General features: G+C 35.2%; 5 protein-coding genes across 5 annotated transcripts; 3 read left to right on the top strand and 2 right to left on the bottom strand.

Annotated features, from left to right (window-relative positions):
* Nucleotides 1-14,762: 14,762 nt before the first annotated feature.
* Nucleotides 14,763-21,466, top strand: LOC133335126 (uncharacterized). Its single transcript, XM_061543466.1, has 4 exons — nucleotides 14,763-15,013; nucleotides 21,106-21,294; nucleotides 21,370-21,421; nucleotides 21,460-21,466. The coding sequence occupies exons 1-4, from the start codon at nucleotides 14,887-14,889 to the stop codon at nucleotides 21,464-21,466; spliced, it is 375 nt and encodes a 124-aa protein (XP_061399450.1). The 5' UTR covers nucleotides 14,763-14,886.
* A 15,711-nt stretch (nucleotides 21,467-37,177) lies between these two features.
* LOC133335027 (methyltransferase-like protein 25B) lies at nucleotides 37,178-43,455 on the bottom strand. The gene is made up of 3 exons (XM_061543359.1): nucleotides 43,221-43,455; nucleotides 38,952-40,297; nucleotides 37,178-37,330 (listed from the first exon to the last, which is right to left on the bottom strand). The coding sequence occupies exons 1-3, from the start codon at nucleotides 43,453-43,455 to the stop codon at nucleotides 37,178-37,180; spliced, it is 1,734 nt and encodes a 577-aa protein (XP_061399343.1).
* Nucleotides 43,456-44,473: 1,018 nt separating this feature from the next.
* Nucleotides 44,474-49,172, bottom strand: LOC133335351 (presequence protease, mitochondrial). Its single transcript, XM_061543666.1, has 2 exons — nucleotides 48,578-49,172; nucleotides 44,474-47,058 (listed from the first exon to the last, which is right to left on the bottom strand). The coding sequence occupies exons 1-2, from the start codon at nucleotides 49,132-49,134 to the stop codon at nucleotides 44,532-44,534; spliced, it is 3,084 nt and encodes a 1,027-aa protein (XP_061399650.1). The 5' UTR covers nucleotides 49,135-49,172; the 3' UTR covers nucleotides 44,474-44,531.
* A 3,789-nt stretch (nucleotides 49,173-52,961) lies between these two features.
* LOC133335239 (ARL14 effector protein-like) lies at nucleotides 52,962-53,375 on the top strand. The gene has a single exon (XM_061543566.1). It carries the CDS (start codon nucleotides 52,962-52,964, stop codon nucleotides 53,367-53,369), a length of 408 nt encoding a protein of 135 aa, XP_061399550.1. The 3' UTR covers nucleotides 53,370-53,375.
* A 3,936-nt stretch (nucleotides 53,376-57,311) lies between these two features.
* LOC133334916 (ARL14 effector protein-like) lies at nucleotides 57,312-57,689 on the top strand. The gene has a single exon (XM_061543262.1). It carries the CDS (start codon nucleotides 57,312-57,314, stop codon nucleotides 57,687-57,689), a length of 378 nt encoding a protein of 125 aa, XP_061399246.1.
* Nucleotides 57,690-72,089: the final 14,400 nt, after the last annotated feature.

Here is a 72,089-nt window from a genome sequence, read left to right as displayed (position 1 = left end):
GATACGGCCCCCAGGGCTCTACTTCGAATTTCCAAAAACCCAGCCTTATCTCATGGCTACACACTAACAACAACCCACAATATCAAAAACATTAATTTTTCAAGCCTCTAGATTTTGCCGTATATAGTCTGGGCTATAATTAGATGATATTTTTTTCTTGTATTCAGTCAGTCATATACTTGCACTTGCTTAACACTAAGCTCTTATATATATATATAGATAATCCATGTTTATAGCTCTTTAATAGTAATTGATTATTTAATATCAGAGTTGAAAAATATTTAAAAAGTCCCCACTAATAATCCTGCAAATATTAATCTAAAACCAGTATATTTTGACGGGGCCAGTGAATATTTCGATGTGTTACAAACGGAATAGCAAATTTTCCACGAAAATCTAACTTTGTGTGTTTCTATATTCTGAACTTGGGTAATATTTCGCGATTTTTCACCCTTTGGACCGACTAGAGGTCAACAAATATTGGTAATATTCAGTACAGCACTTCTAATTATTTGTCCAGATTCCTTTCAGCGTGGTTTGTGTGTTTGATGTTCGGCTTTCAATGTGGCCTATATATCGACTCGAAAAAACACAAAAAAAAAATAAGTTTTCGGTCCACTTCATCCCAAAATTATTATCTGATCATCACCGAAAATTATAGGCGTTGTAATTGACCATAAGTGGAACCTCATGGAACATTTCAAAGCGATCAGCGCTATATTTTCGCCCTCTAGTGTGGTAATGGGTTACTAAATAATATCTGAATACGTGAGGACCTGTAAATATTTAAGTGTAACTCCCACATCCGGGTACATACGACAATATAATTGGTATCAATTTAAAGGCCAACCACTCCTCTTGGATATACTACCAACTTTTCGGCTCTATGTCCGTCAGGAGTAAATATATACGCTATAGAATACATTTTTTTTTTATTTTTCAGGGTCCATATTGACCGATCTTCATCAAACCTGCCATGCTTATTGTTTGGCCCGATCCTCTTATCCATGTAAAAATTCGAGATGTTTGGGCAATAATTGCTACCTCTGAAACGACCAGAAAAAACGACAAAAATTCAGTATTTGGTCCATTTCATCACCTAAATATTAACCGATCTTTACCAAAAATAATAGGGGCCTTCATTGGGCCGCACGCATCCTACATGTAAAATTTCGTCAAGATTGGTCCATACCTGTGGCCTGTATCGTGTTTACAAATTATAATGGACAGACGGACACACATGTCTAGATCGACTCTGTTAGTCGAGATATGATGATCGGTATACTTAAAGGTGGGTCTAGGACCAATATTTCGCGGCTTTACAATCTCTTGGAGCTGCACAAAGCTATAATACCCTGTCAACATAGTTGTGTAGGGTATAAAAATAAAAGCCTATAACTCAGGCCTAAAAGTCAGATTAACATTGCTCAAAAATTCACGTTTGCAGCTCTTTTTTTATTATATCCACTTAAAATGTAGCACTAATATTCCTTGAGAATATTTTCTTCAAAACGTCCTCACTCGTATTTTTTTTTATCAAAACCCACTGTCGTATCTATCTGTGCGTTTGTGTGTGTGTGTCTGCAATAAATTATATGTTGTGGGAATATTTTGTAGAACAAAAGAGTAACAAGTTTTCCCACAAGGAGATGAATATTTCCACTTAATCGCGATAACACTATCCCACACACACACACTCTATACAATTTCTCACTCACTAAATAACTAACACACACGCACACACATTTTTCGCTTCCACAACAGTGTAGGAGTGTCACTTTGAATGGCAAAAAGCTTAACGGCAATTTAAATGTCTAAAACAAAAAAGGCAACTAGAATACAAAAATTCCCAACAACAAAATGTCCAACCGGACACACAAAACCATTACAAAAAAAGAAATGAATCAATTAAACAAGTTTTCCACGGCCGACACTTTCTGTTTACAAGACTCTTTGTCTGTCTGTGCAAAAAAAAAAATTGTCACTTTTATTGCCAAACTTAATGGCGAAATTAATTGAAATTTACACCTTTGACGGTAATGCAAAAAGATTAACGCAACAACTACAACAACAAGACAAACACAAACATGACCAGTATCTGAATCTTCAAGATAACTGTGATAGCGTTTATCCTGTTCGAAATTAATTTCAATTAGTTCGAATGAAGACATATTTTGGCCACCAACTTTTGATCATTTTAATGGCTGGTTTATTTCCACAAAGAAACGAAAAAATGAAAAGAACAACAACAAATCAAATAGATTTTTTGGACAAACTAATACAAATTTCATTGAGATCTAATGAACTTGTTGTCAGCGGAGAATGAACAATATTTGTTGGTGAATAAATCACAACTAAGTTTGAAGTATTTACATAGACGGTCATTAAACTGAAAATAGGTAAAAATAATTTCCATTAAATTTAATTGCAAATTTACAGGGTTTTTTTATAAGAGGCATTATTTAGATATTTAAAAAAAAATCGGGTTTAATCATGCTGGCAGGACCATATCCTTTTCATAAAATTTAGCTTGAGGTCTTTTACATAGAACTTAACTTACGCGTGTCCCAAACGAAGAAGTCGCAAAGAAGCGGTGTTTGAAAGTAAACGTGGCCCATATCAATACCAACCAACTTCGAATATAAACAAGTGAAAAAGCGTTAAGTTCGGCCGGGCCGAACTTTGTATACCCTCCACCATAGATATGCTGGCAGGTACAAGAAATGAAAATATAGGGAACATACCAAAAAGTGGACCTATACCGACATTTCTCAAAAGGGATTATGTAAACCATAATAAAAAATTCAGTAATTTTTAATGGATAATTATACACTGTGGCTAATCGAAATATTGGTTCTAGACCCCATGTTTCTTTGGACCAAATACGTTTCAAAAAAGCTAGATTTCATCCAAACTTTGTCTATCTTATTATTTCTTCCAATCTTAGTTCAAATTCGAAGATGGGGGAATATCGGCCCACTTCTTCTGGAACCTTCATAAAGGGACTGGGTCTAAAAGCGGGTTATAGTCCATTATCGAACCTTACGTTCTACTTTTTTATCTCGATATCCTCCGCAGGTGAAATTATTTCATCAGAGTCTTAGAACCAAACTCAAAACGCGGAACAAATCATATAACTATTTTAATATAAACCAGTGAGCGGAGCAGTATAGTCGGACGGGGCCGACCATACGATACCCTACACAACTACCACGGAACTCAAATTTTCTGCGGATGTTTATTCCGAGCCTGGCCAATATTTCGTGATATTGGCATCCTCTTGCCCGATTAGAGGTAAACAGCACCTCTTCCTCACACTGACATATTTTCGAATATTACGAGTATTCAGTACAGCTATTGTACAGATTGCCTTCACCGTGGGTTGTGTTGTGATGTACGGCTTTCATTCGTGGTCTATATATCGACTCGGAAATAACACAAAAAATTAAGTTTTCGGCCCACTTCATTCCAAAATTATTATCTGATCATCACCGAAAATTATAGGCATTATAGAACATTTCAAAGCGATCAGCGCTATAGTTCCGCGCTCTAGAGTGATAATGGGTTACTAAATAATATACGGATACGGAGATACCTATAAATATTTAGGTGTAACTCCCACATCCGATCACATACAACAATATAATTGGTGTTAATTTAAAGGTCAACCTCTCCTCTTGGATATAATATCAACTTCTCGGGTCTATGTCATTCAGGGGTAAATATATACGCTATAGAATACAAATTTTGTCATTTTTCACACAAAAGTCAGGGTCCATTTGGCCCGCTAAATATTGACCATTCTTTATCAAAACAGGCATACTTTTTCTTTGGCCTGATCCCCCTTCTCCATGGAAAATTTCACGATGTTCGGGCCATTATTGCGGCCTCTGGAGCGATCAGAAAAACCGACAAAAATTTAGTATTTGGTCCATTTCATCCCCTAAATATTAACCGATCATTGGCCAGAACCCATCCTACATGCAAAATTTCGTAAAGATTGGTACATAACTGTGGCCTGTATCGTGTTTACAAATTATAATGGACAGACGAACGGATCGACTCAGCAAGTCGAGATATGACGATCGGTATACTTAAAGGTGGGTCTAGGACCAATATTTCGCGGCGTTACAAACTTTTGGGGCTGCACAAAGCTATAATACCCTGACAACATAGTTGTGTAGGGTATAAAAAGGGGGTTATATGGGGACTAACCCAAAATGGGGGCGAATATTAATAATTTTTGGTAGGGAGATTTGGTACCATATACGACTACAAAATACCAATTTGCAGCAAATTCGGTTGAAAAACGCGCTCAAGAACTCCAAAAATACCGAAAATTGGGGGTACCCTTATATGGGGGCTATCAGAAAAATTGGACCTATATTCATAATTTTTTGTGGAGAGATTTGGGACCTATTAAGAATTCAAAACACCAAATTACAGCTAATTCAGCGGAAAAATACTATAAAATCCCCAAAATACTGAAAATTAGGAGGTACCGTTATATGGGGGCTACCAGAAAAAATACCCAACGAAAAAGTACCCAACAATAACTCAATACAGCAAATTTCAGCGAATTCGGTTGAAGAACGCGCTCAAAAACCCCAAAATACCGAAAATTGGGGGGTACCCTTATATGGGAACTATGCCTAAACGTGGACCGATATATCCAATCTTCGAACTTGACCTGCCTGCAGACAAAAGACAACCCTATGCAAAATTTCAACACTCTATCTCAATTCCTTCAGAAGATAGCGTGATTACAACAGACGGACGGACATGGCTAGATCGTCTTAGAATTTTACCCTGATCAAGAATATATATACTTTATAGGGTCGGAAATTAATATTTCGATGTGCTACAAACGGAATGACAAAATTAATATACCCATCGGATTTGTGGCCTTCACCTTCTGCCTGAACCATCACTTGGCTCGCTTTTATATGCCTTTTGAGTGGGGGAATCCTCATCCATTCTCACAACATGGCCTAGTCAACGTAGCCGCTGCAGCTCGATCCGTCTGACTGTGTCGATGTCCGAGATTGGATGGTATAGCTAGCTCATGGTTCATTCGACTGCTTGCACAAGTACCCATGCTTCAGATCCATACAACAGCACGGGTAGTATCAACGTATTGTAGAGTGTGAGTTTGGCCTGGCGAGAGTTGGCCTGGCTTTTGAGTTTCTTACTCAGACCATACACTATTCTCCATCGGATTTCAAAACTGATGTTATTAATTTTGTTTATGGCGGTACTGAGGTATATAAAATCGATCACTACCCTGAAGCTGTACTTTTCAAGTTCCACAGTTGGTCCGAGTCTACTGGACGTCTTGCGCGTTGATACCATCTGCTTAGTCTTCTCGTCATTTACTGCCAGTCCTACTTTGGCAGACTCCTTCTCAATTCGTTCAAATGAGGCTGATACCGCTCGCGTTTGCGACATCATTTCTGTTCACATTTGCATCTCTGATGACCTTTTCCAGCAGGATGTTAAACAGATCACACGACAAACTGTCACCTTATCTGAATCCTCGTTTGATTTCGAAGGGCTCCTTTAACTACTGACCTTGTGCCGCTTAAAGTTATCCTGCAAAGCCATATTAATTTTGCAGGAATGCCGAACGCATATATGGCTTTATACACCTCTGAACGGATAGGGCTGTCGAATGCGGCTTTATAGTCGACGAATAGGTCGAATGTGTCGATGTATTTTTCTTGGGTTATTTCCAGGATTTGGCGCAATGTGAAAATCTGGTCTATATTGGCCTGAAGCAACATTGTTATGGTCCAATAATGTCATTGACCCTTGGCTTCAGTCGTTCACACATCACTCTGGATAGCACTTTATATGCGATGGTAAGGAGACTTATTCCTCTATATTTGGCACATATCGTCTTGTCTCTTTTTTTTGTGCACGGGACACAGGATGCTGAGGTTCCAATACCATTGGGCATGCATTCCTCTAGCCAAATTGTACTAATCAGCTAGTGCATGCTCCTGACCAGCATCTGACCACCGGTTTTGAATAGTTCGGCTGGTAATCCATCGGCAACTGCTGCTTTATTGTCCTTCAACACATTAATTGCTACCCTGACCTCATCTTGGCTAGGTGGTATGCAATCTATACCGTCATTATTGGTTCTGGGTATCTTATTCACCGCCACTATTTGATACCAGAAGTTTTTCAAAATCCTCCTTCCAGATCCTCAACACGCTGTCTGTATCTGTCACTAGATTTCCTTCTTCACCTCTACTGGAGGATGTGCCTGCACAAAAGCCTTCAATTTGGTGTTTTACTCGTTGATAAAATTTCCAGACTTCATTCTGACATCTGTACATCTCGAAAATACGTTTCTCCCCTCTCCTTTTCTCACGATAATTTTCCATCACATTATGTGTTGCTACTGTCTGCAGGGTTGCCCTATATGCTGCATTTTTCACATCAATAGCATTATGATACTCCTGATCGTACCATGGATTTCTTGATGGTGGTTTTTTGTACCCAACTGTTGCTTTTGCTGCAATTTGTAGGAGTGGGCAGTTCTCCAACATTGTGCTTCTATATTAATATTGGCCACAAGGTAATGGCCCGAATCGATATTCGCTACTTGTATCAAACACTGAATGAATGCCTTTCGTCAATCACAACGTAATCAATTTGATTTATCATTGCTTGATCATGATAAATCCAGGTGGCCTTGTGTATATCGATATGCTTGAATCTGGTGCTGCTAACTACCATCTTTTTGTTGCTGTTTCTAGGCGCTCGTAAAAATTGTCTTTGGTCTGTTCATCTTCCATCGGAGCCTGTGCGCAAATGAGACTAATGTAGAAGAACTTCGCTTTTATACGGATTATAGCAATTCGCTCATCTACTATAGTGAATCTGGAGACGCGGTCTTTTATTCTCCTGTTAAGCATAAATCCGCAGTCAAATTCATGTCTCGTTTTATGGTAGCTATAATACAGGGCGTAATCATCTGATTTACTTACGCCAGTCCCTTTTCATCGCATTTCCTGTAAGGCAATAATATCGGCTTTGTACTTCTTGAGTATGTTATATGACGACTGTCCCTAAACGTAGATTGATGTGGAACATTTTAAGTGAATATAATTTTTACCCAACACAAACCCGACATGAGAAATTACAGTCACTTCGGCGGATAAACCTTTAATCGCAACATTTAACGACACAGTTATATACAGGCTATACCAAAACGTATACCAATATATTCCCTTTGCAATAAAAATTATTATCAACCTATGTGCTAAATTTCGAAGCTCTATCTTAAATATTTCGATATCGGAAGGACAGGTCAAGATAATCAAAACTATTCTATATAATTATATGGTGTCTTTGACAAACATTTCGAGGTGTTGCAAAGGGAATGGCAAATTTACTCCTCATTCCACCTCATGCCTTGTTGTAACATTTTCTCGGCATGTTTTCTTCGTATTATAAACCAGTAGTCGGACGGGGCCGACCATAGGATACCCTACACAACTATCACGGAACTCTAACTTTCTGCTGATGTTTATTTCGAGCCTGGGCAATATTTCTGATATTTGCACCCTCTTGCCCCGTTAGAGGTCAACAGCACCTTTTCCTTACACTGACATATTTTCCAAATATTACTAATATTCAGTCCTTCTATTACTTGTCCATATTCCCTTTACCGTGGGTTGTGTTGTGATGTTCGGCTTTCAATTGTGGCCTCGATTCAAAAAAAAAAACACAAAAAATTATGTTTTCGGCCCATTTCATCCCAAAATGATTATGTGATCACCACCGAAAATTATAGGCGTTGTCCTTGACCATAACTGGAATCTCATGGAAAAATTCAAAGCGATCAGCGCTACAATTCCGCCCTCCAGTGTGGTACTAAATAATATCTCAGTACATAAGCACCATATAATTGGTATCAATTTAAAGGTCAACCAGTCCTCTTGAACATGCTATCAACTTCTCGGGTCTAGGACATTCATATATACGCCATAGAATACAAATTTTGCAATTTTTCACACAAAAGGCAGGGTCCATTTGACCCGCTAAATATTGACCGATCTTTATCAAAACAGGCATACTTATTCTTTGGCCCGATCCCCATCTCCATGCAAAAATTCGCGGTGTTTGGGCCATAATTGCTGCCTCTGGAGCGACTAGAAAAACCGACAAAAATAAAGTTTTTGGTCAATTTCATCCCCTAAATATTTACCGATCTTTCCCAAATACAATAGGTGTCTTCATTGGCCAGATTCTACATGCAAAATTTCGTGAAGATTGGTCCATAACTGTGGCCTGTATCGTGTTTACAAATTATAATGGACAGACGGACGGACGGACACACATGTCTAGATTGACTCAGCTAGTCGAGATATGACGATCGGCATACTTAAAGGTGGGTCTAGGACCATTATTTCGCGGCGTTACAAACTTTTGAGGCTGTACAAAGCAATAATACCCTGACAACATTGTTGTGTAGGTTATAATTATTTACAACCTATGTGCCAAATTTCGATGCTCTATCATTTCGATATCAAAAATTCAACATACAGATAGGTCAAGATAGGTCAAGATAATCAAAACTATTCTATATAATTACATAGGGTCTTTGATAAACATTTCGAGGTGTTGCAAGGGGAATGGCAAATTTACTCCTCATTCCACCTCAAGCCTTGTTGTAACATTTTCTCGGCATGTTTTCTTCGGATTATAAATTAGGTTATCCAAAAGAAATAATTCATTTATCATTTTCCTCCTTAAAATAAAGGCCCTCTGCCTTGCCACATAATTTTTAACATTTCACCTACAATTAAATTGTCAGCAGACCACAAGAACAAAAAAAAAAAGAACATGACCAACTTTATGTGGCATGCCAAAATACATGACCAAATATTCAAAGAAGACACAATTTTTATAGACTCAACGAACACCATTACCAACTGCACAACTACCTATATTCCGAACCACCATCCACACACACACACTCACATTTATTGCAAGTTAATTATTAATGAATTTTTATTTTTGCTCTTTTTTCTGGTTTTCCCTGGCAAAGGACGAAGAAAAAATTAACAAAAAATAGGTGTGAGTGTAAAATTCATTAATACCTCAACGGTAAGCCGTAGTCAACGTCATCATCAACGCCACTACCATCGGTTTTACACAGGTTGTTTTTTTTTTTCTCTCCCTCCACCTCTCTCGTTTTCTCTCTCTCCCTCTCTTTATACAATTTGTTTTTTAATTTTACATTTACTTACCGACCAATTGAGGTAAAAAAAAATTACGCATAAAAAAATCCAATGCACAAAAATTTAATGGTCATAATGGATGGATGGATGAATGAATCGAGGTGGATAGATGGTGGAAGGAGTCTTCATCATAGGTGGGGATATGATTGTAGGGCGATATTAAGGGCTCTCGGTCATCCGGCCACCACCAGATGAATTAATGGCCAATTGTTGCATCGTAAAAATATGACAATGAAATATACGGAAGCAACAATTTGCAGGAACACGAACACCAGCACACACATACATAAATACACACATACAGCCATACATACAGGCATAAATACATAGATGGCATGCCGTAACAGTAAAGTTAATGTAATTACAACCACTAATTATCAGTCAAAGTTCATTTAAGTGATACATTAAGGTTACACACAGAGAAAAAACACATGGAAGAGGAGGAAGGTAAAGATGGGGGAGAGAAAGGGGGAGGGGAAGTGAAAGAGAATTTTTTTAATGTTTGGTTTGGTTTTATTTTAAAGCACATGCAAATATTTTAATCTGTAATGAGGTTGAATATGGCATCGGAATTAATACGTGTGTTATCAAGTGTGACTCCGCGAAGAAAGGCAGGTAGAATTCCGACATTCCGACTCAATACAGGTGATCAATTATTGTGATTAACTGTTTAGCTGAGGAAGAGGTAAACTACATATCGAACTTACTCAATTTGATAGACAATGCAACGAACTTAAACAGAAGGCTTAATCGCATTTCAGTACCATGGTGACGGAATAATAATTTTAATACCCTACACAACTATGTTGTCAGGGTATTATAGCTTTGTGTAGCCTTAAAAGTTTGTAACACCGCAAAATAATGGTCCTAGACCCACCTTCAAGTATACCGATCATATCTCGACTAGCTGAGTCAATCTAGACATGTGTGTCCGTCCGTCCGTCTGTCCATTATAATTTGTAAACACGATACAGGCCACAGTTATGGACCAATCTTCACAAAATTTTCAATGTAGGATGGGTTCTGGTCAATGAAGACCCCTATTGTTTTTTGTAAACATCGGTTAATATTTAGGGGATGAAATAGACCAAATACGTAATTTTTGTCTGATTTTCTGGTCGCTCCAGAGGCCACAATTATGGCCCAAACATTGCGAAATTTTACATGGAGAAGGGTATCGGGCCAAAGAATAAACATGCCTGTTTTCATAAAGATCGTACAATATTTAGCGGGTCAAATAGACCCTGACTTTTGTGTGAAAAATGACAAATTTTTTATTCTATGGCGAATATAATTACTCCTGAAGGGCATAGACCCGCGAAGTTGATAGTATATCCAAGAGGCGTGGTTAACCTTTAGATTGATATCAATTGTATGGTTGTATGTATTCGGATGTGAGAGTTTTACGTAAATATTTGAAGCTGTCTATGTGCTATGATATTGTTTAGTACTACTATTACCCCACTAGAGGGCGGAAATGTCGCGCTGATCACTTTGAAATTTTACATAAAGTTCCGGTTATGGTCAATGACGATGCCTATAATTCTCGGTGATGTTGAGATGATGCTTAAGGTGCAATAAACCGAAATCTTTATTTTTTCAGATTTTCTAGTCGCTCTAGAGGCCATTATTATATGCAGAACATCACATATTTTGCACGGTGAAGGGGATCTGAACAATTATTTAGAACTGCTGTTTAGATGATGATCGGTCTATATTCCGAGGGTCAAATCAACCAAAGTTAAATGTGTTAAATATTCATCTCGGGAGAACAAGATTTGGAAAATATACCAGGGCTAGAACGTGGAGCTATTGACTTACAATCGGTCAATTTTGCACAGGCTTAGAGTATAGAACCGCAGAAATTATAGTTTGGTGGAAGTTGTGTAGGGTTTCATATGGTCGGCCCCGTCCGACTAGACTGTTCCGCTCACTGGTTTTATTTATTTTTTCAATGTTCTGACATTACTCTAAGTACAATATAGGTAGATATGCATGAAAAATTCCAATTTTGGTTTGTATATTTCGCCGCCTAAATTTGTATACGCAACGCCTGAAATTTTGCATGTAACTCCGGTTCTGGTCAAAGGCAAAGAAATTGTTCCCAGAACCATCTTTTAGTACACCGATTGTCTTTTATCGACTACATGGATATATATGTCTCTCCGTTCTTCCATAGTCCCGTCCGCTTCTTCTATAAAAAAGACTTAAAGCTCTTCTATAAAGATGTCCTCAATCTATTTTATGAAGAAGACCTCAGGTCCTTCATGAAAAATACCCCAAATTCAATGAAAAAGATTTCAGGCTCCAATATAAATAAGACCTCAAACCTTTGTATAAAAATACCTCAAACTCTTCTATGAAGAAGAAGACCTCAAGCTCTTCTATGAAGAAGAATACCTCAAGCAATTCTATGAAGAAGAAGGCTTCAATAACATCTATGAAGAAGAAGATGTCAAACTCTTCTATGAAGAAGAAGACCTCAAGCTCTTCTATGAAGAAGACCTCAGGCCCTTCATGAAAAATACCCCAAATTATTCAATGAAAAAGATTTCAGACTCCAATATAAATAAGACCTCAAACCTTTCTATAAAAAATACCTCAAACTCTTCTATGAATAAGAAGACCTCAAGCTCTTCTATGAAGAAGAAGACCTCAAGCTCTTCTATGAAGAAGAAGTCCTCAAGCTCTTCTATGAAGAAGAAGTCCTCAAGCTCTTCTATGAAGAAGAAGTCCTCAAGCTCTTCTATGAAGAAGAAGACCTCAAGCTCTTCTATGAAGAAGAAGACCTCAAGCTCTTCTATGAAGAAGAAGACCTCAAGCTCTTCTATGAAGAAGAAGACCTCAAGGATCCCGTCCGACTTTTGGACTTTTCTTACTGGTTTCTCTGGGCCTCTAAAAGACCTTTGTCTACAGAAGAACATCCGAAGGTTTTATGTTCTTAGTAGAAGACGTTTATATAGCTTACGTATCAAAACAAGTGGTCAGGAATGCTCAGTAGATCTTTGTAATTATACCCTTCTCCACTCTGTGGTACAGGGTATTATGTCTTTGTGCATATGTTTGTAACAGGCAAAAGGAAAAGAGATAGACACATGGTTCCTTTTGAGAATATGCATAGGATCACTTTCTGAGTAGTTTTATGAATGTCCGTTCGTCCGTCCGTCTGTCGATGTTAAATTGTAAACAAAGTACAGGTCGCATTTATAATCCGAATTGGATGAAATTTGGCATAGGTCACTTATTCGGCCCAAGGACGAACCCTATTGAAATTGGGAAAAATCGGTTCAGATTTAGATATAGCTCCCATATATATTTTCGTCCGATTAAATTTAAACGGTCCCTAAATATCTTTCGATTTGCACGAAATTTGGTGCAGAGTAATGAATTAGATCTAGAATAATGAGTGCAAAGTTTCGTGAAAATCGGTTCAGATTTGAATAGAGCTCCCATATATATTTCGTCCGATTTAAGGTTAATTGTGTACCAAAGTCCCTATATATCTTTCGATTTGCACGAAATTTGGCACAGCGTAATGACTTAGGTCTAGCATGATGTGTGTTAAGTTTCGTGAAATCGGTTCAGATTTGGATATAGCTCCCATATATATTTTCGTCCTATTTAAGGTAAATTGAGTACCAAAGTCTCTATATATACTTCGATTTGCACGAAAATTGGCATAGCGTACTGAATTAAGTCTAGAACGATGTGTGTTAAGTTTTGAGAAAATCGGTTCAGATTTAGGTATAGCTCCCATATATATTTTCGTCCGATTTTAGGTAAATAGTGCATCAAAATCCTTTTATATGCTTCGATTTGCACAAAATTTGGCTTAGCGTTCTAAATTGAGTCTAGAATGATGAGTGGTGAGTTTCGGGAAAATCGGTCGAGATTTCGATATAGCTCCCATGTATATGCTCTTCCGATTTTATGTAAATGATGCACCAACGTCCCTATATATCCTTCGATTTGCACAAAATTTGGCATAGCGTACTGAATTATGTCTAGAGAAATGTGTGTTAATTTTCCTGAAAATCGGTTCAGATTTAGAAATAGCTCCCACATATAGATTATATGTTTAACAACGCGGAGTACCGAATAGCTTGTATCAATTTTGCTATAAATCGTTTTCCATAAATTTTCCCCATGTTACTCAGGCGGCTCTAAATCTTCTCGAATGAAATTAAAGTTAGGATAGGTTGGAGAAAGAGGGAACATAGACATGCAATTGTTAGGATACATATATACAATATACCCAAAGTGGTGAAGGGTATCATATAGTCGGCCCAGTCCGACTTTACTACTTTCCTTACTGGTTTTCAATTTTTGGTATTGATAATGGGTTATATCGGTCCACGATTTAGTATTGCCCCAAGGAAAACATCCTCTTGATTTGCGGTATTTTAAGAATTTTGGGTTGGTTGTCAACCAACCAACCAATCCTGGAAAACATTACCAATATTGGTCCACTTTTTATTGTAGTCCACATCTAACATCGGCACGTCTCAATTTAAGTATTTTGGGTAGCTTTGTCAAATTTTTCATCCAAAACGACTGCAATTTTATATTTAAGATTATCATTGGTGGTAAATCTTCCTACCATAAAATTGTCAATATAAAATCCAGTTCCGGAAACCCCTTAATATAATGTTACCCCCATTATCCGGAATTTTGAGGATTTCGGACAAGTTTTTCAACGAAATTTTCGCTAATATGAAAATTTGGGTTCTCATTCGCTATGAAATCTTCCCGTCAAATATTATCTATATCGGTCCAGGTTTAGATATAGTCCCCCCTATAACGATACCACATATTTTTCATGTCATAGCCGGCTCAAAAATGTCCCGATATTGAATATCCACCTTATGAAGGAGGTTAAAGAAGTTCGACATCCATTTATCATGACATAGCCGCCTTATAAAAGTCCCGATCGATTTAAAAATATTGAATATCCACCTTATGAAGGAGGTTAAAAAAAATGTTCGGCCCCGTTGAACAAAACGACGTTTTTACTTGTTTTTCATTTCCTATTATTTTTTCCCCATGACTGGGAAAATATAGTTGTATATTTATTTTAATTTTTGTAGAGCTAACAAAAACAATGATTTATTATGATTATTTAAAACAGGAGCTATAACAAACTATGCAACTAGGCGTATGAGTAAATTGAATCCGAAAAAAACCCTATGACGTATACGTCATCAATTCATACGTCACATAACCTCAAAGTCACACACAGAAAAAACCCCGCCATTGTAAACATTTTACAATGCATCATAATCATATTTATTTTCAACCACAGCAACAACAACAATATAACTCTTTTGTTTAATATTTCAACGCATTTATGAAGTTTTATTTTTATTTCTTTCATTTTTTTATTACAGCTCCCCAGCCACCATAAAAAGAAGCGGACACCTCCACAACCGGGCAACTACCAGCAAACAAAAACCAGGTGCTTTAACTTAACCGCGCTTCTCAATCCCCCTCTCTCTGTAAAAATCCTTTGACGCCTTTATTTTATTGTTGGGATTTTCCTGGTCCTTTTGTTTTGATTTTCGGTTTAACCATCGCCATCGTCGTCACCAGCACAACCACCTGTAGTAGGGCATCCCCAGCAATTCCCAAAATGGTCGATATCAAATCCATTTGCCACTTAACAATTTTATTGCTGTCATTCTGTTTTATGTTGGTGCATTGTTCGCTGGAGCCTACTGGAGATCAATTTCTAGATAATCCCACAGATGTCAAACAAGGTGAGTGAGCGAGTGAGGGGTAAATAAAACAAAAAAAAAAAAAAATAAAAATGCAAAAAAAAACAAATATTAAGACATAATATCTTATGAACGAAGCTGTGTATGTATGGGTGTGTGTGTGTGTGTGTGCAGACTTTGTATTTAATATTTGCGAAAGAAAAACACGTGGCGATTTGATAAAAAAAGAACACGGCCAGGAAGTATTTATTTCAAAAGGACTTAGAGAATGCTATAATTGGAAGTTTAAGGGAGATTTTTTTGCAGTTTTAAATTTAAAGATTTCCGGAAGTTATGGAATTTTTTACATTTTTGGAGGACTAATGAAGAACTATTTTTTTCAAGGCCTCCAAGGCTTGGATTTTTTTAAAAAACATTTTTAAAGAAACAAAAAGCCTATATATAAATATTTTTTCAAGAAGCTACAATATTTTAATAACCACAAGGTGTGGATTTGTTAATAAATATTTTTTTCAAAGCTTAAGAAGGCGTGGATTTTGTAATAAACATTTTTCAAGGCTAACCAAGGCCTGAATTTTTTAATAAATATTTTTCAAGGCTAAGCAAGGCATAGGGGATGATAGATACCAAGCAACGACTCTGATTGGCTTTAACATGGCGAAATCCAGGCTTATCATGGTCCCTCCTTCATCTCAATTGTGGACACTGACCTCCCCGCGGTGCCACCCGGGTTAGCTATTTTCATAAGCCGATGAAATAGTGAGCTAATATGTGCCGCGAGTTCACCCATAAGAACTATAAAAAAATGGGTTGAGGCGTCGGCCCACACTCGGAAAATCCCTCCAACTATGAAAAAGCAAAGAAAAAACCAGTGAGCGGAGCAGTATAGTCGGACGGGCCGACCATATGATACCCTACATAACTTCCACGAAAGTCTAACTTGCGCGATATTTGCACCCTCTTGGCCGACTAGAGGTCAACAATATTACTAATATTCAATACAGTCCTTCTAATTACTTGTCCAGATTCCCTTCGTCCTTTGTGCTGTGAAATTCGGCTATCTATTGTGGCCTGTGGATCGACTCGAAATTACACAAAAAAATGAATTTTCGGTCCACTTCATCCCTAAATTATTATCTGATCATCACCGAAAATTATAGGCGATGTCCTTGACCATGCCTGGATCCTCATGGAAAATTTCGAAGCGATCTAGTGTGGTAATGGGTAACTAAATAATATATGAATACGAAAGCACCTGTAAATATTTATGTGTAACTCCCACATCTGAGTACATACGACCATATAACTGTTATCAAAGGTCAACCACTCCTCTTACATATGCTATCAACTTCTCGGGTCATTGTTCTTCGGGAGTAAATATATACGCTATAGAATACAAATGTTGTCATTTTCCACACAAAAGTCAGGGTCCATTTGACCCGTTAAATGTTGACATATCTTCATCAAAAGAGGCATGCTTATTCTTTAGCCCGATCCACTTCTCCATGCGGGTTTTGGGCCATAATTGCGGCCTCTGGAGCGACCAGAAAAACCGACAAAAATTAAGTATTTGGTCCATTTCATCCCCTAAATATTAACCGCTCTTTACCAAAAACAATTAGGGTCTTCATTGGACAGAACCCATCCTACATGCTAAATTTCGTGAAGATTGGTCCATACCTGTGGCCTGTATCGTGTTTACAAATTATAATAGAAAGACGGACAGACGGACGGGCACACATGTCTAGATCGACTCAGCTAGTCGAGATATGACGATCGGTATACACAGAGGTGGGTCTAGAACCAATATTTCGCGGCGTTACAAACTTTTGGGCCTGCACAAAGCTATAATACCCTGACAACATAGTTGTGTAGGGTATAAAAACCAAACCCTCCTAATGTTGACGACCCCCACAAACGTGTAAAGGACCACGATCTGCGAATCTGCACTTGGAATGTACGCACGTTGTACAGAACAAACGCAGTGTTCGCTTTGGCGGATGTACTCAAGAAGTACAAAGCCGATATTATTGCCTTACAGGAAATGCGATGAAAAGGGACTGGCGTAAGTAAATCAGATGATTACGCCCTGTATTATAGCTGCCATGAAACGAGACATGAATTTGGCTGCTGATTTATGGTTAACAGGAGAATAAAAGGCCACGTCTTCAGATTCACTCCAGTAGATGAGCGAATTGCTATAATCCGTATAAAAGCGAAGTTCTTCTACATCAGTCTCATGTGCGCCTAGAAACTGCATATGTCCGTTGCCTTGGCCATGACATTAAAATTCTGCTAGGAGATTTTAATGCGAAAATCGGAAGGGAAAATATCTTTGGCCCCACCGTCGGAAAATTCAGCCTTCATGAAGAAACATCCAACAACGGCATGAGGTTGATTGACTTCGCGGCAGCAAAAAACATGGTAGTTAGCAGCACCAGATTCAAGCATCTCGATATACACAAGGTCACTTGGATTTCTCCCGATCGTACAATGAGAAATCAAATCGGTTACGTTGTGATAGACGGAAGGCATTCATCCAGTGTTTTAGATGTCCGATCGATCCGAGGACCAAATATCGATTTGGACAATTACCTTGTGGCAGCCATGGTTCGCATCCGTCTTAATATAGCAGCAAAGGTGCGATCTACAACAACACGGAAACTCAACGTCAAAAAGCTGCAAAGACAACAGATAGGCGAAGCCTACTCCGCTCAACTTAACCAACTGCTTGACGAAAGTACCCCTTGTCCCGATAATAAGATAGAAGCACAATGGATGAGAATTGCCCACTCCCTATAAACTGCAGCAAAAGCAACACTTGGTTACCAAAGACCACCATCAAGAAATCCGTGCTACGATCAGGAGTGTCGTAATGCTACTGTTATGAAAAACGCAGCGTATATGGCAACCCTGCGGACAGTAGGAACACATAATGCGATGGAGAACTATCGGGAGAAAAGGAAGAAGGGAGGACAAGAAAAACGTGAGCGTGAGCAAATCGAGATGTACAGGAATCAGAATGAAGTCCGAAAATTCTACCAACGGGTAAAACTCCAAACCGAAGGCTTTGGTGCAGGCACATCCTCCTGTAGAGATGAAAAATGAAACCTGGTGACAGATACAAACTGCGTGCTGAGGATCTGGAAGGAGCATTTTGAAAAACTTCTGGTATCAAATAGTGGCGAGGAAGAAGATACCCCAGAACCAATAAGAGATGATGGTATAGAGTGTATACCACCTAGCCAAGATGAAGTCAAAATAGCAATCAATCGGCTGAAGAATAATAAAGCAGCAGGTGCCGATCGATTACAAGTCGAACTATTCAAGACTGGTGGTCAGATGCTGGTCTGGAGCATGCACCAGTTGATTAGTAAAATTTGGCTAGAGGAATGCATGCCCAATGGAATTGGAACCTCAGCATCCTGTGTCCCGTGCACAAAAAAGGAGACAAGGTGATATGTGCCAACTATAGAGATATACGTCTCCTTCCCATCGCATATAAACTGCTGTCCAGCGTACTGTGTGAACGACTGAAGCCAATGGTCAATGAAATTATTGGATTATACCAATGCGGTTTCAGACCTCGCAAATCCACCATTGATCAGATTTTCACCCTGCACCAAATCCTGGAAAACCCCACAAAAAACACATCGACACATTCCACTTATTCGTCGACTATAAAGCCGCATTCGACAGCCCTATCCATTCAGAGGTGTACAAAGCCATTTCTGCGTTTGGCATTCCTGCAAAATTAATACGGCTATGCATGATAACTTTAACTGGAAAGAACCTCCCGGAGCCCTTCAGTACCGAACGCGAATTCGGAAAAGGTGACAGTTTGTCGTGTGACCTTTTTAACATCCTGCTAGAAAAGTGAACAGAAATGGTACTCTGTACACCAAACAACACATGTTACTCGCCGATGACATCGACATAATGGGTCGAACATTGTGAGCGGTAACACCCACCTTTGAACAAATTGAGAAGGAGTCTGCCAAAGTGGGTCTGGCAGTAAACGGCGAGAAGACCAACCTGATGGTATCAACGCGCAAGACCTCCAGTAGACTCGGACCAACTGCGGAACTTGAGAACTACCGCTTCGAGGTAGTTAAAGATTTTATATATCTTGGTAACGCCATAAATAAATCGAATGATATCAATTTTGAAATTCGGAGAAGGATAGTGATGCTACTATGGTCTGAGCAAAAAACTCAAAAGCAAGGTCACCTCCCGCCAGATCAAACTCACACTCTACAAGACGCTGATACTACCCGTGCTGTTATATGGATCTGAAGCATGGGTACTTACGCAAGCAGATGAGGCAGCTCATGATGTGTTTGAGAGAAAAATTCACCGAAAGATCTATGGGCCAATCTGCGTTGAAGGTGAATATCGCCTCGAATGAACCATGAGTTGTACCAGACACCGACATTGTTAGACGTATTGAGCTACAGCGACTACGTTGGCTAGGTCATGTTGTGAGAATGGATGAACATCCCCCCAGCCCAGAAGGCATATAAAAGCGAACCAGCTGATGGTTCACACAGAAGGGGAAGGCCACGATTTACGCATCTCCGTCCGTCTGTCCATGTTAAATTGTAAACAAAGTACAGGTCGCATTTATTATTCGAATTGGATGAAATTTGGCACAGCTCATTCATTTGGCTCAAGGACGAACCCTATTGAAATTGAGAAAAATCGGTTCAGATTTAGATATAGCTCCCATATATATTTTCGTCCGATTTAAGGTAAATGGTGCACCAAAGTCCCTAAGTAGCTTTAGATTTTCACGAAATTTTGCACAGGGTACTGAATTAGGCCTAGAATGTTGTGTGCTAAGTCTCTTGAAAATCGGTTCAGATTTAGATATAGCTCCCATATATATTTTCGTCCCATTTAAGGTAAATGGAGCACAAAAGTTCTTAAATATCTTTCGATTTGCACGAAATTTGGCATAACGTACTGAATTGAGCCTAGAGTGATGTCTGCTAAGTTTCGAGAAAATCGGTCCAGATTTAGATATATCTCCCATATATATTTTCGTCCGATTTAAGGTAAGTGGTGTACCAAAGTACCTATATATCCTTCGATTTGCACGAAATTTGGCATAGGGTACTGAATTAAGTCGAGAAAAATGTGTGGTAAATTTCGTGAAAATAGGTCCAGATTTAGATATAGCTCCCATATATAGTTTCGTCCGATTAAAGGTAAATGGTGCACTAACGACCCTATATATCTGTCGATTTGCACGAAATTTGGCATAACGTACTGAATTGAGCCTAGATTGATGTCTGCCAAGTTTCCTGAAAATCGGTCCAGATTTAGATATAGCTCCCTTTTTATAGATTAATTTGATGTAATTGGCGCACCAAAGAACCAATAGGCTGATAGGAACAAAACGTACTGAAATTAGTATAACCTAACCTAGGACAAGTTTCGTTGAAATCGGTTAATATTTGGATATAACTTCCATATATATTTGCCCGATTTTAAGTAAATTGGACATCAAACTCTTCATGTTAGTCAGATTGACATCAAATTTTGCACAACGTACAAAATTGAGCATAGAATTACGTAGTTGCGTTTTTTAGAATTACAGACATATCCCAACGGATGACCTATTGATATTTGTTTGAAGTCGATTCACATTTAGATAAATATCACATATTTTATTTCATTCAATTTCATGTTAATAGTCCTGTTTAATATACCCATAGTGGTGAAGGTTATCATATAGTCGGCCCCGTCCGACTTTACTCCTTTCCTTACTGGTTTAAGCTCGGCTTATGGAACGAAAGTTCTGTCACAAGCCAGCTAAGTAAGTAAGCAAGGCGTGGATTTTTTAATAAATATTTTTTCAAGTAGCTCAAAAGTGTTAATTTTTGTTAATAAATATTTTTTCAATTATCTACAGCTGAGAATTTTTTAATAAATATTTTCAAAAGAAATAAAAACCTCTATGGTCATCACCATGACCACCTAAATCTAGGTTAACCGAAGTGTAATCGAATATCTTAAATTGTTACCTTCTAAGAACATTTCTTTGGTTTTTTATTTCTTCCCATTTTTCACCTCTTTTTTTTCTATGTTTTTTTTTCATCGCACATTTCTTCCCTGTGAAATCCGATCAGATGTCTTAACAATGCACAAACGTCCTTCATTCTTTGTCGGCAGTCGCTATGGCCGTTCATCGGGCGGTGCTTCATCTTCGTCAGCGTTGGCTAGCGGTGCTGCCTATGCACCATCGAAGACACGTCGGCTGAATGTTGTGCCACGCAATGATAGATTCTTTTTGGGTTCACGTTATGGCAAACGAGCGGGTACGCAATTAGAAACAAACCACCAACCACTGGAATCAATGTTAGCGACACCCTATGAACAAGCTTTGTTTTCAGAAATCTCCACCGGCACCCAGTTAAGCAATAAGGCGGCACCCAAACCCATGATGCTATTGAATGATAACTACAATGGTGAGGATGAGGCAGGCGGTAGCAGTGGTGCATCGACACCTTATATGTCTTGCGTCTACACTGGTTTACAGAATTTCTATCGCTGTAACAGTATGTAAGTTACAAGGTTAGAAATGCATGAAAATTTTAGTAAAAAAATGGTAAATGATTTTGAATTTGCTTTAATTTCTTTTCAAAATGTTTAAAAAAATATTTTTTTTTCATTGGGGTCCACCCAATGAAAAAAAATAACTATTTAAAATATTTTTTTTTTCAAGTATCCATAAGGCGTGGATTTTTAAAGAAATATTTTTTCAAGTATCCATAAGGCGTGGATTTTTAAAAAAAAATATTTTTTTCAAATATCCATAAGGCGTGGATTAAAAAAAAATATTTTTTCAAATATCCATAAGGCGTGGATTTTTAAAAAAATATTTTTTTTTCAGGAGGAGGCGTGGATTTTTAAAAAAATATTTTTTTTCAAATATCCATAAGATCTTTTTAGATCTTTAAAAAAATATTTTTTTCAAATGTATAAGGCGTGGATTTTAAAAAAAATTTTTTTTTTCAAATATCCATAAGGCGTGGCTTTTTAAAAAAATATTTTTTTCAATTATCCATAAGGCGTGGATTTTTAAAAAAATATTTTTTCAAATATCCATAAGGCGTGGATTTTTAAAAAAAAAAATTTTTTTCAAAAATATTATTTTCAAGATCTTAAAAAAAATATTTTTTTCAAATGTATAAGGCGTGGATTTTAAAAAAAATATTTTTTTCAAATATCCATAAGGCGTGGATTAAAAAAAAATATTTTTTCAAATATCCATAAGGCGTAAATTTTTAAAAAAAAATATTTTTTTCAAATATCTCAACCTCCCCTAAAGGCGTGGATTTTTAAAAAAATATTTTTTTTTCAAATATCCATAAGGCGTGGATTTTTAAAAAAAATATTTTTTTCAAATATCCATAAGGCGTGGATTTTTAAAAAAATATTTTTTTCAAATATCCATAAGGCGTGGATTTTTAAAAAAATATTTTTTTCAAATATCCATAAGGCGTGGATTTTTAAAAAAAATATTTTTTTCAAATATCCATAAGGCGTGGATTTTTAAAAAAATATTTTTTTCAAATATCCATAAGGCGTGGATTTTAAAAGAAATATTTTTTCAAGTATCCATAAGGCGTGGATTTTTAAAAAAAAATATTTTTTTCAAATATCCATAAGGCGTGGATTTTTAAAAAAATATTTTTTTCAAATATCCATAAGGCGTGGCTTTTTAAAAAAATATTTTTTTCAATTATCCATAAGGCGTGGATTTTTAAAAAAATATTTTTTTCGAGGCGTTTTTTAAAAAAAATATTTTTTTCAAATATCCATAAGGCGTGGATTTTTAAAAAAAATATTTTTTCAAATATCCATAAGGCGTGGATTTTTAAAAAAATATTTTTTCAAATATCCATAAGGCGTGGATTTTTAAAGAAATATTTTTTTCAAATATCCGTAAGGCGTGGATTTTTAAAGAATTTTTTTTTTCAAATATCCATAAGGCGTGAATTTTTAAAGAATTTTTTTTTCAAATATCCATAAGGCGTGAATTTTTAAAGAATTATATTTTTAACAAATATTTTTTCAAAGGTCACCTCCAAAGTCCCTCAATTTTTTTTCCAAATTGAAAAGAAATTAAAGTAAAAAAATTATACAAATTTTGAATCAGTTTTTTTTCAAACATTTTTGAATGAATTTTATATAAAATTTTCTAGTGATGATAACATGTTTTATGTTAATAAAAATACAGTTAAGAATTTTGCCGCCTACCAGAATAAAAATAATAACAACAACAACTACAACAATAATAATAACGATAATGTGCAGGGGGATAATGACGGCGTAGATGATACTGACGATGACGATACCGAAACTAAAATTGAAAATCTTAACTCTGCTGTGGATAATGATTATGACGATGCTGGTGGTAATGATGATGATGATGATGAGGGAGGAAATGTGGGCAGCAATGATGATGATGATATCAATGAAGTGCTCTCAACGGATGCAACAGAGGGTGGTGTTGTCGGTGGTGATGGTATTGGAACTGCTGCGGATGATGATTTAGCTGTACTTTTTAATGATGTCAATGTCAGTGGTAAAAATTAAAGTATTTCTTGTTTATTTTTTTCACACAAAGAGTTGATAACTCTAACATCCAGTACATGAACCAAACACCCACCCACCTACACACACACATACACATATATAGAATATCATATATCTTGCTTGCAATGATATCCCTCTCTGAAACTGAAAATTAAAAAAATACATTTAGTTTTAAGTATGAAAAAAAAAAGCCAACACTTATAAAATGTCTACTTATGTACGAGTACATATATACAAAAAAAACATATATATATACTAGAATTAAAATTTAAATAAACAAAAATATATGTAAAATGAACAACAACAAAAAAAACACGGGCTGGATAAAGTTTAATTCTAGTACATCTACACAAAAACATTTACAAATTTACATACATACATATATTCAAAATAAAATAAAAAAAAAAACTAAAAATCAGCAGAGCTAAAAATTTAAATAAAAAAAAAAAAATATTGAAATAAACAGATGTCATTGTATATAGTAGTTACATTAAATAAAATTTTATGTTTCAAAACAAAAAATCGCATACAAAAACAAAACCCCGAACCGAAAGAATTTATGTCCAAATTATTACAAATAAATATGTATTTATTTATATTTATATTTATTGTTATTTATTTTTTTTTTGTTGTATATTATTATTATTGTAAAAGCAGAGTTCTTAATGAATTACCTATAATAATTATATATAAATATATAAACGTGAATGTATTATTAAGCTATTAGTGAAGATATATACCAAAGGAATATGAAGGAATAGCAAACCAAACAAACAAAAATAAAAATATATTTAAAACAAAGAAATACATATATACATACATATATTTCAACTGAATACAAAATGCACAAAATATGCCAAAAATAAATAATTATGAGCAAAATTATAAAAAAAACCCAAATTGTTTTGAATGGGGGGAGTTTAAAAAAAATAATTTCTTCAGATACCAATAAGGCCCGGATTTTCAATATTTTTTTAATATTTGTTTAACAAAGAAAATGTCGTGGATTTTTAAAGAAATATTTTTTCAAGTATCCATAAGGCGTGGATTTTTAAAGAAATATTTTTTCAAATATCCATAAGGCGTGGATTTTTAAAAAAATATTTTTTCAAATATCCATAAGGCGTGGATTTTTAAAGAAATATTTTTTCAAGTATCCATAAGGCGTGGATTTTTAAAGAAATATTTTTTCAAGTATCCATAAGGCGTGGATTTTTAAAGAAATATTTTTTCAAGTATCCATAAGGCGTGGATTTTTAAAGAAATATTTTTTCAAGTATCCATAAGGCGTGGATTTTTAAAGAAATATTTTTTCAAATAAGGCGTGGATTTTTAAAGAAATATTTTTTCAAGTATCCATAAGACGTGGATTTTTAAAGAAATATTTTTTCAAGTATCCATAAGGCGTGGATTTTTAAAGAAATATTTTTTCAAGTATCCATAAGGCGTGGATTTTTAAAGAAATATTTTTTCAAGTATCCATAAGGCGTGGATTTTTAAAGAAATATTTTTTCAAGTATCCATAAGGCGTGGATTTTTAAAGAAATATTTTTTCAAGTATCCATAAGGCGTGGATTTTTAAAGAAATATTTTTTCAAGTATCCATAAGGCGTGGATTTTTAAAGAAATATTTTTTCAAGTATCCATAAGGCGTGGATTTTTAAAGAAATATTTTTTCAAGTATCCCATAAGGCGTGGATTTTTAAAGAAGATTTATACCACCAATAAGGCGTGGATTTTTAAAGAAGATTTATACCACCAATAAGGCGTGGATTTTTAAAGAAGATTTATACCACCAATAAGGCGTGGATTTTTAAAGAAGATTTATACCACCAATAAGGCGTGGATTTTTAAAGAAGATTTATACCACCAATAAGGCGTGGATTTTTAAAGAAGATTTATACCACCAATAAGGCGTGGATTTTTAAAGAAGATTTATACCACCAATAAGGCGTGGATTTTTACACAAGATTTAGACCAATAAGGCGTGGATTTTTAAAGAATTTTTTCAAGATATCACAGCCATAAGGCGTGGATTTTTAAAGAAATATTTTTTCAGACAAGGCGTGGATTTTTTAAAAAATATTTTTTCAGACAAGGCGTGGATTTTTTAAAACATATTTTTTCAAACATGGCGTGGATTTTTAAAGAAATATTTTTTTCAAAGAAGGCGTTGATTTTTTAAGAAATATTTTTTTCAAACAAGGCGTTGATTTTTTAAGAAATATTTTTTCAAACAAGGCGTGGATTTTTAAAGAAATATTTTTTCAAACAAGGCGTGGATTTTTAAAGAAATATTTTTTCAAACAAGGCGTGGATTTTTAAAGAAATATTTTTTCAAACAAGGCGTGGATTTTTAAAGAAATATTTTTTCAAACAAGGCGTGGATTTTTAAAGAAATATTTTTTCAAACAAGGCGTGGATTTTTAAAGAAATATTTTTTCAAACAAGGCGTGGATTTTTAAAGAAATATTTTTTCAAACAAGGCGTGGATTTTTAAAGAAATATTTTTTCAAACAAGGCGTGGATTTTTAAAGAAATATTTTTTCAAACAAGGCGTGGATTTTTAAAGAAATATTTTTTCAAACAAGGCGTGGATTTTTAAAGAAATATTTTTTCAAACAAGGCGTGGATTTTTAAAGAAATATTTTTTCAAACAAGGCGTGGATTTTTAAAGAAATATTTTTTCAAACAAGGCGTGGATTTTTAAAGAAATATTTTTTCAAACAAGGCGTGGATTTTTAAAGAAATATTTTTTCAAACACCAAACAAGGCGTGGATTTTCAAAGAAATATTTTTTCAAACACCAAACAAGGCGTGGATTTTCAAAGAAATTTTTTTCAAAGACATTTTTGTGTGGCTTGAAATTTTGAGTGTGGGTTGTTGTTGGTGTGTAGGCATGAGATAAGGCTTGGTTTTTAGAAATTCCAACTAGAAGGGTACGAAATGTACTAAAATGTACCAAATATGATACCCTTTGTATTAGGAGAACGGAAAGAGCTTGAATTCTGAAATGTGGGTCACTGATGGAATGTTAGAAAGCTGTACAAAAGGGTTTTTGGAAATTCGACCTATAACTGTACTAAAAGTACTAAATTTAGTTCCAATTGTATATATATGGGCAATATTGCCAAATTTTTAATATTCAATTTTCAAAAAATCAGCTTTTTTGTTTTTGTGGCACATCAATGATTTTTGGTACACATATAGAGAAAAATGTTCTGACTCCGAAACCGTTCGCGATCAAATTTTTGGTTGATGCGCGCAAAAGTTATCGAGGTTTTAATTTTGGGCATAAGAAAAAAGTCTTAAAATTACGCCGTTTATTATATTGACCAAAAACGTTGATATATATCTTCCTCCGTAAAATAAGAATATGAATATATTATAATAATCGGGAAAATGTTGCACATCTTCGCGAAATATGAGAAAAATAATAAAAATATAGGGGATTACGTCAATATTTTCATTATATTAATGACATACACACACCTAAAAAATAATTTAAAAATATCTACATAATCTAAACACCATGATGAATCAAATGATATCAAAATCACACAAGTCCGTGTAGCGGTTTGTAAATTACACCGACAACAAAACAAGATATTGAGGAAAAATATTTGTTTTTTGTTCGAAGAAATTATGTCATCATATTAATTTTTTAATTGTATACAGGAAATTTCAGAAAAAAATGTTGGGGTTATTCTGCAATTTTACCCGAATTTCGCCGAAAAATTGACATATATAATAATAACCACTTTTTGTGTATAAGTATACGCCTTGCGGATTATATCAAGACCCTTCCGATAAATCTTAGAATTCTATAAATAGGAATAAATCTTAAAATAAAATAATATTATGAAATATACATTTTAAATTGCGTGTAAATCGCGTAATTCTCAAAATCAATTGATGCGCATGCGGTTTCTAGGAAGTACTGAAGTTTATCTTCCAATCCATATATATTTTGCGAAATTTCATTTGACGGCTAAGATGTGCCACACGTTCCATTGAAGTACCCAAAAAATCGTAAAACGCGAATAATTTCCGAAAACTCCATATGCCATTAACGCGCATCCGATTTCGGTGTGCATCCTAAAAAAATACATCGATCTATACCGATTTCAATGTGGTCCATTAAGAACCATGGATGTGTCAGCTCACACTATTTTTGAGATAAATTGCGTCTAAATCGCGTAATTCTCAAAATCATTTGATGCGCATGCGGTTTCCAGGAAGTACTGAGGTTTATCTTCCAATCCATATATATTTTGCGAAATTTCATTTGACGGCTAAGATGTGCCGCACGTTACATTGAAGTACGCAAAAAATCGTAAAACGCGAATAATTTCCGAAAACTCCATATGCCATTAACGCGCATCCGATTTCGGTGTGCACCCTAAAAAAATACATCGATCTATACAATTTCAATGTGGTCCATTAAGAACCATGGATGTGCCAGCAAAATCTATTTTTGAGATAAATTGCGTACATCTCTCTTTCGGCTGAAGTTTTTAAAGTTCTCTTTTCGAAAAAGATCAAAATCTGTATGAGGTCATTTATTGAAGCGGAAATGATACACAGAAAACGCAAATAAATCCGCGATATTTTCAAATAATTTTTTTGCCAAATTTCGTGTTTTTGGAAGGCCAGTTCTCGCCGTTCTAGTAGATGGATTTTCACGAAGAAGATTTTATATCATCCGAAACGTGAAAAACCTTATTGATCGCGGGTACCCATATCATTCAGTTGGCAGATCTAAAAATTTGGCCCGAAAAATAGGTTTTTTAGAAATTTGATCGCACAAAATTCGCACCTTCGGATGAGTATTACTCTGAAGCTGTGCATACAACATACACAAAATACATATCAAATTACGCAGATTCGCGACTACAATAATCTTATAATCGATTTTTATAAATTCCTGTTTGTGTATTAAAGTTAGAAGTAAAATTAAAAAAACACTCAAAATCGAGCTTCAAAATATCAGCATCATTTAAAGGTAGATGCAGTGAAAATTTTGAAAAATGATACATAAGGGGCGTAGTCCCCATTTTGTTGGCTTCTAGTTTTATTTTGACACGAAGACCGTGCAATGAGTGGCTTAATCACAAATCGATAGAGAACATAAAAAAGCTGGTTCGCCTCAACCTGTTTTTACACATTTTTTTACATTAAAGTAGACACAGCTTCCACCAAAATAAAGTTTGGAGGTCGATATCATGAGCAGTTTGCAACGACAGATCAATTAACATAAAACTATTCACTTTTTTTCATACACTTAAGTAGTTCCCGAGTTATAAAGGGGTGAACCTCCGCTTCAGCTATGTTAAAAAATTGGCAATATTGCCCATATATATATATATTGAATAAATATATAGAGCTAAAATCTTGAAATTTTATATGGAATGCAGGTTGGGAAAGGGTTTAAGAAATTCGTACTTATGTTTATAAAAAGTACAAAATGGTACTAAATTTGGTACTATTTGCAGTTAGTTGAGTGTATAGAGGTGGAATCCTGAAAATCGGAATTAAGACTACTATTGGAGTACAGGATTGTGGTAGCTTTAAAAAATCGTACTTATGTGTACGAAAAGTACTTAATGGTACTAAATTTGGTACAAGTTGGATTTCGGTTCACCGATAGAGGTGGAGTCTTGAAATTTGGAATTAAAATAAATGTTGCAGTGTAGAATTGAGGTAGTACTTATTGGTACCAAAAGTACTAAATGATACTAAATTTAGTACAATTGGGATTTTGCTCGAAAGGATAGAGCTGAAAACCTGAAATTTGGAATTCAGATTACTGTTGAAAATTGAGCTACAGAGACGTCGTTGGAAATTCTTATTTATGTGTACAAAAAGTACTAAACGGCACTAAATTTGGTACAATTTAGATTTGGGTGAACTGAGACAGCTGGAATCCCAAAATTTGGAATAATGGTTGCTTTTGGAATATAGATTTGAGATATGGAAGCATAGTACTTATGTGTACTAAATGGTACTATATTTGGTACAACTTGATTAACCATTAATGGGTAGAGTTGGACTCCAGCATTTTGGAATTAAAATTACTTTTGTAATGTAGGATTGACGTAAATTCTTAATTATAAAAACAAAAAGTACAAAATGGAACCAAATAGTTAAGAACTTGTTTTTGTGTGAACGGATAGGGTTGAGATCCTGAAATTTTGAATTAATATTACTGATCCAGTACAGGATTGAGATATGTGGTAGTTTTGAAAATTTTGTCATTACGTATACTAAATGGTACTAAATTTGGTACAGTTTAGATTAGAGTAAACGGCTGGAAATGGAAAACTTAAATTTGAGATGCAAATTACTGGATTAAGGTAGTATTCGAATTTGGTACTCATGGATACAAGAAGTACCAAATTGTACTAAATTTGGTACAATTTGGACTTTGGTGAACGGGTGGAGTTCGAATCCCGAAAGATGCAACTTAGATTACTGTGGGAGTGTAGATTTGATATAGTTTGGAATATGGGTACGAAAAGTACAGAATGGTACCAAATCTGATAGAATTTGGTTTTTGGTGAACAGACAGAGCTGGAATTCTTAAATGTTGAATTAAGTTAACTATTTGAAATCAGGATTAAGGTACATTTAGAAATTCGTACTTATGAGTACGAAAAGTACTAAATTTTGTACAGAGGGTATGATTGATGTAGTTTTAGAAATTCTTACTTTTGAGCATGATGGAATTTTATTACTTATGTGTACGAAAAGTACTAAATCGTACTATAATTGGTACAATTTGGATTTGGATGATCCGATAAAGCAGGAACAATGAAATTTGGAGTTAGGATCATTGTTGGAATGTAGGATTAGGGTCAGGATTCAGTTTAACAAATTAATACTTATGGGTACTAAATAGTACTAAATTTGGTACAATTTGAATTTTTGGTGAACCAATAGAGCTAGTAGCATGAAATTTGGAGTCAGGATTCATGTTGAGCTGTAAGATTGAGATATGTAGGAAGTTTTAGAAATATGTACTAATGTGTACTAAATTTGGTACAATTTAAATTGTGGGTGAAGCGATAGTGTTGGAATCATGCAATTTTGATTTAGGATCACCGTGGAGGTGTAGGATTGGGGTATGTAGGAAGTTTTGGAAATTTGTACTACAGTGTACTAAATTTTGTACAATTTGAATTGTGGGTGAATCGATAGAGTTGGAATTCTGAAACTTGTATTTAGGATCACTGTGGGAGCTTGGGGTAAGAAGGAGTATTTGGAAATTCGTACTATTGTGTACTAAATTTGGTACAATTTGAATTGTGGGTCAAACGATAAAGTTGGAATCCTGTAACATGGATTTAGGATCACTGTGGAGGTGTATGTTTGGGGTATGTAGGAAGTTTTGGAAATGTGTACTACAGTGTACTAAATTTTGTACAATTTTGTACAATTTGAATTGTGGGTGAATCGATAGAGTTTGAATCCTGAAACTTGTATTTAGGATATCTGTGGTGCTGAAGGTTTGGGTTATGTAGGAAGTTTTGGAAATCCGTACTACTGTGTACTAAATTTGGTACAATTAAAATTGTGGGTGAACCAATAGAGTTGGAATCCGGAAATTTGAATTTGGAATCATTGTGGAGGTGTAGAATCGTGGTATGCTGGAAGTTTTGTTGGATGGTTGTGTTGGGTACTTATGGAAATAATGTGTGCTAAATGGAACTAAATTTGGTAAAATTTGTATTTAGAGCTCGATTCATGAAATTTGGTACTAAATAGTTGTTCACGGATAAGTGAACAGTTTTAGTTGCATAGAGGAGATAAAATACAAAACATAATTTTTTGAATGTACAGTCCACAAAAATAACATGCACATTTAAAGAAGAGGCCTCCGTCGTGGAAGACACTAAAAGATAAGAACAATTGTCACATGAGGGGAATGTTTGAGTTAGATTACGGACGGGAATCTAAACTACAGACTGGTAAGCATGTGTAGCGTGTTGCATGCAACGTGGGAGATAACTCGGTGTGAGTGTGTGACCTCCCCATAACATTATGGCAATCATGGTACATACGCATGGGCACATATCTTTTATCATATTATATTTCTCTCTCTTAAGATTTATTTGTGTTCGTAGTTCTTAAGAAAAAATATTGAATAAAGTAAATCAGTGTAGCACAAAAAACCGACGTAGAACAACTTTTTCTCTCCGCGAAACCATTGGTCCTTCGAGTCTATTTTTTTTTTTTTTTGTTTTGTTTTATAAAACAGAACCAGTGAATAAATAATAAAATATAAAAATGGGAAAAATTGAAAATGCCATTGAACAAAAAAGAGACATCTTTTACAAACTTGGAGAAATTAGAGACCAGCTAAGAGAGCCTATTTCTCAGTTGTAAATTGCCGGGAATAGAAATAAATGTACGCGATAAATATAGTGCATTTGAGAAAACCACGCGTTTCTAATGGCACAGTCAGTTAGACGAGGCACAGTGTCACGACCGCGGCCAAAAATGGTCAAAACCAAGTACCACGGAAGACAAATTTTTTGATGAGAATTGATAGAAAATACTCCAATTAGAATAAATATGAAATTTTACATCGAGTAGTTTTGTCTCTACAAAGGTTCAAATCTGATAATTATTTATAAACTGATTTTTTACCATATTTTCGAAAAATGGGTGTGTTTTTCTGATGCTCAAATATTTGAATATTCAAATTAACGGTTATTATAAAAGTGTTTATTTTGGTTGCTGTGGATGTTAAAAACTAGAATTCGCTGCAGTTTGTATGTATATAGATATCATATGGTGTATACAGTCGTCCACACTTGTAGTACTTAGTTCATCAAATTTGTAAAACAAATTTTGATATTAGTGGAGCATAAAAAAAATGTTTAAAAAAGGTTAGCTCTAATTTTTTTTTATTTGAGTGGTGAAAAGTGTATTATTTAAGGAATAAAAAAATTAGCTGCGGAGTCCTGCGGTCCTAAGAGTTATTTAACTTTTTTGGTGATCACCTTTTGAAAAAAGATGGCATATTCACGAAATGGTTAGAAGCGGATGGTCAAATATGTTATGTATACAATTAAATAAGTTATTGAGGGTCAAATAGGAAGGAGAAATTGGATTCAGAACATAGTAATAATACAATATTTTACATAAAATATGCATTTAAGTGGTAAAAACGTTATTCGAAGGGTAGATATGGGAGAATTGGTTTTAAAATATAGATTTTAAACAAAATTTTCAGTCAGTTTGAAGATTATACTTATTTATCAGATCATTTGAGACATAATCGTATAATCTTAATTTAGAGGCCGCACATGAATTACCTTTGTGGAAAGTTCATACATAAAAATATTAGTTCTAGCATGGGATACGCAAAGTGCAGTACAATACCTTTTGAGCGACTTTCACAAGGTGCTAACAAGTCATGCCAACAAAAAATTAGTAGCAGCCCGAACTTTTGTTAAAGCCGAGTTAAATAAGGATTTTATTTAGTATTATATATTACAAACCGACCTTGTAATATCCTTAAACAGCCATAAGGTAAAGGTCCGAGATTATAATGTGGATGATACTAAATCGTACATTTGGGAAGACAATATTATATGTATATATATATATATATATATATATATCTGATGTGTGTTTTGAAAATGTTGTGAATGATAAAAAATTATTTATTAGTTATTAAACGATATCAAATGTCTTTTATATTATAATAAAAATAACAAAAATAAAACTACTATACTTTATTTAGCTGCATATAACGATTTTATAGTACAGAAAGTTTAATTTTTAGGGACTTTTGGTATGGTAGGTACCTGAAATATGGGCCAACAACTAAATTACAACACCTATTACTGTCTTCGCCCAAATTTGATGTAATTTGGACGAAGACATGAAAATTTTCGTGGAATTTGGATGAATATAAACAATTTATAGGTCCAAAAATCGGATTTTTTATAGTCCAAAATAGTACAGTTTTCAAGACCCTTTGTATGGGAGGTATATCAAATCATGGTCCGATCTACCCAGTTTTTGGTCAGTTGCTTTATAGGCATAAGTAAATGTAAATTGCCAATTTTCATTGAATTTGTTTGAATATTGAAGATTTTATAGGCCAAAAAGGGTGACATTCTCAAGACCCATTATATGGGAGGTATACCAAATCTTGGTCCGACCTATCTAATTTTTTGTCAGTTGCTTTTTAGACCAATAATAAGCACGTGTACCAAATTTCATTAACATACGATAACTCCTTCTATTTTTGGCCGCTATTTATATGAACTCGCGACATAGTGCGAGGTGATTATTTTGAGAAAACCGTTTTTGCGGAAACTCAAAAATTTGTGGAAGATATTAAAATATTGATCCATAAGCATAAAAAATGCGGAAGCAGAAACATCAGAAATGCAGTCTGGAGGAGAAGAAGACTGCGGTGAGGAAAATGGCGGTGACGGCGAGTAGAAAGGTCGGGGAAGCTTCTAATCTGAGCATTGCGGCTGCAGAGAGAAGCGAGGAGGCTATGGAGTCCTCACCCTAGGCGATGAGCCAAAACTAGACTCGGCACCGACCGAAATTCAATTAGAGACAAGAGCTCTACTAGAAAATATAGATCAAGTGATGGGAATGACGCATAACATACATACAATAGAGGATCTGGAGTCCGCATTTAGGTATGTTGGAGACCTGGTGGATACCGCAGAACGGGAAGTAAGAAGAAATGCAGTCGTTAGTGCAAGATGGTTACAGGTTTTACAGAAGAAATCTGAAATAGCGAAAACCATGTAACAACTTCAGCCAATAGACACAGAAAGGGTGGATCACCCCCACAGCGTAATGTACAAAAAGTAGATTGAAGTGCCTCCATTCAGTGGAGAGATTAGCGAATGGGAGTCATTTATATGACATTTTTAAAAGCCTAATACACGATGAGCCGTGCTACACTAACGCGGAGAGAATGTATAGGCTAAAGACAGCGTATTATACAACATCTGAGAACGCAAGATAACGCGTATGAGGAAGCAATGAATTTGCTAAAGGACAGGTACGAGAATCGGAGAGTACTGTTTAATAAATTTGTTGACTCCATTTTGGACCAGCCAATTATGGACAGTGAATCTGCTGCCAGCGTGAAGAAAATGCTAGATACAACTAAAAACAGCGTTCAGGGCCTTCGATCAATGAAGAGAAAAATTGATAAGAATGGATCCAGATTGTACGAACAACAAATTAGGAAGCCAAGAGAGATCCAGAAGTTAGAGGATGTGTTCCAGTTCTTGGAGCAACAATATTTGGCGTTGGAAGCAGCAGGTCAATCTTCGATAAAAATAGAGCCATAAAATTCGAAAAAAAGAGTCAGCCAATCGCAAGAGTCTTGCCATGTTAGCAATCGACTAGGACACAAAATGGTAGAATGTCGAGCGTTCTTAGCAATGACATCAGCGGAAAGGATGGCTAAGGCCAATGAATGGCGAGTTTGCTGTAGTTGCCTTAATCACAAGATGGACAGCAGATGTCTCAGTAAAAGACGGTGTCAAACATGCATTGGAAGACATCATACATTACTGCACGTTGATGAGCAAAAGAAGTACAAAAATAATGAGATGAAGAAGGAATCAAGCGCTACGAAAGCAACGATGATGACGCAGGAAAGTACTTCGACTGTACTACTCGCTACAGCGCAAGTGAAGGTACGCTCGATGACCGGAGAGGATGTAAGAATGAGGGCGATTATCGACCTAGGGTCGCAGGTAACATCGATATCAGAGGAAGCTGCTCAGATTCTTGGACTTCCACGAATCAAAATAATACCATAATTCATGGATTGGACAGCAGGCATAAGTTAAGATAGAAGTGAAGCCTCGATTTCTAAGCAACGAAATCTTTCGCACCGAGGCATTCGTGCTGCCATCAGTGATGAGTGCTCATCCAGAGATATCATTCGAGGCCAATGTAGAAGAATGCAACAATTATACATTGGCAGATTCGTTGTTTAACAAGTCAGACAGAGTGGACTTGATCATCGGCGGCGATCTGTATTCCGAGCTAATGGAAGAAGGCCAGAGAAAGGATAATGGACCTTTTGCCCAGAAAACTAAATTAGGTTGGATTTTATCCGGCAAGGTACAACTGAAAAATAAGTCCCGAAGATATCATTCAGCCGTGACTAATTTGAAAAGATTTTGGGAGATCGAGGAGGTGGAAACGCCAGCAAGTCCGGCGGTGGAAGATGACTGGTGTATACAGATGTATGACGAATCGGCAGCAATAGAAGATGATGAACGAGCAGTGGTGCCATTGCCGTTGAAATAAGATAAATCACTCACTGGCAACAGCAAGAAAAGAATATACGGCGCAACCCTTATCTGCGAGGCCGCTAAAGAGAAATTTTGAAGGAGCACCAAGACTTAGGTCATATGGAAAAGGTGTCATCAGAATGTAAAGGACAATTTTACTTGCCTCATCATTCAGTGATACGAGAAGGTAGTTTGACTACGAAAGTGCGGGTGGTATTCGATGCGTCAGCGAAATCCACAAATGGAAGAAGGCCCTAAGCTGACATCATGCTGCAATGGCGAATGTACCTCTATGTGGTAACGGCAGACGTGGAAAAAATCAGATAAAGGTGCATCCGGCTGATCAGGAGTATCAATATATTTTATGGAGGGAAATGGAGAGCCAGCCGATTCAGCAATATAAGTTGACGACAGTGACATATGGAACAACGGCAGCACCATTCTTAGCAGTGAGGACACTATTTAAGATTGGACATGATCCAGAACTTGATACGCAAATAAAGAGAATAATAAGAGAAGACTTTTATATGGATGACCTGATGACAGGTGCAGATTCCATAGAAGAATGCGGAAGAATTGTGGCAAAGGTTTCCAGTCAATTAAAGAGGTATAATTTCAACCTACGAAAATGGCTGTCCAATGACGAAAGAGTCTTGGGTGCCGTAGCGGATAGAGGAAATAATGAGGTGCTAAAAATTGAAGATGACGAGTCCATAAAAACTTTAGGCGTTTTATGGGATCCAGTAAAAGACGAATTTAAATTTCAAATTTAATTCGAAGAAATTTCCAAGTTCACCAAGAGGAAAATCCTGTCGCTGATTGCGAGGATTTTTGATCCCCTAGGATGGTTTACTCCAGTGTAGCACAAACAACCGACGTAGAACAACTTTTTCTCTCCGCGAAATAATAGTATTCAAATTTAATTTATTGTCGATATTAATATGTGGATTGCTTAGTAGTTCTGGCATATGCAGTTTTCTATAAAAATAATATGTTAATACATGTTTAAATATTTCCCACATTCGTTAACGAAGTAGCGGCCATATGCTAGCACAATAATATTTATTCCTCGTAATTTGATAATTACCCAGCATTTTTTCTTCTACATCACCCTGACAAATGTTAATTACAACAAATGACAACAGAACACAACAACACAAGATTGTGAATTCCATTAATTAACACCTTTCCCAGAGTCATTGAGAAACGTTTCAATTAATTAAAAAGTACAAAAAAGTTTTATTTTTTTTCTGCTGAAGCAAATATTTACAATTGTTATGAAAATTTGAATTTAAATCCCGCATTATAATTTTTCAGCAATTAAAACATAACATCGTGGCGATAATTCTTCATCCATCAGTTTTTCATAGCGTACATAAATGTTCAAATTCAATTCGGCAGCTGTTTCTTCCATAAAACACAAACGGTCATAAAGAACCAAATTTTCACATAATTTCTGTAAGAAAAAATAAAGGAAAGGATATTAAAAATATTGAATATTAAACAATAAATAAATATTTTTAAGGACCAAAAATGGGTGGATATTTAAAAAAAGACCCAAAGACGCCAAAGGCCCTAAATATCTTCCGATTTGCACGAAATTTGGCATAGCACACTGAATTAAGTCTACAATGATGTGTGCTAAGTTTCGTGAAAATCGGTTAGATATAGCTCCGATATTTATTTTCGTCCGATTTTATGTAAATGGTGAACCAAAGTCCCTAAATATCTTCCGATTTGCACGAAATTTGGCATAGCGCACTGAATTAAGTCTAGAATGATGTGTGTTAAGTTTCATGAAAATCGGTTCAGATTTAGATATAGCTCCGATATATATTTTCGTCCGATTTTTGTAAATGGTGAACCAAAATCCCTAAATATCTTCCGATTTGCACGAAATTTGGCATAACGCACTGATTTTATGTAAATGGTGAAGCAAAGTCCCGCACTGAATTAAGTCTAGAATGATGTGTGTTAAGTTTCGTGAAAATCGGTTCAGATTTAGATATAGCTCCCATATATATTTTCGTCCGATTTAAGGAAAATGGTGCGCCAAAGGCCCTAAATATCTTCCGATATACACGAAATGTGGCATAGCGTACTGAATTGAGTCTATATTGATGTGTGCTAAGTTTCGTGAAAATCGATTCAGATTTAGATATAGCTCCGATATATATTTTCGTCCGATTTAAGGTAAATGGTGCGCCAAAGGCCCAAATATATTCCGATATGCACGAAATGTGGCATAGCGTACTGAATTGAGTCTATATTAATGTGTGCTAAGTTTCGTGAAAATCGGTTCAGATTTAAATATAGCTCCCATATATATTTTCGTCCGATTTAAGGTAAATGGTGCACCAAAGGCCCTAAATATCTTCCGATATGCACGAAATGTGGCATAGCGTACTTAATTGAGTCTATATTGATGTGTGCTAAGTTTCGTGAAAATCGTTTCAGATTTAGATATAGCTCCCATATATATTTTCGTCCGATTTAAGGTAAATGTTGAACCAAAGGCCCTAAATATCTTCCGATATGCACGAAATGTGGCATAGCGCACTGAATTAAGTCTAGAATGATGTGTGCTAAGTTTCGTGAAAATCGGTTCAGATTTAGATATAGCTCCAATATATATTTTACTCCGATTTAAGGTAAATGGTGAGCCCAAGGCCCTAAATATCTTCCGATATGCACGAAATTTGGCATAGCGCACTGAATTAAGTCTAGAATGATGTGTGCTAAGTTTCGTGAAAATCGGTTCAGATTTAGATATTGCTCCCATATATATTTTCGTCCGACAAAGGCCTTAAATATCTTCCGATATGCACAATATTGATGTGTGCTAAGTTTCGTAAAAATCTGTTCAGATTTAGATATAGCTGCACTAACGTTCTTATATATCATTCGTTCAATTTCATGTCAATGTTGCGACGAAAAGGAGACGCCTGTTAGGAGACTGTGTAGAATATACCCAAAGAGGTGAATGGTATCATATAGTCGGCCCAGTCCGACTTTACTACTTTCCTTACTGTTTTTTTTCTATAGAAAATTATTATTAAAAAAAAATACATATATACCTGTATCGCTGTCTGCAGACATGTTAGACCCTCGGCTAATTTTTCACCGTCCCCATACTTGGCCACTAGCATATAAAATTCCCTTACATGTTCCTCAGACCAATCCACCACCACCCGCCTGCTTACATCCCTGGTCTCTTGCAACTGATACAAATGTCGAATGGTATTAAAATCCAATATATTCTCCTTCAATAAATCGATTTTTTCCTTGCACTTAACCACAATTTCCGTTTCCTTATGCGGCAATGCCTCCACCATTGCTCTGAGGAACATTTCGCGTGCGTGGCGGGAATGTTGTTCGACGGTGCATTTGTGCCAACGTTTCAATGTCTGTTGACAGGCCAAACGTAGGAATGGTCGATTTAAATAACTGGAATAATTATTGATGACACTACTGTCAGATGCCTTGTCGTCGTCGTCCTCGTCCGGCACTACTACCTTTTGCAAGCGGCGACTCAAGGGGAAATTGTGAAACTTCATTGTGCCCGCACACATTTGCATTTTGTGATAGCAGCATGGCATGATTATCAGATGACGTACTTGAGGCATGCGGAGAAAAAGTTTCATCGAGGTAATTGTCAAGTCGGCACATGCATGTAAACCAATTATGGCCTGTGTCGTAGGCTGGCGTAATGTATCCTGCCGGGGGCAATAATTGGATTGTAAAAGTTCTGTTACACTTTCATTTATAAAATCTTTAGAATTCTCGGTAATAAATTGCTGGCGATAGTGTATGGCCTCCTTTGCCCCGGGCATATAGGCCTCCAGGCGTTTCTCTGCTGCCTCCACACGTACAGGATCAGATTCTAAACCCAAAATTAGATAGTTGTGATTAAGTTTATAAAGCATTTCACTTAGATAACCTAAACCACAACCAAAGTCAATTAGAACCACTTTCTCTTGATCTGATTCCGCAGTCTGCTGCTGCGACTGCTCCTTCTCTCTTGGTTGTAATTGTGTGTGTATGGCTTGGGCTAAGCGTAAAATTTCATGACGCTTTTTCAAATTCATTTTCCTAAAGTTTTCGGTTTTAAAATGAGACATCTCTTCCAAGGGTGGTGGATCTGCAAAGGCTTCTTGTGGTATTAATGAACTTAGGCGCCGGCGAAATTCCATTAGCATTGGTTCTGCCTTAAGGGGTAGATGCACAAGTGGAAATTGATTTAGGTCATGGTTATTTATATTCTGGAAATAATTACGAAACTCTTTGGGCATTTTTGACAAAATATTGGATTTTATAAAACAGGTGTTCGCCTCCTGATATATCCAGGAATATTCTTTTAAAAAGTCCAGGGTTTCTTTGAAGTAATCCTCTGGGGTTTTAAAGCCAACCGGTAGACTCATATCTGGAAGAAAGGGAAACAATTTTAATTTTTTTTTAAAAAGGGGACAATTAAAAAAAATAGTTTTTAAAGCAACAACAAGGCGTCCGACAACAGTATAGTCGGACGGGGCCGACCATAGGATAATCTACACAATTATCACGGAACTCTAACTTTTTGCTGATGTTTATTTCGAGCCTGGGCAATATTTCTGATATTTGCACCGCTTTGCCGATTAGAGGTCAACAGCACTTTTTCCTTACACTGACATATTTTCCGAATATTATTAATATTCAGTCCTTCTAATTACTTGTCCATATTCCTTTCACCGCCTATAGATCGAATCGAAAACAACACAAAAAATTATGTTTTTGGGCCATTTCATCCCAAAATGATTATGTGATCATCACTGAAAATTATAGGCGTTGTCCTTGACCATAACTGGAATCTCATGGAAATTTTGAAAGCGATCAGCGCTACAATTCCGCCCTCCAGTGTGGTAATGGGTTACTAAATAATATCTCAGTAGGTAAGCACCCGTAAATATTTATGTGTAACTCCCACATCCGAATACATACGACCATATAATTGGTATCAATTTAAAGGTCAACCACTCCTCTTGAATATAGTATCAACTTCTCGGGTATATGTCCTTCAGGGGTAAATATATACGCCATAGAATACAAATTTTGTCATTTTTCACACAAAAGTCAGGGTCTATTTGACCCGCTAAATATTGACCGATCTATATAAAAATAGGCATACTTATTCTTTGGACCGATCCACTTCTCCATGCAAAAATTCGGGGTGTTTGGGCCATAATTGCGGCCTCTGGAGCGACCAGAAAAATCGACAAAAATAAAGTTTTTGGTCCATTTTATCCCCTAAATATTAACAGATCTTTTCCAAAAACAATAGGAGTCTTCATTGGCCAGAACCCATCCTACATGCAAAATTTCATGAAGATTGGTCCATAACTGTGGCCTGTATCGTGTTTACAAATTATAATGGACAGACGGACGGACGGTCACACATGTCTAGATTGACTCAGCTAGTCGAGATATGACGATCGGTATACTTAAAGGTGGGTCTAGGACCATTAATTCGCGGCGTTACAAACATTTGGGGCTACACAAAGCTATAATATCCTGACAACATAGTTGTGTAGGGAATAAAGAGCTTAGTGTTAAGTGAGTGACTGACTGACAGACATATCATCGCCCAAGCGAAACGGCTGTGACTAGAAGCTTGTAATTATATAGCTAGAATCTTGAATTTTATACGGAATAAAGGTTGGAAAGTGATGTTGATGTATGGAAATGATTTAAGAAATTCGTATTTATGTTTATAAAAAGTACAAAATGGTACTAAATTTGGTACTATTTGCATTTATTTGAGTGTATAGAGATGGAATACTGAACATCGGAATTAGGACTACTATTGGAGTACAGGATTGAGGTAGATTTAAAAAAAATTGTACTTATGTGTATGAAAAGTACTTAATGGTACTAAATTTGGTGCAAGTTGGATTTCGGTTCACAGATAGAGCTGGAGTCTGGAAATTGGGAATTAAATGTCTGTTGCAGCATAGGATTGAGGTAGTTTTGGAAATTCGTACTTATTGGTACGAAAAGTAATAAATGGTACAATATTAATGCAATTTGGATTTTGCTTGAACGGATAGAGCTAAAAACATAAAATTTGGAATTCAGATTACTGTTGAAGATTTTGCTATGGAGACATCTTTGGAAATTTGTATTTATGTGTACGAAAAGTACTAAACGGCACTAGATTTGGTACAATTTGGATTTGGGTGAACGAAGAGAGATGGAAAATTTAAATTTTAAATGAAAATGATTGGAATTTCGTACTTATGAATACGAGAATACTAAATATGGTACAATTCGTTTTGTGTAAGCGGGAATCCAAAAAATTGGAATTAAAATTAAAGTTGGAGTCTAGGATTGAGACATGAAGGTAGTTTTGAAAACGCGTAATTATGTGTACTAAATGGTACCAAGTTAGGTATAATTTAGATTTGAGTGAATGTTAGAGATGGAAAACTTATATTTGGAAATAAAATTACTATTAGATTACAGGTTTGAGATAGTGTTGGAAATTTGAAGTCATAAGTACGAAAAGTACTAAATGGTACTAAATATGGTACAATTTGGATCTATATGAACGGATAGGGCTGGGATCCTGAGATTTATGATTAAAATTTCTATTGGAGTGAGGAATTGAAGACGTTTTGAAAACTTGTATTTATGTCTACGAAAAGTAATAATGGTACTAAATTTGATACTTAAATGTGGACTTATTGTTGGAGTGCATGACTGAGGTAGTTTAGGAAATTCGTACTTATGGTTACGAAAACTACAACATTTGGACTTTAGTTAACGGGTAGAACTCGAATATGGGTACGGAAAGTACAGAATGGTACGAAATCTGGTACAATTTGGTAAATAGACAGAGCTGGAATTCTTATATTCGGCTTACGATTGTTATTTAAAATCAGGTTTAGAATATTGAGATAGGTTTGGAATGTAGTTCAAAAGGACAGAATGGTACCAAATCTGGTACAATATGGGTTTTAATGCACAGGCAGAGCTGGAATTCTCAAATTTGGACTTACATCCGACAGCGACGAAAAGTTCAAAATGTGAAACAATTTGAATTTGGTTGAATCCTGAGATTTCGAATTTAGATTACTGTTGAAGTGTAGTATTGAGCTATGGAGACAACTTTGGAAACTCGAATTTAATGGCATATATCATTCCAATAACTAACAGCAGGGGTGTGATGATCGTTTAGGTAAATTCTGCTCTCAATATCATTACCATCACATTCAGTATGTCAGATATTTTGAGTGTTCGAGTTTTTAAATACTGTGCCATAATTGCATCTCGCAAATGAACGCTATAGACCTTGGCCAGAATTAATTTACGGTTGTTAATATAACACACATAGGTCACGTCTTGAGTAGATAAATTAATTTTATGGAAAGTTGCAATTGCAACAGCAATGTTAACAAGAACAGGCATGCCACTGACACCAAAGTCACCTCTATTCAGTCTACGATGTAAGACATGATTCTGCATATCCCGTTTAATAATTTGGGCATTGGCATTTGACTCAACCACATCTATTCTCTTGTTGCAGTCTCTAATATCTGCTTTCATTTCACTCAAACAGGAAGATATCTCACGTTTAATGTCATCCAAGATGTCCTTTATGGCAAAAATTTCGGACTCGGATTTGAAGAAATAAAATGATCAAACTTTTCATTCAAATCACGAATATCAGTAGACACATTCTCGTCATCACATGCCCCACTCAAATTCCGCTCACAATAACCGCAAACAAACAAACTAGCTTTGACAGCTTTTAAAGAAATATTTTTATTTCCCTTTATATCTTTACCGGCGATTTAATTGTATTTTCCCTTTCCATTCTCCTAAAAGAAACAACAACATTGATATACTATATTTAACATTTTTCGTTTTATTATTAACCATAATTTATGTTCGTTTGTTTGTTTTTTTTTATTTTTATAACATTCATAAATGTTCAATTAACATATTTGATATATTCTTCGTTATGACTATCAAAGAAAGTACTTATAACAATTAAAACTATTTTTTAAAATTAAGTTAGTTTTAGTTTCATTTCAAATGTGTGATTTTGGTGAATTTTGGGAAGGGGGTGCTATTTTTTTTTAATTGGCAACAAGTGCAGTTATATGTTTTTTCCAAGACTGTTAATGTATCGAAATGTTAAAGGGGGCATTTCAAAAAAATTTTGTTAGGAAATGAAATGTTTAAAGCTAAAGTATATATGTCTGTGTGTGTGGAGAATATTTTAAAATTGAGCAAAATTGGACAAAATGTATTTAAGAATAGATGTTATAAAAAATCGATATTATTTTATATTGTTTATGTTAGGCTAATTTGTCGTTGTTTGGAGAAAAAAAGTATTACAATATTCTTGCAGAATAAAAACAAAACTTATACTAATAAATCTTATATATCTCTCACACAAAACAAAAATTTTTCCAAAAAAAAGAAGATACATACAAAAAAGATACAATGGAATTCGTTTATATCGATATTTGGCCACATTATATTCGGGACATTCGGTCAGTCTTGTTTCTACCTGGATAAACGAATACCTTTGTAGTTGTATTTATTTTTTTTAATAACAAAACATAACACACATAATGCCCTATACTAAAATCTAGTCGATGCGTGTGTGTGCCTTAATTTATAACCTTCCATTTAAGTTTGGTAACAGCTTCCAAATCCTTGTTTTCGGGACCCAACAAACATTTGCCATAATATGTGGGTGGTGTTTTGAAATATTTCTCCACGGCCTGTTGCAGTTCGCTCATTGTGACGGCCAACATACGCGCTCTATATTTAAGGAACATTTCTTGACTAACCCCATACAGGAAGAAATCAATACCTTGATTTCCGGGAGCAATGGGGGCATCCAGCTGTTGCAGCACCCCCAATTTGGCTTCAAACAATGTTTGTTCATTCAACAGTGAATTGTTCTCTTGCAACCACTGATATGTATTGTCAAAGGCTTCCAGGGTTTTGGTGGAATTGGGATCACGATAACTGAAGAAGCTGAAGATGCCATCGGAACCGATTTTGGCGCCAGCGCCATAGGCACCATTTTGTTCTCTCACCACAGGCAAAAGATATTTGGCCGATATCAATTTGGCCAACACTTTCAATGTTGGATGATCTCGATGGGTATACGGCACAGTAAACAGGGCCTTGGCACAATAATTAACCGGAATATTCATCACAAAATGTTGACAGCTTGGCTCCAAGAGGTTTACTTTATTTTCCCCCTTCTCCACTGCCTGTTCCGGCAAATCACCCAAGAATTTCTCATAGGCCTGAATAAAGCTGGGATAAAATTCCTCCGAGGTGTTGACAGCATTACGCATTGTTTTCTTATTGAACAGCTTCTCTCCCAAATTCTTTAATTTACTCATAATTTGTTCAATACTATTGTCCGTGGCAAATTGTTTCATATACTCAATGTGTTCCACACCGGCCAACATGGATTTCAATTTAGCCGAATCGGTAACCAAACCAGCACACGACTGCATGGCATATAAATGTCCCGAACTGGCAATGCCTACCGAAATGTTGGACATATAATTATCGAGCAACATTTTAACACGCTCCGCGTCGTCCATTTTGAAATTCAACAACAGCTCTTTACTCAAATCGAACATTGCCTCAACATTTTTATCCAAGGCATGTGTGGTCATCAGAACACCCAAATCGAATGTTTTACTGTCGTAGATATTTTCGGCAAAATGTAATTTGAAATTAATACCAGCCGTCTTCGATAATACCAGCTTATCAAAATCTCTATAGTCATAATTTTTAGTACCCATATCGTTGATAATATTACAGAAGAGTGGTATTAACAAAATCTCTTCTTGTGACAGCGAGGAGCCATCAAAGTAACACTTGAAATAGGAGATTTCATTGGTGTGCACATTACACACTTGTGTGGGAACATTTTGTACCTTAACCACATCCAAGGGTTGTAGTTTGGGGGCCTCTTGTACATCACTCAACTTCAAGCATGGCAAAATATCCAAATTTGGTGGCGCCTTTTGGGCTTCTTCCAATTTCAAACCATTTTCATAGATTTTGGTTCTCTTCTCATGATCTAAGGCCACAATTTTCTTTTGCAACAATTCCAATTCGGCGGTTTTGAAATTATCTTCATAGGTATCGTCGGGAGACATGGTCAGTGTCAGTCTGTGGGTATTATTGGCAAAGTAATGGGCCATTTTCTTTTGCAAATATTGTGAATCATTTTGTAATTCCGCACGGAAATTGCTTATCATACTGGATACTCTTAGGTTCTGTACCACATCACCTTCATGATTCCACAGCGGTGTAGAATTGAATAACAATCCCAAACCAAATTGTGGCGATTGATGTTTCAATGACAACTCGATATTGTGTAGAACACTTTCAATGTGTTTGGCATCAAAGCCCTTTTCTATGACCTCCTTGACGGTGGCATCAAACAATTCTTGCACCCTGCCAAAATCATCCACCTTCAAATCTTGCAGACCCACACAGAAGAATGTATCCTTAATTTGTGGATCAAAACCGGTGGTTTGATTGTAACCACCCGAAAAGTTCGGTTCAATCAAATTACGATAGAACGGTGAATTGGGTCCCCTTACCAACAGCTCCGACAAAACGTACAGGACAAATGTTTCTTGAATATCTGTCACATCGGACATTAACAAGGCGATAGCAATTTGATTTTGCTTCTCGAAGGGTGCTCCCATATTATCGAAACGACTAGAGATATGGACATTGCGTGGTTTATTCCATCTCGGTTGATTGGGTATACGGCTATAGCTATTATCGATGGGTTCATATTTGCTGAGATACTCCTCGTTAACACAGGCCAATGTTTTGCTCAAATCAAATGATCCATAGGCATAGATGCGAGCATTACTGGGATGATAATATTTACGATGGAAATCAACCAGATTTGTATGTGTCAGTTTGGGTATTTCAAGGGGATTTCCACCCGACACATAACCATAGGTATGATCGGGTAATAAATTGTTGAGAAGATTTTGTCCGAAAATTGATGAATTTTCCGAGAATGCACCCTTCATTTCATTGTACACAACACCCTTGATGACATATTCCGATTCTTTGTCCTTCAAATTGGAATGTTCCAAACGCCAGCCTTCTTGCAAAAAGTCCAAATATTCCAAATTGGGTCTGCAAAAACAAAAGAAAATAGAAAATTTAATTCATGATGTTATACTAATATAAAACAAATATTTTTGGAAGGATTTAAATTTTTTTTAATAAAAATTTTATGAAGAGCCAGTGATGTTTTTAAAAATTATTTTTTAAAGGCCAAAAATTTTAATAAATAAATATTTAAGTTACAAGTCGAGGATTTTTTAAAAAAATACTTTTTCAAGAACAAAGAATGCTTTGAATTTTTCAAGGCTTGGATTTAAAAAAAAAAATATATTTTTTCAAGGTGTGGATTTTTGAAAAAAATATTTTTTAAACGTGGATTTTTAAAAAATATATATATTTTTCAGGGCTTGGATTTTTTAAAAAATATTTTTTCCGGGCTTGTTTTTTTTTAAAAAAATATTTTTTCAAGGCTTGGATTTTTAAAAAATAAATTTAAAGGAGTAGATTTTTGAAAATATTTTTTAAGGAGTAGATTTTTGGAAAAAAAATTAAGGCGTGGATTCTTTAAAAAATATTTTTTAGGGTGAATTTTTTAAAAAATAGTTTTTTAACAAGGCGATTTTTCAAAAAATAATTTTTTAGGCGTGGATTTTTTAAAAAATAATTTGTTAGGCGTGGATTTGTTAAGAAATTTTTTTAAGCGGGGATTTTTTTAAAAAATAATTTTTTAGGCGTGGATTTTTTAAAAAATATTTTTTTAGGCGTTGATTTATAATTTTTAGGCGTGATTTTTTTAAAAAATAATTTTTTTGGGCGTGGATTTTTTAAAAAATAATTTTTTAGGCGTGGATTTGTTTTTAAAAAATAATTTTTCAGGCGTGGATTTGTTAAAAAAAATGTAGGCGTGGATTTGTTTTTAAAAAATATTTTTTTAGGCGTGGATTTGTTTTTAAAAAATAATTTTTTAGGCGTGGATTTGTTTTTAAAAAATAATTTTTTAGGCGTGGATTTGTTTTTAAAAAATAATTTTTTAGGCGTGGATTTGTTTTTAAAAAATAATTTTTTAGGCGTGGATTTGTTTTTAAAAAATAATTTTTTAGGCGTGGATTTGTTTTTAAAAAATAATTTTTTCAAGAAGTTTTGAATTTTGAAAAAAATATTTTTTCATGAAGGTTTGAATTTAAAAAAAAATATTTTTTCGAAAAGGTTTGAATTTTTAAAAAATATTTTTTCAAGAAGGTTTGAATTTTTAAAAAATATTTTTTCAAGGAGGTTTGAATTTTTAAAAAAATATTTTTTCAAGGTGTGAATTTTTAAAAAAAATATTTGTTCAAGAAGGTTTGAATTTTTAAAAATTATTTTTTCAAGAAGGTTTGAATTTTTAAAAATTATTTTTTCAAGAAGGTTTGAATTTTTAAAAAATATTTTTTCAACAAGAGATAGAACATTTTTCAGTGACATCCAAAGTCTAGATTGTTTAACAAAAAATTTTCAAAGACCTAAGATACTAATCTACAAGCATTTTCCTGCAATGATGCTAATATCAAGCCTTAAAATATATTTTCAAAAATATTCCCAAAATACTCACCTAAATACCGCATCCAAATAGATTTTCTGCAAATTCCTATAATCCGTTTCGTTCATCGATGAAAATGGATACATTGTATAATCCGGACCGGTCATGGCATTCATAAATGTGGCCACCGAACGATTTAGCATTTTAAAGAATGGATCACGCACCGGATACTTTTGTGAGCCGCACAGCACACAATGTTCCAAAATGTGTGGCAGACCGGTCGAATCAAAAGGTGTGGTACGGAAATTGACCGAAAACACATTATTACTATCCTTGCGATCCAAATACCATAATTCTGTTCCGGTGCCCAGGTGACGGAATGTATATGACATTATACCGAATTCTGGTACATTTTCACAGCGAATGCATTCGAAACCGCTGTACTGCTTACCCTCGTGGAATTTTCGCTCAACTTGTGAAATTACCGTGGGAGATTCCAATTTGATTTTACCCTGTGCTGCTGGACGCATATCTTGTGCACCGCCACCCGGCTGTTTGGCATAGGAGGAAAGCTTTTGACGCATGCTCTGGCCGATGACCGGCTTTATGATTTGTAAACGCTTTAACATGTTGCTGTTTAGTTTTTCCGGCTATTGTTGTTGTTGCTGCTACTATTCTTCGTATTTATGACGGCTACAGAGGGGCAGTGAGGGGATTTGAGGTTCCTGAATTGCTGCGATTCTATTTCAATCAATGTTCCTTATTTAATTTGTTTCTACAAAAGAGAAACTTTGATTTATTTATGTGTATGTCATTCGTGTTAATTTTAACTTGCATTTCTTTTAATTTATTATTCAATTTATTTATTTTTTTTAAATTTTAATCAACAAAATTTCACACAAAACACACACTGTTACATCAGCACTTTGTATTTCTTTGGGGATGAGGAGGAGACAAAAACATTGTATTTAGCACGCTTGTCCGAACATGATTCCAATAACAGAAATCTTGATAGGTTTTTATGACTTGGGCATTATTTGTTGCATATCACTAAATTCATTTACTTACCTTTATTTTTTATATAAACTTTTTCAATAGTTTAAAGAAACAAAATCAAATAGCTGAACATCTGATGTGAACGAGCACGAAATAGCCAAAATGAAAAATGATGCTCGACCTAATTGAAAAACGTTTTTGAGTGATACGAATTGGAGAGCCAGGAGAGAATAGCCGATAAAGACTACAACGAATAAAGACTGTTTACGAATAAGTGTGAAACACAAAGTTGTTAAGAAAAATCAGCTGTTTGTTCTCTTTGTGGGTGACCTTATGGCACAACCATGGCAGAATGAATAGGTAGTCCATTTAGGGCAGCTGATGTCTTGATTAACAGTCAAAGTGCTTGAATTCAAGTAGAAATAACCCACTATGACAGTTAATCAAGACATCAGCTGCGCCAAATGCTATTGATGGCATCCAGGGAGATAAGCTGGAAATCATCTGCTTCTCAAGTTTCCTGTCAAAATCCATTATTATGAATTGACTTCCATTATTCATGGTACAATTATAAAAGGTAACAGCAAATCCCAGCTGATTTGATTCCAACGTAATAATACCGTCAATATGAATTTGACAAATTATGCATTTAAAATCACCCAAGAGGAAAATTGGGAACGCATACAATTTGAAATTGTTCTTTAATAAATGTGCTCCCGTATTCAATTTACTCAATCTGTCTGCTGGGAAAGTTTGAGGAAGCAAATCTTGCTTCATGGAATAACTCGCAATTCCCTGCATTTTCATATGTGTTACTCATATAAGTGGCAATGGCTCAATTATAGGGAAGATGTGGAAGCGATAGAAATATAAATTTGATAGATTTTCATTCATGTTCTTCAATTTTATTTTGAGGATTCAAAAAAATTTCATTTTCAAAATAAATATAATTTGTTGATAATTTGTTTGTTTGTTTACATTTTTCTGCCAAATTTCATGTAGTTGTTGTACAGCAACATTTGTTGTTACCTTCTATTATTATACCATGGTGGGTGATCTTATGGCACAAAAACTCCCAACGGCTATTATTATGGACATCCTGGGAGACCAGCTGGAAATCATCTGCTCCTAAATTTTGCTGTCAAAATCCATTATTGTAAATTGACTTCCATTATCAAAACGTAAACAAACTCAAAATTGTTGACATTAGATTTGAGCAAAAACAGCTCTTGCTAGGTGACATTAGGTTCGTTCGTTTACTCAATAATTTGTACGAATTTGTACAAATTATTACAAAATGTTGTTCGTTGATTGTTTGTTTTGTGAATTTTATTTTGATTTTGTATCATTAAATACCAAAATGGATGAATAAAACGCAAGTATTTAAAAATAAGGTAATACAAGAGTAATTGGCGAACGTTTTTTTAGGTTCCAAATCCAAACAAAAAAGTGTGCATCCCTAACATGTCTGGAACACCATTTTTTAGTTTGCGCCAATTAGTTTGTTGTTTTAATCAATATTTTACTGGATGTTGTTCGTTTACTTCTTGTAGTTTTCTCACTTGAGAAGGAAAAATTCGTATTTACTCTCTGCAAATTCTAACTGAGTAAATATTACTGGGAAAGTAAACGAACGAACCTATTATTTATAAATCTTGGGTATTCCATTTACTGATTTATTGATTTAACGATTCATCAACGCCCAGACGAAACGGCTGAAGTTAGAATCTTGAAATTTTGGGTGGGGGACACTCTTGGTCCAAACGGTACAGAACGGTATGAAAAGTACTAAATGTGGTGCCATTTGTATTTGGCGAACAGGTAAACCTAGAACACTTAAATTTGCAACGAGTGTCACTGATGAATAGTAGAATAGATATAGGGAAGGGGTTTTGAACATTCGAACTATAAGTATCCGAAAAGTACTAAAATGTACTAAATTTCGTACAATTTCGTAGCATGTCTACCGATAGAGCTAAAAACTTGAAATTTGGAATCCGAAGTAAGATTGAGAACATGGGTTTTGAAGTAGGGTCGATATAAGAACATGGTTTTGAAAGCGTGTACTCATTTGTACGAAAAGTACTATATGGTACTTTATTTGGTACAAATTTAATTTGGAGGTACTAGTGGAGCTAAGATCTTGAAATTGAAAATTAACATTACCGTCGTAGTGTAGGATTGGGATATGTACGTAGTTTTGGAAATGTTTTACTTATGTGTACGAAAAGTACTAAATCGTACTATAATTAGTACAATTTGGATATGGGTGAACTAATAGAGCTGGGATCCTAAAATTTGGAAATAAGATCATTGTTGAGGTGTAGGTTTGGGGTATGTAAGAAATTTTGAAAATTCGTATTATGGTACCAAATTTGGGTGTAAAGATAGAGCTAGAATTTTGACAGTTGGAGTTAGCGAAGAAGTTCAACGGCGAGAGAATCCTGGACATATGGTTTTGAAATCCTTTCCCTTCGGTTCGCCAAAATCCTCATTTGGTATCAATTAGCACAAATTTCTAAAACTTTATACATCAAATTTGGATTTGGGTGTAAAGATAGAGCTAGAATCTTGACAGTTGGTGTTAGGATCACTGTTGGGGGTAGAATTGAGCTATTTAGGAAGTTTTGGAAATTCCTACTAATCTGAACTAAATTTGATACCAAATGAGGACTTTGGCGAACCTAAGGGAAAGGATTTCAAAACCATATGTCCAGAACTCTCTCGCCGTAGAACTTCTTCGCTGCTGTCTCATATTAAGAGGAATGTAAAAGTCATATCAGGTCACTTTAGGACATTAACGGAGTGGATTATTGTCACCGATGTCAAGATGATGAAGAGCTGGAAACAATATAACATTTACTCTGTAGGTGTCCATCAGGAAATAGCAGAAGACACCGACAGTTTGGTAAATATGAAATTGATAATCTAGCATTCTTCTCCGAAATAGATCCTAAGCAGATCCTATGTTTTGTTGAAACTTTGAAATGGCCAAATAAATATTTTTCCTACACTGTTTTAAACTTCGTGTATATCTTCCCCCTCTTTTTCCACTTTCCTTTACTCCGAGTGAACGGCTGCAAATGACAGCCGTACATCCCACACATAAGAGGACTTTAGGATTGGCATGTTAAGTTGACTTCTTTACTATTAAAACTTTTGTTTATTTTTAAAAATTTACTTGAATAACCGTGAACATTTTAAAAGTTTTACCAGTTTTTGTGTACAGGAAGACACTCGTTGCCTGTGTCAAACTCGAATTACAGATCACTAAAATTTAATGGATACTTTGTATACCCTACTTCACTTCGTTTGCAAATTTGTGTGCCCTATCAAGCAAAAACAACTTTTTACGCCTCGCTTTCATCTCTTTCTAAACAAATACATATCGTAATTGTATTTATTAATTATTGTTGTTGTTATTTTGCTAAAAATTTAAATTCTCATCTTTTAAATAAAAATGGATACCGATACTGATCTTTCGGAGAGCACTGGCCTGCGAATGTCCTTGCGAGAACGACCTCGCAAATTACACGCCGAACGTAGGCTAAGAAGCGACGATCTCAGCTATTTGGATGACTACGAAACCGAAAAGACGTCTCGTCCTGAAAAACGAAAACTAAAGCGTAAATTAAATGCCAATACCCGTTGCCTTTACGATGAGGTAGGGCGGATGCGTCACAACGGAAAGGATATTTGCGATTGCATGGATGATGACTGTCCGGGCTGTTGGTATGAATGTGAAAATTGTGGTTCCACCAAGTGTGGTGTCCAGTGTCGGGTACATCGTAAATTCTATTATGAGTCGATATCATTCGATGGAAAAGATGCCACAATACGCAATAAACATTTTCCGGTTGGCAAATAGAGAGGATGGGTGGATGGATATATTGTCGCAGTGTAATATGTTGGGAATGCATGTTCGGTGTGGTATTTTAGTTTATAAGCAAGAAATATTTATTTTAAATTTCTATATGGTATTTTATTTATGGCCTACCTTGTGTATGTGTCACGAGTCTCATGATGTTCTGAACCATATTTGGTAAATCATTTTAAAATTATCATTTTTTAATAATTTGTATATTTTTACAATTTGTGGACCTATTTATCTTTAGTAATTTTTCGCAATCATTATTGTCAATTTGTATTTATTTTTTGCATTTGAATGCATTCTCATAATCGGTAAACATTCTAATTGATTAAGAACAAACCTGTAGCTATTAGTTTTCTATAAGAAACGTATTTTTATATATACGATTTCGGTATATGTGTCAGAAAATAAATATATTAAAATGTATTTATATCATACTTCTTCTGAAATTGTGTACTTTTTAATCAAATCTCTAATTTAGACTGGAAATAGTGGACTAATATTAAATATAAGTCTGTTCCCGAACCTTTAAGAATATTCTACTTGATGTTTTCATTCTGTATTTAAAAAAAAAATTGCAGCATTTTGAGTACGGGAATGGGAGAGAGTTTTAAACGGTATTTACATTAGATCTTTTTACCGGGTTAACCTACCTTACAATTGAATAGGCAATTTAAACCCACTGGTTTAACGAAATCCGATACAATGAATTTTTGACATTATACGTAAAAAAAAATCAGCGGTCTTTCACTAGCTAATAAGTTGACCCTTATTAATAGATCTTGCGAACAAAATTCAGTAAAAAATCTAATTGAGTAAATTTTTCTTTGTAAGAATTTGCAATAACTCAGTAAAGCTTCATTTATACGGTTGAAGGTTTCTTCCAAGGTGTATTTAATAAGGTGTATGCATCAGATACAACAACTAGTATTTTACATAAACAACATTCTTGTTATAGAAACATGGTATAATAATAGAAGGTAACAGCAAGTGTTGTTGTACAAAAAACGATACAACAACCACATGGAAATTTGTTGTTGTAAGTTCTACTAGTGTCAACTCATTTGACAGAAAAATGTAAACAAACAAACAAATTATCATCAAGTTATTTTTATTTTGAAAATGAAATATTTTCGAATCCTCAAAATAAAAATTGAAAAACATGAATGAAAATCTTTCAAATTTATATTTCTATCGCTTCCACATATTTCCTATAATTGAGCCATTGCCATATATATGTGTAACACATATGAAAATGCTGGGAATAGCAAGTTATTCCTTGAAGAAAGATTTGCTTCCTCAAACTTTCCCAGCAGGCAGATTGAGTAAATTGAATACCAGAGCACATTTAATAAAGAACAATTTCAAATTGTATGCGTTCCCAATTTTCCTGTTGGGTGATTTTTAAAAACATAATTTGTCAAATTCATATTGACACTAGTATTACGTTGGAATCAAATCAGCTGGGATTTGCTGTTACCTTTTATAATTGTACCATGTTATAGAAATTAAATTGTCATGCTGACAATAAGTTTTTGACAAAAATAAACAAAAACAATTATTAATTTATTTTTGTCAAGAACTATTCTTTGAGGAATAATTAATGAATTTGTGTATTCTTGGGTTATTAGCGGTTTTAGGTTAGTGAAAAAATAAAGTTTAAGACATGGTCGCGATTAATTTTAAGTTTCCCACATGCAGCCCATTGCTCCTTGTGATGTTGTTTATATTGTGAATTAAAATCTATTTTTTCTATGGAGTGCCTTAAAATCTTGCCTTCTTAAAAAAAATTGAAGAACATAAATCCCCGGTCAAAGACTAAATCATGGCAATTGTGTTGACCGTATAAAATCTTTCCATAGGCGTATTTAACCTTCGCCGAGGATTGTGACAAGCACCAAGGGACCGATTTCAATATAGGCTAACATAATCTTCTCGATTTTATGAGTAGCTGGGATTTATGGATAGATTTCCACACATAACATAAAATATGTGGACCAATCGGCGAACGGGGTTATAACTGATTTAATCCTAGGTTTCCTTTCCGCCCGCCTCTATGAATGTAGTTTTCTTGAATTTTTATTATTAAAAAATCCTAAATTTAAAGACCATTTTTGACATCGAAATGTTATTGAAAATGTTTTTGACAATTTACTTTACAAACAAAAAAAGAAAAAAGTTTGAAACCATATGATTGTCACTTACACCTTATTAAATAAACCTTGGTTTCTTCAAAATGCTTCAAACTCGTGTAAACAGCTAAATTTCTTCAAAATTTATTGAACAAAACTTTTGAAGATTTTATTGATGCCGTGTAAATAGCCATCAAAATCGCATCTGGCAATATTGATGACTAGAAATATTTTGACAGCATGTTATGTTATTGTCAGGCGTTCTCCGGGGCATATAGATTCCCTAAAATTAGTATTGGCCTTTTCTATTAATGGGGTGACTAGTACACCATCACCTTCCAAAAGAAAAGGCCGAACCCTATGTTGATTTTGTTTTCTTCTTTTTTCATTGTTATCAGCTACTTTTTCCTCCAATATTAAAAAATGCTGATGACCATGTCGTCGTCCATAGTTATTAATGCTAAACTATTTCTCAAAATAATCAAAACAGCTGTTCAAAGTCAATAATTTCAATATAAAGAATTACCAACAGTGTAAATTAGCTTGAAAATATTTTGATCAAACTTTGACCAAAATATTTTGAAATATATTGAAAGAATATGTTGATCAAATTTTTGAAATATGTAAATACGTCTTCAAAAGACATTTTCAAAATTTTGATAAGACTTCAAAATGCCTTAAATCGTGTAAATGTAGCTTAACACTCTTTTATACTGTACCTTTTGGTAAACGAACAACATTTTGTAATACTTTGTGCAAATTAATGTGTAAACGAACGAACATATCATCTTAAAAAAATCCAGACAAATGACATCAGTGTAAACATTGTCAATCGACAATTGTCATCCGTCTCCATTAAGATGGAAGTACACACAAAATTCAGTGTTGGAAAGTGGACTTTTTATTTGTTTATATTTTTAGAAAATTCATTATTGTTTGTTAATATTTATAAAATAAAAATAAAGAAGTCCTTCTACCTCCTGGCTAGTCATTATACTGCCCTATTAAATTGTAAGTATTAAAACCTAATATTATTCAATATATTTTTGAACACAATATTCAAATGTATTTTAGAGGCATGTTTTATAACAGCCAAGTTCTGTGGACATCTGCTTGGTAGGTGATCGTGGTTTACTTAAACTCCAAGAAATTTATATAGATGGTAGTGGAAAAAATAACTCCAAAATATTCAAGAACACTTTTTAAATATAAACAGACTTTAGTTGGACAAATGTTTTTCCCCCATTGTTAAGGGTTTGAAATGCTGGAACAAGTCTAGTTTAGGGACCCCTCACGGATCGTTGTAAACATTTTACCACATGTAGTCCTTGGGGGCCTGATTACAGTATATGGGCCTCCAAAGTTCCGTTGGGACCTCATAATATTTCAAAGCATTTGAAGCCCTGATTACAAAATTTTTAGAGCCCCAAGGACTACATATGGACTTAAGCCAAATAAACTTCCTGTCGATTTAGACAGCTATTTATTTATGCTCTCCAATATGCCTCTATAAAGACCTATGGTCCCTAAAGGCTTATGGTATCTACAAAGACCTATGGTCTCTATGCAGACCTACAAGACCTATGCCTCTCTGTACACGCCAATTTGTCTTCAAAGGACCTACAGACTCTATATAGATCAATTGATGTTGAATAAATACCTGTGGACTCTATGCAGACCAATTGGCATTTATATAGAACAGAGGTCTTTAAAAGACCTTAAATCGAGGATTATTATAATGATTAATATTTTCTTTCTCTCCCTCTTATTTTTAGAAGCCTTAGTTAATAAAAAAAAACTTCTAATAATGCCGCGTGCAACATCAGCCGAACGTAAGGAACAAAATCGGAGAGAAGGTTTACGCATGTCGCTACGCGAAAGACCAAAGCCTGGCGAATCCAATAACACCAACAGCAGCAGTCAAGAAATACGTCGGGCAAAACGTAAAGCGGGTGCCAATTCTCGTTGCCTGTACGATGAATATGGACGGATTCGTCACAACGGCAAAGATGTTTGCGATTGCTTGGATGACGAATGTCCTGGCTGTTGGTATGAATGTGAAAATTGTGGTTCAACCAAGTGTGGTGTCCAGTGCAGGGTACATCGTAAATTCTATTATGAATCGATAAAATTTGATGGAAAAGATGGAGTGGTCAATAATAAGGATTTTCCCATACGTAAATAATTTGTTGAAATATTAATGCAAAGATTTATTTATATACCTATATACACATATTTTTTATAAACATAATTTATAGATAGGATAATAATTAATTAAAAAATATTAAGTAAAATGTTCTAGAAAAATTATTAAATTATTGTTAAAATGGTGTTGGTTTTTTTAATTGTAATAAATTATAAAAAAACTAGTCGAAGATTTAAATAAAGTTATAGAACGTTATTGTAAAGCTAATATGCCAATAAATTAAAATAATAATAAAAATTGGATGTTTCTAAGTTAATAATATAATACAATTGAAATTTATGGACAATATGTCGAATAGTAAACTAGTTAGGTCTGTAGTGCAATTCTGTAACTATTTTTTGTATTACTTAGCTAGCGTGTGACAGAACTTTCGTTCCATAAGCCGAGCTTAAAAAAGATTTCCAGGCGCGTCGGTCTTTTGTGCAGTTTTTCCAGTTTGAAAGATCATATTCAGCAATGTTGTCTTCCACTTGGTCTTTCCATCAAGTCTAATGTAAAAAATTTGAACTTTGTTTACGTTTTCATAATAGAAGTCAATTTACAAAAATGGCTTTTAACAGCAAACTTAATAGTATCTGATATCCAGGTGGTATCCCTGGACGACCTCAAGACCTATTAACTAAAGTCAGCTGTTTTTTCTCAAGTCTAATGTCAAAAATTTGGCCTTCGTTTACGTTTCCATAATGGATGCCAATTCACAATAAAGGTCTTTGACAGTAAACTTTAGAGGCAGCTTATATCCAGCTGGTCTCCCTGGACGACCTTATTTATAGGCATTGGGTCACCCGTTTTCATAATGGAAGTCAATTCACAATAATGGATTTTGACAGCAAACTTGAGTGGAAGCTGATATCAAGGTGATCTCTCTGTATGACCTTATTTATAGGCTTTGGGTCACCCAGCTAGCGAAAGTCAGCTGTTTTTCCTCAAGTCTAATGTCAAAAATTTGGACTTCTGGTCTCCCTGGACGACTTTATTTATAGGCCTTGAATAAGGTCATCCAGGCCTTGAATAAGGTCATTTATGATCCGAATGGTATGAAATTAGGCACAGCTGATTTATTTGACCCATGAAAGAACCTAATTGAAAAATTGGGAAATATTGATTCAGATTTAGATATAGCTCCCATATATATATTCGTCCGATTTTAGGTAAATGGTGCACCAAAGTCTTTATATATCTTTAGATTTTCATGATATTTGGCATAGCATACTAAATTGAGCCTAGAATGCTGTGTGTAAAGTTTTGTGAAATTCAGTTCAGATTTAGATATAGCTCCCATATACATATATTTTCGTCGGATTTTATGTTAATGGCGCACCAAAGCCCCCATTTTTCATTCGATTTGCACGAAATTTGGCATGGTGTACTGAATTAAGTTTGAAATGATGATGCTAATGCTAATCGGTTCAGATTTAGATATAACTCCCATATATATTTTAGTCCGATTTAAGGTAAATGATGCACCAAAGTTTTTTTTCTATCCCACGGCGGCGGGTTCTACGATACCGGATTGACCCAATTTATTTCAGCCAGCGGCTGCCAACCCAGTTATATATGTTTGTATTGTTTTTCTGTTTTGGGAGCAACATATCCCGGAATGCTTGCTCCGGATTCTTTTGGTCCGTGCTGGGATCGAAGAAAACCCCGGACCTTGGTTCTGTTCGGTTTGCCAGAACATCATTCACCACAGGTCAGTGTCGGTGAGATGTAATGGGTGCAGGGAGTGGGTGCACTTCAGGAATTGTTCCGGGTTGGCGCGGTTGCGAGATTATAGCGATAGGGATTACGTTGCCTCGTGCTGCGACAGCGCAATCCCCTGTGAGTCTTCGTCTACGTCGTCGTCCTCTTCGTCAGAGTACGGAACTCCATCGCAGTCTCCTCAACAGCAACCAAGCATGCAGCACTTAACACCGCACGTTGCTGTTCCCACCCCTGATAGTGCATCGTTTCTGCAATTTAATTGCAACGGTCTTCGAGGAAAAATAGATGAGTAGTGGATTTCATGAATCGGAAGAATATTTTGGTCGCGGCGGTGCAGGAATCCAAGCTCAATGAAAATTGTAGCATACAGCGCTGTGATGGTTACAACGTTCTGAGGAAGGATCGCACCAGAAGTGGAGGTGTGGGCCTAGCGTTCCTTATGCACCACTCTGTTCAATACAGGCCTATCTCGCTTGAGCTTGACTCTAGTGACCCATACATGGAATGTATGGGGGTAGCAGTTAAATGTGGTACTGCCGGGGTAGAGGTGTTTAACGTGTATATACCGCCGATTAATAGCTGTGAACCGCGTTATTTGCCCAACATTAGTTTTCTATTGGAGGGCAATAACCGTCTGGTGCTAGGGGACTTCAATGCCCACCACGAGTTGTGGCACTCCGTCCTAGGTAATGACCAGAGGGGAACAGTGCTGGCAGAACAAATTGATAGCTCCACGTTCTGCACGGTAAATGAGGATGCCCCCACCAGAATAAGGGGAGAATGTCACAGTTCGCCAGATATAACCATTGTGTCACCGGGTCTGATAAATGACGTCAGCTGGCAGCCCGTCATTTCCCTTGGCTCAGACCATTTCCCCATAATCGTCTCCATCAGCAGACCGCCCGATTTCGTCATCTCTGAACGCCGCACTTTCCTTAACCATAGGAAAGCCAACTGGCAAGGATTCAAAGAGTTCACCAACCAGCGCTTCAGAGAACTTTCCATTCTTTCTGATGTACGGGTAGCAGAAAGGAAATTCCGAGGCATCATCACTGCTGCAGCGGCTAGATTTATACCTGCTGGTCGAATTCCCGAGATGAGACCCAATTTCCCAGCAGAAGCAGTTGGTCTGGCAAATGAGCGTGATGAGCTCTGTCGATCTAACCCAGCAGATCCCAGGGTCAGGAAACTTACGTTGGAGGTCAGCAGATTAGTCGCGGAGCACAAGCGGAATAAATGGTTGGAGCACCTCAAGAGTTGCAACATTGGTACCGGAGTAAGTAAACTGTGGGCAACGGTTAAGTCGCTCTCGAACCCTGGTAAGAAGGATGATAGGACCTCAGTCACATTTAACGACGAAACTGTGACTGATCCGAAGAGATGCGCGAGTCATTTTAACCGACAGTTTGTCGAGCATTCCGAGAGCGACAGGGCGAAGAGAAGAATACTTCGTCGTATAAGATCTCTTCCAGCCGAGGAGGTACCACCACAGTTTACGATGGGTGATGTCATGTGTGTGTCATCCGTAACGCGAAGTCATCTAAAGCGTTGGGCCCTGATGGAATTTCCATGTGTATGCTGAAGCAGCTGGACGAGCCAGGAGTCGAGTACTTGACCAACGTCCTCAACTTGTCGATAGCCACCCACGTCGTCCCCGAGGCCTGGACTATGGGCAGGGTGGTCCCGCTACTGAAGCCGGGCAAGGATGCCAGCAAAGGTGAATCGTACAGGCCGATTTCACTTTTGTCGCCATTAGCGAAGACTCTTGAGGCTTTACTCCTCCCCAGCATTAGAGAAAGCTATCCAGTTGCGGATCATCAATATGGATTCCGTAAGCAACACAGTACAACAACAGCGTTACACGCCATTTCCACGCATATAAGTAGAGGCCTTAACCAGAACCGGCGGTGCATTCTTCAAAACGAGGAATATGAAGATATCCGCCTCGAAGTCGTCAGCCACACTATTCACCACATGGACTGCGGAGATGAGAATGCCGTTGAATGTGCAGGTCGAGGGGCATTCAATCCCCACCACTAACTACCCCAAAATACTCGGGGTCACATTCGACAGCATGTTCAAGTCGTCCGCGCAAACCACAGCTATCTGCGATAAGCTGAAAAGTAGGAACAAGGTCCTCAAGTCGCTTGCCGGCAGCACTTGGGGCGCAGACAAGGAAACCTTGTTGACCTCTTACAAAGCGATAAGTCGGTCTGTGGCCAGCTATGCGGTTCCAGTGTGGTCGGCGAATTCCAGTGATACGCAATGGAGAAATATTCAGTCCTGTCAGAATGCCGCCCTGAGGACAGCGACAGAGTGCCTCCTCATGACACCTGTGGACCATCTTCATGAGGAGACGAAGATCCTTCCCGTACGTCAGCATAGCAATATGCTTTCAGGGACGATCATCCCAACCATCATATGGTGGATAGGACTCCCCCACCCAGGCGTATTAGGAAGGATCTGCATGATCTAGAGAGAGAGAGGTCCAACGATACAAAAGAGATCCTCTAGATCAAGTTGCCTATCGAGCAGGTCTGATAGGCAATTTGATCTAGGTGCAGTAGATGCAGCGCTGAATGGTTACAACGTGAATGCCGTCCTCGGAGCTCACCCCCCACCCATTGCAGCTGAGGAACGTCAGCTGCCCAGACAAACCAGAGTACTTTTGGCTCAGTTACGTTCTGGATGGTGCAGTCGGCTCAATTCGTATTGGGCACGGATTGATGACCAGGTGCAGGATGTCTGCCCAGCATGCGGTACAGGCCCTCATACCACACTGCACTTGTTCAATTACCCAGCCAAATCTACTCACCTTACTCCGGAGGATCTGTGGTTACAGCCAGTGGAGGTAGCTGCATTTCTAAATCTGGAGACAGAACGGGAGGAAACTTAACAGGAAATATACAATTCATATAAACTGCTACAACAACAACCAAAGTCTTTTTATATCTTTCAATCTTTATGGCGTTTCCCACTCTTATTAAATCCTGTGTAAATGAAATTTATTTACCTCTGACTGTGATCTTTAATGAATCTCTACGTCAGGGTTATTTCCCAATATTCTGGCGATCTAGTTATATTATCCCTCTTCACAAATCTGGAAATAGAAGAAAATTACAGATGTATTGCAAAACTAAGCGCTATACCTAAACTTTTTGAGCTATTGATATGTCGCAGATTAAACCATTTCACAAAATCTATAATATCGCCTTTTCAACATGGTTTTATTCAAGACAGATCTACAACTACAAACCTTTTGGAATTCATTAATAAAGTTCACAAGGGTTTTAGTAAAAAAATGCAGACAGATGTTATATACACTGATTTCAGCAAAGCATTTGATACTGTTGCTTTATAAACTTAGTCTTATGGGATTTCCTAATACATTCTTAAATTGGATATCTACCTACTTAGAAGGTCGTTCGCAGAAAGTGTTACTTAATGACTCATTATCCAGGAATATCACTGTCTTATCGGGGGTTCCACAAGATAGTCACTTAGGACCTCTTCTTTTTATTCTCTACATCAATGACCTTCCTTCCGTTATCCGCTTTTCAAAAATACTAATGTATGCTGATGATGTTAAGCTTTTCCGGCATATCGAATCTTCAAGTCATCCCAATCTTTTACAGTTCGATTTGCATTCTTTGGCTAACTGGTGTAGCGCCAATGGAATGTTTTTAAATCTTAAAAAATGTAAGAAGCTATCATTATTCAGAATGCAACAAATCTGCATTGATTATCACATTGGTTCTTATAAGTTGGAAAATATTTCGTCTTTCGTAGATCTAGGAGTAATATTAGACCCTAAACTGAAGTTTAATCTCCATATAGAGTCTTGCATTAATAAAGCAAAATCTTTATTAGGATTCATTAAGCGCTGGTCCAAAGAATTTGATGATCCTTACGTTACAAAACGCCTATTTATTACTTTAGTTCGACCAACACTAGAGTATGGTTGTATTTTATGGAGCCCCTCCTACAAGTGTTATTCTGATAAAATAGAATCTGTCCAAACTCAATTTCTTTTGTTTGCTTTGCGGGGTCTACAATGGGACCCATCTGTAAGGCTCCCCCATATGAAAGTCGCTTAATGTTAATAGATTTGCCTACCCTTGAAAGTAGACGTTTTATGCTAAGGGCGATTTTTATAATAAAATTGATACGTGGCTTAATCGATTCCCCTAATTTATTAAGTGAAATAAATTTCAATATTCCATCCCGTACTACCCGTAACTTTATCCCAATAAATTTACCGCTCGTAAGATCTAATTATGAAGCTAGTAGTCCAATGCGAACTTTGTGTGAAATATTTAACAATATATATATAGTAGCTTATCACTGACTGAACCATTAGATATAATAAAAAAATTACTATTGCGTATGTAGCAGAGTGCCAGATGTGTAGTTTTTTTTAAATATTAGAGTGATTCTGTATTTACTTTAATTATAAATGTGTTTATTTATTCTTAAAAAAAAAATAAAACTATTTTAAATCGAGAATGGGTGGATTCCCTTAAAACCAAAACTCAAGCCGATCATCACCAACGTAGTACCCACAGAAATGGATGAAAATGATCAGAAATTGTATTCAAAAGTTGTTTTAACTGATGGCGCTATTTTTCACCCTTTAAATCCTAAACGTTTGATTATTTGGTGCGATTTATGGTCCAAGAAGTCATTGGATCTAACTTTTCCAAAGATGTGATTGGGAATTCACGATTGCGCTATTGAGAGCTGACTATGGAATTTTGTATTGTCCGAGTTGAAAGATATTGATCTGAACAAGGTACAATTTTAAGACAACGGCGCCACGGGCCACTCAACGGGAAAAATTTCCCTCAAGAGCCAACAAGATCTTTTGGTTAAACAAGACCACAAAATTATATCTTCATTTTCGGGACCACGTGAAAGATACGGATATATATAAGCGTGCACTACCGAGAACATGGAACTGACAACGAGGTATGATGAAACATAACCATTTATTATAATATGAGTTCTAAATATTGGTAACATCAACCATGTTGAATTATTCATTTGTTAGATAATAAAACTTTAGTCGTGTTTTCGTGGGCATTTTGATTTTTTACTGTTCCAAAAATCTTTAAAATAAAATGTATAATTTGTTTTTCTCTTTCGAGTTGAGCTTAATAATCGAAGCTTTATGCGATGTGTTTCGTCGTTTGTTAAGTAGCTCATTAGACATGTTGGGCTATATAGTTTTACAAATGCCATGTATTTATATCGCAGCAATTACGAAATTACATCTGCTAATGAAATTAAAAATGTATCAACGTTCGACAGTAGAAGCTTCCGATTCTGTTGCCGAATTCCTACCGAAATCGGAACAAAATTGTGCTTTGAAAAGGACTGTTCCTAGAATGAAGACAAATGTCGAACATTGACAAATTTGAATTTAATTCGCATATGCAAGTTTCGCATCAGGGCGGAATAATACAAGTTATCAGCATAAGACCTTTGTAAAGCCACATAGCCCAATATGCCTGATGAGCCGCTTAACTAACGGCGAAACGCGTCGCGTAATGGTGGGTACGTAGGTTCTTCTCCTGGCTTTCCATTTCATTGCAAAACTTAGATCATTAAGCTTGACTCGAAAGAGTATAAATAATTACTTAAAAAATATATTTATTATAAATTATTTTTATTACTTCTTCATTTTTTGTTTTTTTTCAAATTATTCTTTTCGAAAAAATGTAGAATCAACTCTCTGCTGAAATATCTTTTTGTAAACAAAATACACAAAATTAAATTTCCCTTCAGAGTATGTGCATAATACTCGGAAAATAATCTGGAAACCCCCGTTAGAAAATTCGGAAAAATATAATATCAGAGCCCTAGTCAAAAATTCTTAGCTAGGAATGGATATGGTGTAGCTCTTTTTCTATCAGACCTCGTACAGTGAAATGACTGATTTAATTTTTCTCTTTAGAAAAAAACATTAAAAGAGTTCTCGACAATCACGTCTACCATTTTCACAACAAAATTCTAAATCTCTTAATACAACAAAAACATAAATTGTCTCACAAAAACAAATTAAGACAAAAGAAATTGCAACAACAAATGACCAAACTTCTACATGAAGAAGACCTGCAACTTTTTATGGAGAGTGAAGCAAAACTCTTAGAGAGTTACACTAACACATGCAAGACAACACACATCAAAAAGCTCAAATCATTACAACAACATAACGAACAAGTAAACATGGACAACGAAAACGGATGGTTTGTAAACAAAACAGAAAAATATATCCCAAAAGAAGTTGAGTGGTTGCTCTCGCTGGGCCCTAAATATGCATTACCCACAACAACAAAAACATTTCCGTTATTTGACGTCATCGCAGAGGGAGAAAATTGCATACAAACAATTGATGACAAGGAGAAACAAGACATAGCGAAAACAAAGATGGTATCAATAATAGACGAACATATGAAAAAGAAAGGAACATTAAACACAAGAGACAAACAAATAATAAGCACAGTGGGTCGGTGCAAAACTTTTTTAAAACAAAATGATGACTTGATCATAACCAGTGCGGACAAAGGTGGGAAAACAGTAGCCATTTACAAAAATGAATACCAAACGAAAATGGCAGCAATTTTGGGAGATATATGTACATACCGACGCTTAAAAAGAGATCCGACGAATATATTACAAAACAAAAACAATTCTCTGGTGGAAAAATTATTTAAACTAAATATAATTAATGAAACTGAGAAATATAAAATGACGAATAAAATATCAACTGCGCCAAGATTTTATGGGTTACCCAAAATTCACAAGGATGGTACCCCTTTGAGACCCATATGCTCCACAATCAACTCCCCAGCTATCGGTCTTTGTAAATATATGGTCAACATATTGAAGAACCTGACAAAGAATTCGCAATATAACGTAAAAGACGCAAAAGATTTTAAAGCAAGAATTGAGCACATACAGATCAACCCCGACGAAACCTTAATTTCATTTGACGTTGTATCACTTTTCCCTAGCATACCATTAAACTTTGCTCTCAATACCATTGAAGATAAGTGGGATACAATTAAAACATATACATCCATGACAAAAGAATTGTTCATGGAAATTCTGACGCTATGTATAAAGGACACAAGATATTTCATATATGACGACAAAATATATAAACAAAATAAAGGTATGCCTATGGGCTCTCCAGCCTCCCCTGTCATAGCTGACATAGTTATGGAGAAATTACTGGACTCATCAATACAGCGAATGTACACAAAACCAAAGATTTTGACCAAATATGTGGACGACATTTTTGCAGTCATGAAAAAAGACGAAATAAAGGACAATTTGGACATCTTGAACTCATTCAACTCTCAAGTACAATTTACTATGGAACTTGAAAACAATAACCAATTGCCATACCTGGATTCACTAGTGATACGAAAAGGACCTCATCTTAAACTTGACTGGTACCAGAAACCTACAGCGTCGGGACGATTGATTAACTTTACATCTAAACATCCGAGAAGAACAATAATCAACACTGCATCCAATTTCATAAATAGAGTTTTAGACATAAGCCACCCAGACTATCACAACAAAAACATTAAGATAATTAAGAATATCCTGAGGAAAAATGATTTTCCGGACAAAACCATTGACAATCTCATGATACGAGCAAGAAAAGAAGAGACCAAGAAAACAAGCGACAACAGCGAGAAAATTTACAAAACTATGACATATACACGTGGGTTTTCAGAAAGATTAAAACATTCTAACATTTACGACAACACAACATTTGAGCTGGCATTTAAAACTAAAAACACGCTGAATAATCTTTTCAGCAAATTAAAAAGTAAAATACAGGACGAGGAGAAATCCAACGTAGTATACCGCATTAAATGTAAGGGAGACAAGTCCAACGTATGCCAAAAGGTATATGTTGGCACTACTAAGACTAAATTAAAGACAAGAATATCCGCACATAAATCGGATCAAAAAGCTCTTTACAAACCCATAGAGCAAAAAACAGCCCTTGCAGCACACTGCACAAAAACAGGACATACCCCAGATTTTAATGACATAAAAATTCTAACTCAAGAAAGTAACTATCAAAAAAGGTTTACTCTTGAGATGTTGCACATAATCAACACTCCACTTGACACTCGACTCAATTACAAAACCGACACAGATAATTGCGCTCAAATCTACAGACACACAGTAAACAAATACAAATCTGTTAGACTTTAGTTGAAGTAAGAACGTTGACTTAAAGACAACATAACTTTCTTTAAGTAAGTTTATTTGCATATTGTTATTATTTACATCTGTTATAATATATGTAATTGTAGTTCCCTGAGGATGATTGGAGAATCCAATCGAAATATTGGAAATAATAAATATTAAAAATCAAAATCAAAAACGATTTTTTATTTCTAAAAAGCCTACAGCCAAACTAATACAACAAAGATTTTTCAAGGACCTAAACAAGGCGTGGATTTTTAAAAGAATATTTTTTCCAGGACTTCCACAAGGCGTGGATTTTTAAAAGAATATTTTTTCCAGGACTTCCACAAGGCGTGGATTTTTAAAAGAATATTTTTTCCAGGACTTCCACAAGGTGTGGATTTTTTAAAAGAATATTTTTTGCAGATCATCTAAGGCGTGGAATTTTTAAAAGAATATTTTTCCCAGGACCTAAACAAGGTGTGGATTTTTTAAAAGAATATTTTTTCCAGATCATCTAAGGCGTGGATTTTTAAAAGAATATTTTTCCCAGATCATCTAAGGCGTGGATTTTTTAAAAGAATATTTTTTCCAGATCATCTAAGGCGTGGATTTTTTAAAAGAATATTTTTTCCAGATCATCTAAGGCGTGGATTTTTTAAAAGAATATTTTTTCCAGATCATCTAAGGCGTGGATTTTTTAAAAGAAAATTTTTTCCAGATCATCTAAGGCGTGGATTTTTTAAAAGAATATTTTTTCCAGATCATCTAAGGCGTGGATTTTTTAAAAGAAATTTTTTTCCAGAAGCGTGGACTAAGGCTTGGATTTTTTAAAAGAATATTTTTTCAAGGGTACATCTAAGGCTTGGATTTTTTAAAGACAACTTTTTCGAGGACCAACTAAGGCGTGGATTTTTTAAAAGAATATTTTTTCCAGATCATCTAAGGCGTGGATTTTTTAAAAGAAAATTTTTTCCAGATCATCTAAGGCGTGGATTTTTTAAAAGAATATTTTTTCCAGATCATCTAAGGCGTGGATTTTTTAAAAGAAAATTTTTTCCAGATCATCTAAGGCGTGGATTTTTTAAAAGAATATTTTTTCCAGATCATCTAAGGCGTGGTTTTTTTAAAAGAATATTTTTTCCAGATCATCTAAGGCGTGGATTTTTTAAAAGAATATTTTTTCCAGATCATCTAAGGCGTGGATTTTTTAAAAGAATATTTTTTCCAGATCATCTAAGGCGTGGATTTTTTAAAAGAATATTTTTTCCAGATCATCTAAGGCGTGGATTTTTTAAAAGAATATTTTTTCCAGATCATCTAAGGCGTGGATTTTTTAAAAGAATATTTTTTCCAGATCATCTAAGGCGTGGATTTTTTAAAAGAATATTTTTTCCAGATCATCTAAGGCGTGGATTTTTTAAAAGAATATTTTTTCCAGATCATCTAAGGCGTGGATTTTTTAAAAGAATATTTTTTCCAGATCATCTAAGGCGTGGATTTTTTAAAAGAATATTTTTTCCAGATCATCTAAGGCGTGGATTTTTTAAAAGAATATTTTTTCCAGATCATCTAAGGCGTGGATTTTTTAAAAGAATATTTTTTCCAGATCATCTAAGGCGTGGATTTTTTAAAAGAATATTTTTTCCAGATCATCTAAAGCGTGGATTTTTTAAAAGAATATTTTTTCCAGATCATCTAAGGCGTGGATTTTTTAAAAGAATATTTTTTCCAGATCATCTAAGGCGTGGATTTTTTAAAAGAATATTTTTTCCAGATCATCTAAGGCGTGGATTTTTTAAAAGAATATTTTTTCCAGATCATCTAAGGCGTGGATTTTTTAAAAGAATATTTTTTCCAGATCATCTAAGGCGTGGATTTTTTAAAAGAATATTTTTTCCAGATCATCTAAGGCGTGGATTTTTTAAAAGAATATTTTTTTCCAGATCATCTAAGGCGTGGATTTTTTAAAAGAATATTTTTTCCAGATCATCTAAGGCGTGGATTTTTTAAAAGAATATTTTTTCCAGATCATCTAAGGCGTGGATTTTTTAAAAAAATATTTTTGGATTTTTATGGATTTTTTAAAAGAATATTTTTCCCTTTAGAACTAAGGCGTGGATTTTTTAAAAGAATATTTTTTCCAGATCATCTAAGGCGTGGATTTTTTAAAAGAATATTTTTTCCAGATCATCTAAGGCGTGGATTTTTTAAAAGAATATTTTTTCCAGATCATCTAAGGCGTGGATTTTTTAAAAGAATATTTTTTCCAGATCATCTAAGGCGTGGATTTTTTAAAAGAATATTTTTTCCAGATCATCTAAGGCGTGGATTTTTTAAAAGAATATTTTTTCCAGATCATCTAAGGCGTGGATTTTTTAAAAGAATATTTTTTCCAGATCATCTAAGGCGTGGATTTTTTAAAAGAATATTTTTTCCAGATCATCTAAGGCGTGGATTTTTTAAAAGAATATTTTTTCCAGATCATCTAAGGCGTGGATTTTTTAAAAGAATATTTTTTCCAGATCATCTAAGGCGTGGATTTTTTAAAAGAATATTTTTTCCAGATCATCTAAGGCGTGGATTTTTTAAAAGAATATTTTTTCCAGATCATCTAAGGCGTGGATTTTTTAAAAGAATATTTTTTCCAGATCATCTAAGGCGTGGATTTTTTAAAAGAATATTTTTTCCAGATCATCTAAGGCGTGGATTTTTTAAAAGAATATTTTTTCCAGATCATCTAAGGCGTGGATTTTTTAAAAGAATATTTTTTCCAGATCATCTAAGGCGTGGATTTTTTAAAAGAATATTTTTTCCAGATCATCTAAGGCGTGGATTTTTTAAAAGAATATTTTTTCCAGATCATCTAAGGCGTGGATTTTTTAAAAGAATATTTTTTCCAGATCATCTAAGGCGTGGATTTTTTAAAAGAATATTTTTTCCAGATCATCTAAGGCGTGGATTTTTTAAAAGAATATTTTTTCCAGATCATCTAAGGCGTGGATTTTTTAAAAGAATATTTTTTCCAGATCATCTAAGGCGTGGATTTTTTAAAAGAATATTTTTTCCAGATCATCTAAGGCGTGGATTTTTTAAAAGAATATTTTTTCCAGATCATCTAAGGCGTGGATTTTTTAAAAGAATATTTTTTCCAGATCATCTAAGGCGTGGATTTTTTAAAAGAATATTTTTTCCAGATCATCTAAGGCGTGGATTTTTTAAAAGAATATTTTTTCCAGATCATCTAAGGCGTGGATTTTTTAAAAGAATATTTTTTCCAGATCATCTAAGGCGTGGATTTTTTAAAAGAATATTTTTTCCAGATCATCTAAGGCGTGGATTTTTTAAAAGAATATTTTTTCCAGATCATCTAAGGCGTGGATTTTTTAAAAGAATATTTTTTCCAGATCATCTAAGGCGTGGATTTTTTAAAAGAATATTTTTTCCAGATCATCTAAGGCGTGGATTTTTTAAAAGAATATTTTTTCCAGATCATCTAAGGCGTGGATTTTTTAAAAGAATATTTTTTCCAGATCATCTAAGGCGTGGATTTTTTAAAAGAATATTTTTTCCAGATCATCTAAGGCGTGGATTTTTTAAAAGAATATTTTTTCCAGATCATCTAAGGCGTGGATTTTTTAAAAGAATATTTTTTCCAGATCATCTAAGGCGTGGATTTTTTAAAAGAATATTTTTTCCAGATCATCTAAGGCGTGGATTTTTTAAAAGAATATTTTTTCCAGATCATCTAAGGCGTGGATTTTTTAAAAGAATATTTTTTCCAGATCATCTAAGGCGTGGATTTTTTAAAAGAATATTTTTTCCAGATCATCTAAGGCGTGGATTTTTTAAAAGAATATTTTTTCCAGATCATCTAAGGCGTGGATTTTTTAAAAGAATATTTTTTCCAGATCATCTAAGGCGTGGATTTTTTAAAAGAATATTTTTTCCAGATCATCTAAGGCGTGGATTTTTTAAAAGAATATTTTTTCCAGATCATCTAAGGCGTGGATTTTTTAAAAGAATATTTTTTCCAGATCATCTAAGGCGTGGATTTTTTAAAAGAATATTTTTTCCAGATCATCTAAGGCGTGGATTTTTTAAAAGAATATTTTTTCCAGATCATCTAAGGCGTGGATTTTTTAAAAGAATATTTTTCCAGATCATCTAAGGCGTGGATTTTTTAAAAGAATATTTTTTTCCAGATTTTTGAAGGACCTAAACAAGGCGTAGATTTTGAAAAGAAGATTTTTTAAGGACCTAACCAAGGCGTGGATTTTGAAAAGAAGATTTTTGAAGGACCTAAACAAGGCGTGGATTTTGAAAAGAAGATTTTTTAAGGACCTAATCAAGACGTGGATTTTGAAAAGAAGATTTTTCAAGGACCTAAACAAGGCGTGGATTTTGAAAAGAAGATTTTTCAAGGACCTAAACAAGGCGTTGATTTTGAAAAGAAGA

This window comes from Musca vetustissima, unplaced genomic scaffold (genome assembly GCF_032173495.1).
Source record: "Musca vetustissima isolate MV318-11 ecotype Yass unplaced genomic scaffold, APGP_CSIRO_Mvet_v1 utg9920, whole genome shotgun sequence".
Lineage (NCBI taxonomy): Eukaryota > Metazoa > Arthropoda > Insecta > Diptera > Muscidae > Musca > Musca vetustissima.
The sequence above is the reverse complement of the archived record's forward strand: the minus strand, read 5'-3'. Positions and strand labels throughout refer to the sequence as shown.

What these genes read in the sequence shown, in the direction of transcription:
- LOC133335126 (XM_061543466.1), top strand. Translation starts at nt 14,887, where the DNA reads ATGGTCGATATCAAATCCATTTGCCACTTAACAATTTTATTGCTGTCA. An exon ending in TCCCACAGATGTCAAACAAG is followed by an intron (nt 15,014 to 21,105) that starts GTGAGTGAGCGA and finishes AAATCCGATCAG; the next exon opens with ATGTCTTAACAATGCACAAA. An exon ending in ACGTTATGGCAAACGAGCGG is followed by an intron (nt 21,295 to 21,369) that starts GTACGCAATTAG and finishes CTTTGTTTTCAG; the next exon opens with AAATCTCCACCGGCACCCAG.
- LOC133335027 (XM_061543359.1), bottom strand. Translation starts at nt 43,455, where the DNA reads ATGAAAGCAGATATTAGAGACTGCAACAAGAGAATAGATGTGGTTGAG. An exon ending in TGTGTGTTATATTAACAACC is followed by an intron (nt 40,298 to 43,220) that starts GTAAATTAATTC and finishes CCTTTCTTCCAG; the next exon opens with ATATGAGTCTACCGGTTGGC. An exon ending in GTCTGCAGACAGCGATACAG is followed by an intron (nt 37,331 to 38,951) that starts GTATATATGTAT and finishes TTTTTCTTACAG; the next exon opens with AAATTATGTGAAAATTTGGT.
- LOC133335351 (XM_061543666.1), bottom strand. Translation starts at nt 49,134, where the DNA reads ATGTTAAAGCGTTTACAAATCATAAAGCCGGTCATCGGCCAGAGCATG. An exon ending in TATTTGGATGCGGTATTTAG is followed by an intron (nt 47,059 to 48,577) that starts GTGAGTATTTTG and finishes TTGTTTTTGCAG; the next exon opens with ACCCAATTTGGAATATTTGG.
- LOC133335239 (XM_061543566.1), top strand. Translation starts at nt 52,962, where the DNA reads ATGGATACCGATACTGATCTTTCGGAGAGCACTGGCCTGCGAATGTCC.
- LOC133334916 (XM_061543262.1), top strand. Translation starts at nt 57,312, where the DNA reads ATGCCGCGTGCAACATCAGCCGAACGTAAGGAACAAAATCGGAGAGAA.